The sequence below is a fragment of the Phragmites australis genome, chromosome 17 (genome assembly GCF_958298935.1).
Source record: "Phragmites australis chromosome 17, lpPhrAust1.1, whole genome shotgun sequence".
In the NCBI taxonomy this organism is placed as follows: Eukaryota; Viridiplantae; Streptophyta; class Magnoliopsida; order Poales; family Poaceae; genus Phragmites; species Phragmites australis.
Window position 1 is genome coordinate 16,136,867 of NC_084937.1, and position 70,451 is coordinate 16,207,317.

Sequence of the window (70,451 nt, forward strand, 5' to 3'; positions counted from 1 at the left end):
CTAGAGAGACTGGTCGAGGTGAAGGCCCTGTTGGAGCTACCGACTAGCATCGGTGATGCCGAGTGGTCCTATGCGGGATGCGAAGAAGATCTGGCATTTGTCGGTGGAGAAGATGACAGCGCTTGCTTCACCACCGGAGGCTCAGGGGCTCCATCGCTGAAGACCTCATTGGCGACCTGGTCGATGATCTCATCAAGATCACCACCCTCGTCATTTTCCTCCTGCGCGGCACATGTTACCGATTCCTATGCTGCTCATTCCATGGCATCCACATCAAGGAAACACCGGAGGTTGCGGGTGAAAGGTCGATGACCTCCAACGGACATTTTGTTCCCTCTCCTCCTAGGCCTTTCACTTGATTCCTCCTCGTTAGAGGAAATGATGATGACGCCGTTTGGAACCATGGCAAGAGGCCTTGGGGCGAGAGGTCCTACTCCTCTGATTTTTGGACATGGCTCGGGACACGACGGTGGAGTGGAGACCATGGTTTCAAGCTCTACAAGTTTCTACTGGGCAGTGTACAAGGAGAAAGGAAGGAAACGGGGTGAGAACAGACGATATCGGTTTTCCTTATTTATAGCTGCGAAAACGGGTCATACTGTGGAAACGGTGTCATCAAGATCCGATAACGCCGATCATGATGATGAGGTCGCCTCGGTCGCGCGGCACATCTAGTGGAAGTCGAGGCGTCGCTGAGGCGTTTTGACTTGTCTAATCTCTCCAAAGAGGGGTGCAGCGTCATTATGACGTGTCAAATCAAAGGTTGCGGTGAAAACAAGCACAAGTGTGAGTGGGTTTTTTATACTCACCTACCCGATTGATCGGATTCATTCGATGACTTTGATAAAAATGCAAACATATGCTTGGGGGCAGACGCCTTTAGGCATGTGGTTGAGAAGGAGTCGATGCTTATGCTCTACTCTCCACTCGATTCAGTCATCAAGAAGAGAGTCAGGGGCTATGTCATATATTTTTATGCTTATACTTCACTCTCTATTTAACTATCATGTTAACCAGAGAGTAGGGAGTTACATTGTTTAATGCCAGTGCTATGCTCTACTTTCTACTCGAGCTTAGCTATTGAGTGAAGAGTCAGGGGCCACGTCGGGTATCTTTTGATGCTATAGCTCTACTCTCTGTTTTGATTATCACATCAAATAAAGAGTCAGAGGCTACATCACATACTTTCGATGCTATGGCTTTACTCTCCTACTCGATTCAGTCAATGAACAGAGAGTCGAGGACTACACCATATATTTTTGATGGTACAGGTATGTTTTTTCTCACTCCCCGATCGAGCATTTTCCTCCTCGACGAGAGAGTCAGGGGCTACATAGCACTATCATATTCTGTAAATACATGTCTTTTGCAAAAGTTTATCTGGCTTTGTGTCGACTGCTTTAAATAGAGCCAACGGAGAAATGTGTTGGGTCGATAGCGAACAACTACACCTCATAAGGCATAACGGCATAAGAGATTGTCAGACATCTCACGCCTAACGGCCCACATGGTTCTGAAGTTTTAGTTGATCCTATATGTGTTTTTCTATCGAGTTCATGTTCGTATGTTGGTCAAATACACAAGTCGGTAAAGTTTGCAAAAAACATCATCATGCTATTTCTTTTTATAGTTGTGTACTAGTCTTTTCTCTATTTCTTTCAGTTGCTTCGGGTGTATACTCGAGGACCAATGCATCTAACAATTTGTCTAGTTGAGTTTTCAGGAATCAATAGATACTCTGTCAGCAAATCTCGAGGATGGTTATAGCTCGTACTCATTAGTTTTTGCATCTACTTATGCTAATTCTATGTCGTCAACAAAGGAATAGCAGTCAATAGCATAATAGAGAGGCAAAATGGCAGTACTGTTACGAACATTCCCAGACCACAAAACAAGTTCTGAATGTTTCACATCAAATAGACCAACAGCTTGAGGGACTTCCCTCACTGTCATCATTAGGCAAGCTGAGCCCTAACGGCTCAACAAAGGCAGGAACTACAGGCTTGACACTGAGAATAAATTTTTTTGCTTCCTCTATGGTACAGTCAACCCCTATGTCACTACTGATGTGTTGAGTACAAGGTTGTAGCTCTTGAGGATACCAAGTACTATTTCAGTGCTTACAGAGGCTGCTTGGTTCATGCGGACGGGGGTCTGCTCCTTCAGCATCTGAAGTGCTGAGACACTAGCATCTCATTCAGCAGCCATGGCCTTTCATTCAACTCTCACTGTCTTCACATCATTTTTGAGTTTTTCCTGATATCTAGAATTGCCGTCGATGGTTTTCATTGCATATTGATGAGGGCCTCTTTACTGTTCAAGGAGGACTCAAGAACTGGAGAAGCAAATAGAAATTGATTATCATTAGTTGCCCAATGATCGAATCATATACTTGTGATCTGGAAGTGAACTTACGTCCGATTCTTTCTTGGCTAGCATTAAGCTCTTTCTGGCAGTTGGTGTGGTCAATCTCCAAATATTGGGCCTTCGCAGCAGCCGTTTGAGCACTTGTGGTCTTGAGGAGAACCTCTATCGCCGCCCAAGGGTCATCAATTGGGATCGATATCAAGGTCTCAGCTTTCTTAGGCTGCGGGTCTACTTCAGGTGAATCTGAGGTAGGATTCTCCACTCGAGGAGCTGGAGGCAACATAAAAAGAGAAGTCAACATCAGTTGGCTGACTGACCCGCTTGAGGTTTATTCTTTTTCTTTCCCTGGAAGTGATGGCCTACAATCGATAGGATGAGGAGGAGAGAGGAAAGCTGCTAGTCAAGATGAAGATTCATGCCAAACCTCTGGTTAATCGGGAAGCATGAGATGATGTTCAATTTCTGTTTCTTAATGGTTATTTTCTTCCACTTCACACCTGCGACTGGGGCTGGCTGTGTCGGAGGGATGGCCTGGGAATCAGACAAAGTCAAGGGAGCATTCACTTGCTAGAAATCAGCCAATAGTAATTCATCATCATGGGCTTATCAAGTGAATACTGAAAAAGAATGACCAATGAAAGGGCGATAACTCGAGGTGAGTTACCTCTTTAGCCGAGTCATCAAGAGTGGAGGTCTCTCAAGGAGGTGATCGAGGGGTTGTATTTTTTGCTCCCTGAAAGAAGGCTGCCCATGCAGACCAGATGTTAATAATCATTTGCTTGATAACCAGAGAGGCAGATGAACAAGTACTCATTTAGAGATTCAATCTCAATACCTGATGGGGGCGGGTGTCCGATCTTCCGAAAGGTAATATGATAAGTCGATTTGATGGAGCTTCGACGTTGATGATCCAAAGGCTCTGACTGGAACAGATCGAGAACCCTCGCAACCATTATACCACTACTACGTGGTTATCAACCATGCCAAGACATGGTTGACCTCGCCAATAAGGCTTTTCCTGCAAGTGAATTCAGAACACAAGCAAGAATAGATAGATGCAATCTGAATATTGTTGATTACCAATGAAATACTCGAGTTAGAGTTCCACAAACTGAAGAAGTGGCGAAATTGTCTAAAACAGAATAATCTAAGCAAAACCGGAGTCTAAACTATGATGGCTACTATGTATATATAGGGGGACGTGAGGAGGTCGATCTAGGATTGTGCAGCCGTGGATTGAGGTTTACACAACTTGGACTTCGACCTTGACACGATTACAAGACCCGATACGACCCAAAACAGTGATGTAGCACCTTATTTCTTTGACTCTGACTAAGCTATATGGAATATTTGGTCGACACTAGATTCATTGGAAAGGGCTCATCATAAGCTTTCCAGTAAGTCCAAGATCAACTCAATTAGATTCCGTATGCGAGAGTTATGCCCGTTTTACTGACGTGATGTCCTGAGACTCTGAACCGAATTTGGAATCCGACTTGAGCTCGACTTGGCCTTCGAGTGAAGATGTCCTTCGAGTGATAATGTCCAGGTGAGCTTGTGATGCTTCTCCCATATTCCTAAGCATTAAAATATCACAAGAATTTAGTAGTAATCCATCCAAGAAAGCATGAACATCGAGGAATGAATTCACCTGGTGGTTTAATTATCGCGCACGTGCTCTTGTAATTGGCCCTTGTACAATTTAAAAATTATTAGCATTGTTTCTCGTATCCGAAGGAGTGATTTCCTCATCATCCTCCCTCTCTTGAATTGGAGTCGTCCTCGACTCAGGCTCATCTTCTTCTCCCAAGTATAGCTTCAAATCTAAATGTTAAATGTGGGACTAACCCCAAAATCTACAGGTAGATCTAACTTGTATGCATTGTCATTTATTTTCTCAGTTATCTTAAAAGGTTCATCATATCTAGACATCAACTTTGATTTTCTTAATTCTGGAAACCTATCCTTTCTCAAATGCAACCAAACTAAATCACCCGGTTCAAATTTTATTTCTTTCCTACCTTTACCTCTAGCAACCCTATACCTTTCGGTCATGCTCTCTATATTCTTTTTAGTTGTTTCATGCAACTTAAGAATAAATTCAGCATGTTTCTTAGCGTCTAAATTAAGTCTTTCAGAAGTAGGTAAATGTAGTGAATCAACAGGAGCATGGGAATTAAATTCATACACTACCTAAAACAAACTTACCTTGGTGGTGGAGTGTACTGACTTGTTGTAAGAAAATTCAATATGCGGTAAACACTCTTCCCACATCCTAAGATTCTTCTTTAGAACAACACGCAACATGGTCCATAATATGCGGTTGACGACCTCTGTCTGACCATCAGTTTGGGGATGACAAGTAGAAGAAAACAGCAGCATCGCCCCCAATTTGTTCCAAAGTGATCTACAAAAGTGACTCAAAAACTTTGTATCACGATCTGAGATAATTGTATTAAGCACTCCATGTAGGCGAACGATTTCCCAGAAAAATAAATCAGTGTGCCACTTTAGAAAATCGATCCACAACTACAAATATACTATCCCTCACCCTCTTTGTCCTAGGTAACCCTAAAATAAAATCCATAGAAATATCCTCCCAAGGTATACTAGGAACAGGAAGAGGCATGTAAATACCATGTGGATTTAAATGAGACTTAGCTTTATTACAAGTGGTGCAATGTGACACGTAGCGCTCGACGTCACATCTCATCTTTAACCAAAAGAAGTGGGTGGCCAGCACATCTTCAGTCTTCTTTGCTCCAAAATGTGCCATCAAACCTCCTCCATATGCCTCCTGCAACAACAAAAGACGAACGGAGCTAGCTCGAATGCATAGGTTGTTAGCACGATAGAGTAAACCATCATTCAGCACATATTTATTCCATATTTTCCCTTCTTTACAATGTTCAATCACTTCTTTAAAGTCTAAATCAGCAGCATATAGTTCTTTAATGGTCTCTAAACCAAAAATCTTATGATCAAGTTGAGATAACGTGGTATAATGCTAAAAAGTGCATTAGCAATCACATTGTCCTTACCTTTCTTATATTTTATGACATATGAAAAAGATTCAATAAATTATACCCATTTAGCATGTCGTTTATTCAGTTTAGCTTGACTCCTAATATGTTTCAATAATTTATGATCAGAATGTATAACAAATTCTTTGTGTCATAGATAATGCTACCAAATTCAAGCAAACGAACTAAAGCATACAATTCTTTATCATAGATAGAATAGTTCAGACTTGGCCCACTTAATTTCTCGCTGAAATAAGCAACATGTTTACCTTCTTGAATTAGCACACCTCCAATTCCAATCCCGCTAGCGTCACATTATAGCTCAAAAGTCTTACCGAAATTCGGAAGTTGGAGCAATGGAGCGTGGGTAAGCTTTTCTTTCAACAACTTGAATGCTTTTTCTTGTGAGGGTCCCTATTTGAAAATCACTCATTTCTTTGTCAACTCGTTCAATGGAGCAATAATGGTTCTAAAATTCCTCACAAAATACCGATAGAAACCCGCAAGACTATGAAAGCTTCTCACCTGTGTGACTGTCTCAGGGGTTGGCCAACTCTTTATAGCTTCAATTTTTACTTCATTCACCTCTATTACCTATGGAGTGACAATATAGCCACTAAAAGAGACTCAATCCATGCAAAAGGTGCACTTTTCGATGTTACTGAACAAATGTGCATCTCTCAAAGCATTAAAAACAGGACGTAGATGATCAAAATGTAGTTCATGTGACTTGCTATAAATCAAGATATCATCAAAATATACCATCACAAATCTTCCAATGAAAACACGTAAAATTTCATTCATCAATCTAATGAAAATACTCGGTGCATTAGTTAACCCAAAAGGCACTACTAACCACTTATACAAGCCAAACTTAGTTTTAAATGTTGTTTTCCATTTATCTCCAAGTTTATTCTAATCTGATGGTATCCACTTCACAAGTCAATTTTAGTGAAAATTATAGAACCACTCAACTCATCAAACATGTTATCTAGACTAGGGATAGGATGACGATATCTTATAGTAATATTATTGATGGCTCTACAATCAATACATATACGCCAACTACCATCTTTCTTAGGAACAAAAAGAATAAAAACAACACAAGAACTAAGACTTTCTCGTATGTACCCACGATCCAAAAGGTCTTAGACTTATTGCTGAATTTCCTTAGCCTCTTCCGGGTTGATCCTATATGCAGCACGGTTTGGTAAAGTTGCTCCCAGAATCAAATTAATTTGATGTTCTATTCCTCAAATAGGGGGTAATCCCAGGAGTACCTCAGCAAGAAATATATCCACAAACTCCTACAAACGGTTAGCAACAGCAAGAGGCAAAGAGCTAGCTATATCCTCGAGTGAAACTAAGGCATTTTTGCAAATCAAAGCATAACATGGCAGCTCATTTTCATAAATTTCAGCAATATCAGATTTAGTAGCAAGTATAACACACCATTTCAATTTAATTTCATCAGACTTAGAAGTTGTTGCCTGTCGCTTTTTTCTTTTTGGGTGGGAAAATATTTTTCACTACTTGCTGATTTTCAGATTCATGCTCTCACTTTTTTCTCTTATTTTCATCTATCTCCTTTTCACATTTCACAATTGCAATAGGGCTCAAAGTAGAAAATTTATTTTCTTTCCTTTTAAGCATAAGGGTGTACTTATTACTTTTACCATGATGTGTGGCATCAGTATCAAACTCTCATGATCATCCAAAAAAAGCAAACATGCTTGCATGGGTACACCATCGAAATCAGCACAATCGTGGCATGAACCAATATAAAAAAAACACCCTAGTTGTTTATATTACCTTCACCTTACCGCTATTGTTGAATCATTGAATGTGGTATGGGTGAGGATATGTTCTTGTTGGTAAGACAAGCTTCTTGATCAAATCTGAACTTACCAAATTGTTGCAGCTTCCTCCATCAATAATGACTCGAACATGGTAATCCTTGACTATGAGGAACATCTGAAATAAATTATGACGTTGTAAATGTTCCGCTTGCTTCATTTGAGTGCTTAATACTTGCTACACAATGAGGGTCCTATAATTCTCCATGGCAGCGGCACTGAACACTTCTTCGTTGTTGATATTCATCTCATATTCATCCTCATCACTTGTATGGTTAGCTGCAAGAGCATATTCATCCTCAACATCACTAGTGCTTACATATCCACCGTCTTTTGTTGCAATGCACGCTCACTGACTTGGGCAATCCTTCATGACGTGGCCTATTCCCTTGCATTGGTGGCAAACAATCCCAGTCGAACGGCCTGTAGAAGCAACCGAAGAAGAGCTCTTGGCTGGAGCCTGCACACTAGTAGATTTGCTTACCTCAGGATTGTGAGACGGTGTTGAAGGTGCTGCTGAGTGCTCCCTATTCAAGAAGGGGGCAGCAGACCATGTAGCTGAACGTGGGGCTGTTTTGACTTGTCCTGGCATTGATTTTGAAGTAGTTGAGCTTCTAAAACTGTTTCTTGACCTCTGTTGTCGTCCCTGCAACTCTCTTTTTGCCAAACATGTAAGCTGGAATAATCTAGGAACACTATCGTATTCTTTGTAATCAACTATCTCCTAAATTTCATGCCTTAACCTTCCATAAAAGAGTGCCATTGCAGCCTCTTCATCCTTAATAATATCATAATGCAACATACTAATTTATAGCTCCTGATAATATTCTTCTACGGATCTATCACCTTGGTTTAAGCACTACAATTTCTTACGCAAATCACGTTTAAAAGAGGGTGGAACAAATCTATTACGCATAGCAACTTTTAAAGTATTCCATGTAGTAGGCGCTAATCCATCGATACATACTCTATTCCACTAGGTGATTGCAAAGTCTTTAAATTCCCCAGTGGCTTGCCTAACTCTATGCACTTCGGAACCAAATGAGCATTAAACTTCTGTTTGACCATCATCTCCCAATCTAAATACTTTTCAGCATCATAAGCACCCGCAAAAGATGGTATAGTAAACTTAACCTTAGCAAATACGTTATCATTAACATGTGGATTTTGTTGCTAAAAATTATTACCTTGCATACCTTGACAGTTGAAGTTCAATCGATTCCGTTGTCGTGCATCAAAGATGTCTTGCTCTTGCCTCAAAATTTCATCATCCGCGACGGACTCCTTTTGCTCATGGGCTGCACCATGAGAATCATCATGGCCATTGTTCAATGGCTAATTAGCCAACCTATCAAAGCGTGCATTGAGCATTTCAGTACTATCATTTAGTCATTGCAATGTAGTATTTGTTTTCACAAGCTTCTATCGATGTCATCATTAATAGCATGACGGTGCTCATCTAACACAATTGTGAGTTCTTCCCTCAAAACACACTCTTGCGCATCCAATGCTTCACCTGTCATGATTAGTAGCAAACATGAGATAACAAATATATATTATCCCTATCGACTACTAGGTGGTGGAGGTGAAGGTGAAGTCACACACTCTCAAGCATCTTACCACACTCTTGCAAGTGTTCTTACCAATCACAACAGTTGAAATAACCGGTGACTGGTTCGTGATACCTTATCAGGTGCGAGCGAGGTAGTTGCAAGGGCAGAATTGTTCCGATCAAGAGAAGGTGGAGCTCAGACAAGCAATATTTTAGTAGCAAGGAATAACAATAATTGAAATTAGATTAGCAAAGCTGAATAAAAGTCCATAGTACTCGTCACAGTTGCTGGCCTAAACACGTTCCTAGAACTAGCTTAAGCAAGCCAGAAAGTAGAATAGACACAAGCACAATGAAACAAAATTCGTAATACAAACTAAATTCTCTTTCTTTCTTTTTCTTTCTGATTGTTTTTTTGGCACTCTTTGCTTCTTGCTTTCTTTTCTCCTTTTTTTTCACTCTTTACTTCTTCTTCTTCTTTTTTTTGCGAATGTAACACAAACTCAAAACTCTTATACTACCTTTTTTAGGTCCAATGAGGTGAGTGGGACACAAAAAAAATTTTGGAGAGCAGGTGTCAGAGGGTTAACTCCTGTCGCAGGGATCCCAAGAGACCCCTTTTTAGAGATTCGGCCGGGGGGATGATCCTGAATAAGTTCGTCGGATAAATAAATGGGAATGAATGCAACGGCCGATGGTGGGGGATATCGACCTAGTGCAAGAAGAAGTAAATGCACCGAAATTTAGACAGGTTCGGGCCACATGGGGGCGTAATACCCTACTCCTGTATGGATGCTATAACTGTCCTGAGGAGGTCCCTCAAGGATGTTGCTGGTTACAAGGATGTTGGCCTAACTAAGAGCTTGAGGCCCCTTGTTCTTCGGCTGGAACTATGCTCAACCTTCCTCACAGTGTCTCTCGTTCTTCTCAGTTCACGTTGTTGGTCTTCTGTGTGTCTGTTGTGCGTATGTGCGTATGTGCGTCTCGGGATTTTCTCGAATCTCTTGGGCGTGTCCTTCTTCTATGCCGCCGGCTCTTTTAAGTACTCGTCAGCCGCGACATGCCCCGAACGGAAAGGAGGGGGCTCGAGTTCCGAGACGCCATAAATGGAAAGGGCGTCATTATTTCCTCTGGGTGAAGTGACCGGGGGTGGAAAATGCGTCGCACACCCGATCGCCCATCACCATAAATGCCCTGGCAACGGGCGCCGTGGAGAGGGCCCACCGAGCAGCCGCAGAGCAACCCGGCGTGCTCGCCCTGTCTTGTTCTCCTGCCACAACAGTGCGGCAGATGGAACGCCTTGGTCCTCACAATGTTATCCCGAGACAAGCTGGATGGCACGGGACAGGACCTGTGCAATTAATGACCCCACGCCTCTCTGCCAAAATGTGGCAGGAACTGATGTTGAGCGCGGTGGGAGCAGTTGGAGATGTCAGGCCACGCACGCTCATTAAATGCGACCTCGGACCTCTGGCTGGCTAACACCTCATCGGCAGGCCCCTCGGGGGCCCTTCTGAGTCGTCGGGGTACCGAGTGCTCGGGGGTACTGTTCACATCCCCGAGCACTCTCTCCCGAGAATGCCCATCCTTGTCCTCGGGGCGCCGGGTGCTCGGGGGTACTGTTCGCCTCCCCGAGAACTCTTTCCCGAGCACTCTTGCATGGACCTTCGGGGAACCGAGTGCTCGGGGGTTGCCACGTGCAGCCCCGAGCACTCTCTCCCGAGTACTTCTTGCACGGACCTTCGGGGAACCGAGTGCTTGGGGGCCGCCGCTCGCGGCCCCGAGCACTCTCTCCCGAGTACTTCTTGCACGGACCTTCGGGGAACCGAGTGCTCGGGGGCCGCCGCTCGCGGCCCCGAGTACTCTCTCCCGAGTACCTCTTGCATGGACCTTCGGGGAACCGAGTGCTCGGGGGCCGCCGCGTGCAGCCCCGAGCACTCTCTCCCGAGACTTAGCTCTTCTGATCGTCGGGGGACTAGGGTGCTCGGGGGGACCGGGCACCTCCCCGAGCACTTTCTTCCCGGCACTTGGTCTCCGTGGATCATCGGGGAACTAGGGTACTCGGGGGCCACCGACCGTGGCCCCGAGCACCTTCTCCCGGGACTTGATCTTTCCCCATCTCATAAGAGAGACTTCGTGGGATGGTGCCATGTGGTGGATGGCCGGCCTGGCCTCGGGATTCGGGGACCCCTGGTTCCCGATACACCGACAGTAGCCCCTGGGCCCATTGGCAGGCGATGGCTCAGAGACTGCGGATGGGCCCTTCGTCGCGAACGAGGCCGAAGCCGATGCGGACACCACGTGACAAGCTTTCAGAAGGTGGCCCTTTCGATCCGGGCCTTTGGTACGGCCCAACGGGGAGACGAAAAGACACGCGTCCACACAACTCCCGAAGGGCATGACAACGGGACGGGCGGCACGCACGGTAGCCACGTAGATCGAGGAAAATACGCCTGGCAACCGCTGACACTGCACGACCTGTGGGAGATTCGCCTGGCAGTTGCGTCGATCGAGGAAACCGTCCCGCCGAGTGCACCGTGGTAGGAGATGTTTGAATTCTCTGAGGTATAAAAGGGGGAGGGGAGCGAACCGCCCCCCTCTTTACGCCATCTTGCGATCCTGCTCTTGCTTCCTTCGCGCTCTTGAGCCCTTAGAATTTCCTAGGCGATCAGAGCACATCTCTCTCTCCACCACCCAGACCACCTCCCCCTCCGATGAGATGCCGAGAGCTGGAGGAAGCCGCTGCGACGGGACTTCGGACGGTGTGCTGCCAGAGTCTCGCTTGAGGAACGAAGAGGCGGCGGAGAAGATCAGGAAGCTGCTGGTCCTCGAGGGCCAGCAGGGGGCCCTGAAGGTGACGCCGGCGAGCTTCCAGCCGGCGACGACCATCCTGGGCGCATCGTCTTGTTCACATCCTTCGTGGCGGCGGGGCTAGTGCTGCCGTTCTCCACATTTCTTCTTCAAGTTCTCGACACCTACGGCATCCAGCTGGTGCACCTGAGCCCCAATTCGGTCGTCATCCTGGCGGTCTTCGCCCATCTGTGTGAGATGTTCATGGGGGTGGCGCCGTCGGTGACGCTTCTCCGACACTTCTTCACGCTGCAGCCTGTCGGGAAGAAAAGGGGCCACTCCACTGCGGACGTCGCCGGATGGTGCAACTTCCAGCTGTGGGACGGCATGGGGGAGCGATACATCCCCCAAGTGCTATGAAGCAAATGTGAGGAATGGCAGCGCGACTGGTTCTACGTCGACGTCGACCCCCACGATCACCTTACCCTACCGGAGGCGGCAGCCAAGCCCCAGAAGGCGATCTGGGAGGCATCGCCACCACTGAACGCGAGGCTGGAGCCCATCTTCGAGCGCATCGGATTCCTCCGCGACGCCGGGCTGACCTCGGTGATGGTGGTGGCGAACTTCCTGCGCTGCCGGCTGGCGCCCCTGCGGGAGCGGGTCCGGCCCTGCTGGTACTACACCAGGCCGGAGGACGTCACCCGGACCCATATCGGCGCGAGCTGGGACCTGGGCCCGGTGGAGTTGAAGGGCATGCTCTGGGTGGTGACCGGCATGGAGGAGGTGAGCCGGGCGGAGCTCCCGTGGAGAGAAATGGCGCTCTGCAACAATCCTGAGAGTGCGGCGATCCAGGCGAAGCTGTCGGAGTTCGACGCCTCGGGGCTGGTCGACCGGCCGAGGAGCAGGAGCCCCGAGGCCCCCGAGCTCCTCGGGTTGGATGAGGTGGCCGGCGAGGGCACCGCGAGTGGTCCGGAGCGGACCGGTGACCTGGGCGCCGCGAGCGGCGAGCCGCAGGCCAGCAGTGGGGCCGCGGCGGGCAGCAGCCACCGCACCGAAGGAGGAGGCACCGCCGGCAGTGGGGCGACGGCGGCGTCGGAGGACCGAGGGAAGCGCCCCCGACTCTTCATTCCTGCGCCAGAATCCCTGCTGTCGCCATCGGCGGCGGTGGCATTCCCAATTCTGGAGCCGCGCCTTGTTCGGCTGGGGCCCGATCCGGCGCCCGGAGACCACGCGGTGGCTCCGCCGAACCCCCGGCGGAAGAGGAGGAGGGAGGACTCCGGGCCGGCGCCATCGAGCCCAGAGTTCAGGATTCTGGCAGCGAAATGGCAGTACCGAAAGTCTACGGCCGCGTAAGTCTTGTCCTTCATTCTTTCTTAGGCGTGCTTCGCCCGAACTAAGCTCTGAACTTCGGTTTTGATCTTTGTCCTTCTTCCGCAGGCCGCCTTCGGGCGCCGCTGAGGGCCAGAGGCAGCTGGAGGCGCCGAGGTCGGCGCCAGCCCCCGAGCCGAGCGCGCCGGCAGAGCCTGGGCTGGCAAGTGCGGTGGCGGGGCCGAGGCCAGCAGACACGGCGGCAGAGACGGGGCAGACGGATGCGGCGGCGGTGCCAGAACTGGCAGACGCGGCGGCAGAGCCGGAGCTGGCAGACGCGGCGGCAGAGCTGGAGCTGGCGGACGCGATGTCCTTGCTGGGACCGGCGGATGTGGCGGCCGAGAGGGTGCCGGCGGACGCGACGGCCGAGACAGAGATGCTGCCGCCACCCGAGCGCCCGGCGCCATCTAAGCCCGCCTTGGCGCACTGAGCGCGGGGTTGGCGATCACGTGGCAATTTTCGGGGATCCCGAGCCCCCCGGGTGGCTCGTAGGGGACCCAGCGCCCAGCCGCCGCCTAGCCAGCCCGCCGATCCCCTCCCGGTCGTGCTGGAGGACGTCCGGGAGGCAATGGGGCGGCTGGAGGCGGGCGTAGCGGAGGAGGTGGCGCAACTGGAGGCGGGGCGCGACGCGCTGGCCACGGAGAGAGCACAGCTTACCACTGCTTGGCGCTCTTTCGAATCCTGCCTCGTCGCAGTGCGCGCCACCAACGAGGACGAACAGTGCGCCATGGAGGAGGCCCGCGCGGAGGGTGCGCGGGAGTGGAAGTTTTTGGAAGACGCCGCTCGCCTGACTGAGGCGTCGCGGCAGCAGGTTGCCGAGGCCCTTGCCAGGGAGAGGCAGGCGCAGGAGCGGGAGGAGGCGGTCGCGAACCACGAGAAGGCAGCAGAGGCCCTCCAGGCTGACCTAGCTCGTCAAGAGGGCGAGGTCGACCGGGCCCGCGCCAATCTCCAACATTAGGTAGAGGAGCTCCAGAACACCGAGGGGGATCTCCGACGCTGGGAGGAGGACGTCGCCATTCGGGAGGTCGACACCGAGGTAACGGCGGCGGACCTGGGCACCCGAGAGGAACTGCTGACCCACCTGGAGTCGGAGGCTGCCGAGGCGGCGGCAGCCACTGCCGCTAGGGATGAGCAGATCGCCAAGTCCGAGGCGGATCTGGTCGCCTGCGAGCGGGCCCTGTCCGAGCTGGCGGGGTAGGTGAAGTTGGCCACCGGCCAGGCACCCAGCGCCGGCTCTTCTGGCGTGGTCGGGGGCCAGGGGCTCGAGGAACAGCTGCGGGCCGCGAAGGAGGAGCTTGAGGCCGCCTCACTTGCGCGGATCAGCCTGCAGCATATGTTGGAGGACACACTCCGGCGGATGCAGCGGTCCGTGGCGAGGGCAGGCCTTGGGCGACTCGTCGTGGAGACGAAGGGTGACGGTCCTGGCCGATTCGTCCTGGGACTCCAGCAGGTCTGCGAGCGCCTCGAGGCGCTGCCCTGGGCCGTCCAGGAACTTGCTACCCAGGAAGGGCGCGGCTTGGCCCAAGCGGTGGCCGAGCACGTGCTAGCCTGCTACCGGAGCAGAGACTCGAACTTCCCGCTGGAGCCAGCTCAGGAAGGAGTGGTCGAAGCCGAGGAAGAGGCCGCCCGGGAAGCAGTTCGGAGCACCGCTACCGAGGTGGCGGCCGGCTTCAAGCGGGAAGTGCCGCCGTCGCCAGCCCCTGGGAGTGGCCATGACGGTTCCGACTCCAACGTCTACTCCGACTAGGCTTTTTGTAGTTTCTTCTTCTTTCATTTTTCCTTGACTTGATGTAAATACAGGAGTGATCCCTTAGAAATGCTTGTATTCCCTTTGTAAATATAATGAAAGCTTTTCTTTGGGCTCGCAACTCCGGTATTCTCGCGAGTGCTTGATGCTTCTTCTGATGTTTTGCCTTGATGCCTCGAGGAGTACTTAGTCGGTTTGATCTGACCTTTCCTTCCCTGAGAACGAAGTCATCCCGGTTGTCCTTCTCGGTGTGTTCAACCCCCGATCCCTCGCGAGTCCGCATCGGCTAAGTCAAAAGACAAAGGCACAAACTTCCTTGCTCAGGAGATAGATCGATCCAACACAGAGCACGCCATGACCAGTGAGCACTTTTCCACCTTGCGACCACTCAGTCAGCAGACTGGAGACACGCTCGGGCGGGAATGCGACCAAGAGTCCCCATGGTTCAGTGGTGCCAGGGCTTAGGACAGACCGGACCGAGCACCGACAGCCCGCCCCTGAGGCCTAGGCTCCGGACTACTCGAGTGGCTCGAGCGATAGGATTACCCAGGGCGCCCAGGGACTTGGTAGTGCTCGGGGCCCTAAAAGCGGACCGAACACCACGACCACCATGAGAGACTTCGATCAGACATTGCCGCACGTACGGTACACCTTTCTACGGACCGTTCTGTCGTTCTATGAAAAAGTGGACACACGGTAGGGTTTTATGCGCGAGGAGACCATCTCACCGGGCAGATTAGAATACGAGGGCCCCTGAGGACGACTCGGGAATAAAATATTCTTGAATGTAAATTTGTCTGAATTTAACCACTCACCGGACAGCTGTCGGCCTTTCGGCCAACCGATCCAGGAGGGACGTGCGCTCCGAGCTCAGGGTGCCCGGGGACTTGGTTCCCACGGCCGGGGCGCCCGAGCACCAAGGGGTGCATGAGGAACCCGGGGTCAGGTGATCTCGACCACTGATGCTTGAGCGGTAGGACCACCCGAGGACCCTTGGGGCCGAGCAGCGACCTAGGCATCGAGGCCCTCGCGGTCGAGCTGCCTTTGCTTTGATTGTCGATCTATGACTTAAAAGAGAATGGAGAAATTCCTTGTTTGGTGCGCTCTGTTAGTGCGGTACTTGTTATAGACTGCTCTCGTTTTCGACCCGAGACCTCTAGAATACCCAGACCGGTGGACAAGAGCAGGCAGAGGCATAACCCAGAGGTCCTATGGTTCGGTGGCGCCCGGGTATGACAGACCAGACCGAGCACCGACAGCCCGCCCCTGGGGCCTAGGCTCCGGACTACTCAAGCAGCTCGAGCGATAGGATTACCGAGAGCTCCCAGGGACTCGGTAGTGCCCGGGAGCCTGCCACGACACTGAACACCACGGCCTACCACATCAGACGTAAGTTAGCGGCAACTGCCCGCGCGCATACCGATCGAGACTCTTTTATCAGCGGGGAAAATGAGAGAGCGAACTTTTCTCGCACAATCAAGCATCTCACCAGACAGATTAAACATATGGAATCCAGAAAAACGAAATTGCCACACGATTGCACATTAATATTCATACTGAATTGACAATTTTTTACAGGGTTGGGTGACTTACCCAGTTAGTGGTAGCCCCCGGTCAACTTGGGCGGGGGGGGGGGGGAAGCCCCCGGCCTGGTTGACCTGAGCCGCGAGCATGGCCATTTACGGGTAGAACTTGCGCAGGTGCTCGATGTTCCACGGGTGGTTGGGAAGCGGCTGCCCATCTTCTGCTGCCAACCTGGAAGAACCTTCTCGCGGGACCCCGATCACGGTGAAGGGACCTTCCCACATAGGGGACAGCTTATTCTTTCCTTCGCGCGACTGGACGCGTTGAAGAACTAGATCCCTCACCTCAAAAGATCGTGCCTGGACGTGGCGCTGGTGATAGCGCCGCAGGCTTTGCTGGTAGCAGGCTGCTCGGACGACGACGCGCCGTCAGCGCTCTTCCAGGTAGTCGACATCGTCACGCCGCTGCTGCTCCTGCTCACCCTCAGAGTATGCATGCACCCGAGGGGAGCCTAGAGTGAGCTCGGAGGGAAGGACCGCCTCGACGCCATACACGAGGAAGAAGGGGGTCTCCCCGGTGGCACGACTTGGCGTGGTCCGGTTGGCCCATAACACGGCGGGTAACTCATCCACCCATCCCTTCCCGTGCTTTGTGAGCACGTTATAGGTCCGGGTTTTGAGCCCTTTCAGTATCTCCGCATTGGCACGCTCGACCTGCCCGTTGCTCCGAGGGTGGGCGATAGAGGCGAAGCAGAGCTTAATGTCGAGGTCCTCGCAGTAGTCTCCGAACAAGGCACTTGTAAACTGGGTGCCGTTGTCGGTGATGATCCGGTTCGGGACGCCGAAACGACTGGTGATGCCACGGACGAACTGGAGCGCCGTGTTCTTGGTCACCTTGATGACTGGGACTGCCTCCGGCCACTTGGTGAATTTGTCGATGGCGACGTAGAGGTACTCATAGCCTCCGATTGCTCAGGGGAATGGACCCAAAATGTCCAGCCCCCAGACCGCGAAAGGCCATGATAGGGGGATGGTGTGAAGAACTTGAGCTGGCTGGTGAATCTACTTTGCATGGAACTGGCACGCTCTGCATCGCCGAACCAGGTCAGAAGCATCCTGGAGGGCTGTAGGCCAGTAGAAACCTTGCCGGAACGATGCATGGCCACCGCACTCGCCCTCGTGGATCTCAGCGAGAAGCTTGCCGCCTTCTACCCGGGAGAAGCATTTCAGGAGAATGCCGCCTGCGCTACGCCGGTAGAGATCCCCATCTACTATGGCATAGCGTTTGGACTGCCGAGCAACTCTTTCGGCAGACGCCTCATCCCCGGGGAGGAACTTTTCCTTCAAGTACCCTTGGATGTCGTCCATCCATGAGGCATCTTGAGAACATTCAGCAAGTGCAGCGCACTCGCCGGACGGCGGCACCCTGACGGGGCTTCCCACTGAGGGCGCCGCCGGGGTCCCCTGAATTAAGTTCGAGGTTTCCTCTTCGTCCTGTTCGGCAGGCAGGATGGAAGGCCGTGTGAGTGTTTCTTCAAAGACTCCGGCAGGGACACGTGCACGGGAGGAGGCCAGGCGGGAGAGGTCGTCGGCCAGAGCGTTGTCCCGGCGAGGGATGTACCGCAGCTCCAGGCCATCGAAACGCTTCTCCAGCTTCCTGACTGCCGCTACGTACGCCGCCATTTGAGGATCCGTGCATTGGTACTCTTTAGATACTTGGTTGATCACCAGCTAGGAATCTCCCTTGACCAGGAGGCGACGAATCCCGAGGCCCACCGTGGCTCGGAGGCCGGCGATGAGGCCCTCATATTCCGCCATGTTGTTGGACGCGCGGAACTACAGCTGCACGACGTACCGGAGTTCTTCACCCATTGGGGAGGTGAGAACCACTCCGGCCCCCGCGCCTTTCAGCGAGAGGGAACCGTCGAAATGCATGACCCAGTATCGGGCGCATGATGCCCGGGATATGCAGAAATCTCTTCTGGGACGGCCTCAAAGACGGGTGTCCATTCTGCCACGAAGTCAGAGAGTGCCTGGCTTTTGATCGCCTGGCGACTGACAAAGTGCAGGTCGAATTCCGCCAGCTCCACCGCCCACTTCATGACACGCCCGGTGCCTTCTCGGTTCCGGAGGATGGGTCCCAGTAGATACGTGGTAACCACCGAGACCTTGTGCGCTTGGAAGTAGTGGCGCAGCTTCCGGGAAGCGATGAGCACGGCGTAGAGCAGCTTCTGAGCCTGGGGGTACCTTGTTTTGGCCTCCCGGAGGACCTCACTGACGAAGTACACCGGTCATTATACCCGGCGGGCCTGGACCGCGGACTTACCCCAGGGGCTGTCGCAGCCCCCAAGCTCGGCGGCGTGGTCGGGGCTGACCGGGTGCCCGGGCTCTACTCCCTGGTCGAGAGGAACCGAGTGCTTGGGCTCGACCCCTGCTCGGGGGGAGCCAAGTGCTCGGGCTCGACCCCCTGCTCGGGGGGAGCCGCGAGGATGGGGGAGTGCCCGGGGGCGGCCGGGAGCTGGGACCCAGCACCTGGCCCTGCGCACTCGTCGTGCTCCACCACCAGCACCATGCTTACGACCTGAGGAGTGGCCGATACGTAGAGTAGTAGTGGCTCACCTTCGGATGGAGCTACCAGCACGGGTGGTGAGGTGAGGTACTTCTTCAGATCGCGGAAGGCCTGCTCGGCCTCCGGCGTCCAGTCAAAGCGACCAGTCTTCTTCAGAAGCTTGAAGAGGGGGAGCCCCCGCTCCCCAAGTTTGGAGATGAAGCGCCCAAGGGCCGCCATGCAGCCAGCGAGACGCTGAACCTCCTTGAGTCGAGCCGGGGGTTGCATCTGCTCAATGGCCCGGATCTTCTTTGGATTGGCCTCGATTCCTCGGCTGGAAACCAAGAAACCGAGGAGCTTGCCCGCGGGTACCCCGAAGGCACACTTCTCGGGGTTGAGCTTCAGGCGGGTAGTGCGGAGACTGTTGAAAGTCTCGGCAAGGTCGTCGAGCAGGGTGGCGCGGTCTCGGGACTTGACCACGAGATCGTCGATGTAGGCCTCGACGTTGCGGCCAACCTGCGAATCAAGGGTGATGCGAATAGCGCGCTGGAAAGAAGACCCAGCATTGCGCAAACCAAAAGGCATTGACATATAACAATAAGTCCCCACCGGGGTGGTAAAAGCAGTTTTTTCTTCATCCTCTATGGCCATGCGAATCTGGTGATACCCAGAGTTTGCATCTAAAAAACACAAAAGATCACATCCCACGGTTGCATCTACAATTTGATCTATGCGGGGCAAGGAAAAAGGATCTTTGGGGCAAGCCTTGTTTAGGTCGGTGTAGTCCACGCACATGCGGAGCTTGCCGTTGGCCTTCGGGACGATAACTGGATTTGCTAGCCACTCGGGGTGGAGGACTTCTCGGATAAATCTGGCATCGAGGAGCTTGCCGACTTGCTCTCGGATGAACTCCTGGCGCTCGGGCGCTTGTCGCCGGACTTTCTGATTCACCGGGCGCGCGTTCGGGCGCATAGCCAAGTGGTGCTCAATCACCTCCCTAGGGATCCCGGGCATGTCGGACGGTTGCCATGCAAACACGTCGGCGTTAGCCTGGAGGAAGGTGACGAGCGCGCTTTCCTATTTGCCGTCCAGGTCACCGCCGATTCGGATGACCTGGGAGGCGTCTTGGCCCACCACAACCTCCTTCGTAGGAACGGAGGTGTCGGCAGCGAGTCGGGGTTTGGATGAAGAGGGTCCCGGGTCCCCCTGGCGGCCCTCGACCTCAGCTTGAGCCGAGGCCAAGGCCAGGTACGACTGCTCGGCGCACCAGACGGCGCCGCCGGAGTCGGCAGTCACGGAGATGGGGCCTACCGGGCCCGGCATCTTGACCGTGAGATACGCATAGTGCGCAGCCATCATGAATTTGGCGAGCACCGAACGCCCGAGGATGGCGTTGTAGGGGAGGGGGAGCTCTGCGACGTCGAAGAGGACATTTTCCGTGTGGAAGTTGTCCCGGCTCCCGAAGGTCACGGGTAGCTCGACCTGCCCGAGGGGCAGGGAGTGCCCGGACGTCACTTCGCAGAACGGAAGCGATGACTTTAGGCGCCTGGAGGGCACCTGCAGCTTCTCGAAGGCCTCCTTGGATAGGAGGTTGAGGCCTGCACCCCCATCGATCAGCACTCTGCCGACCTTGACATTGCAGATGGTGGGGGACACCACCAAGGGTAGTCGCCCCACACCTGCAGTACTGGAGGGGTGGTCGGCTATACTGAACGTGATCGGAGTGTCCGACCACCTCAGGGGCCTGGCGGCCTCTTCGCTCGGGATTGCCAAGCAAACTTGGTGCCGCATGGTCTTGAGGCCGCGCCGCGAGGAAGGCGTGTAAGCGCCTCCGTCGATGAAGGCGATGATATGCTCGGGTTCCTGGAAGCCGAGCTCATCGTTGCCGGGGGCGGCGCCGGGATCGCCCCCCCCCCCCCCCCCGGTGGGACTCGTTGCGCTCCCTCTGGCGCTGCTCGATGAGGCCTTTGACCGTACGACACTCCGTGAGATCGAGCCATCTGGTCTGGTGGATGGGGCACCATTTGCCTGGCTCAGGCCCCGCGGGAGCGGGGGCCCTCACTAGAGCAGGAGCCCGGGCGGGTGCCGGGGCTCTTGCGGGAACTGGTGCCCTTGCAGGTGCCGGGGCCCTTGGGGGAGCTCGAGCCCAGGCCCGCGCGGGCGCAGGCCGAATGTCGGCGACCGCCCGGCGTTCTTGCCGGCGGTCGGGCTCTTGGGCCGACCGATGGGTGGGGCCCTGGGCCGGCTCGACAGGGGCAGCTTCTTCTCTTTTTCTTTTCCCGCCTGTCGGAGCGGGAAGAACTTGGTGGGTCGGCGGCGGGGCGCTCAGAGCGCGGGGCATGCCAAGCCCGCGCCTCCGCTGCCTTGGCGCACTTGTTGACCAGCGTGAAGAGTTCCGCGGTGGTCTCGATTTTGTGCGTACCGAGCTTCTCGAGCATCCGCTCGTCGCGGACGCCCTGCCGGAAGGCGACGATGACAGCGTGGGGGGCTATCCGCGGGATAGTGTTGTGGACCTGGCTGAAACGCTGAATGAAGCACCGCAGTGTCTCCCCCTCTTGCTGCTTGACGGCGTGGAGGTCGCACTCCAGGCCGGGGCGTGTGAATGTGCCCTGAAAATTAGCCACGAACTGTGGCAAAGGTTATCCCAGGAGCTAATAGATCCTGGGGGTAAGTTGATGAGCCAAGAACGGGCAGAGCCCCTCAAGGCAACATGGAAATAATTCGCCATCACCTTTTCACTGCCACCGGCCGCCAGGACGGCCGTAGTGTATATTTGGAGGAACTCAACGGGGTCAATGGACCCGTCGTACTTCTCTGGCAGCTCAGGGCGGAACTTGGAGGGCCATTTGACCCGACGGAGCTCGTTGGTGAAGGCACAGTAGCCGGTGCCGTACCCTGTGGCGCAGGTGGCGTTCCTTGGGGGCGAACGTCGGTGAGCCGGGGAGTCCTGGCGATCGTGGGCCGGCAAAGAGGAAGCCTGGTCCTCAGCCTCGGCCTCCTGCTGGATCTCCCGCTGGCGCTCGAGAGTGACACGCGCATCTTCAAGGCCCCTCCGCTTGTTGAGACATAAGCGGAGGTCCTGGGCTCCGGACGCGGCTAGGGGGGTGGCGCTCCGCCTAGAGGCCCCCCGGCCAGTGCGAATGTTGCCCGTGGATGGGCCGGTTCTGGTGGCGCCACGCTGGGTGGTGACGCGAGAACTCTCGGCCAACACCTGGCGGCGGGCTGTGCCGACCAGGGCGGCGACTTCTTGGAGCCAACGGCCTTCCGGGGTTTCTGCCGTCGCCTGGACAGGCGGATGCCTGAGGAGAGCGTGCGCCGCAAGCAGCGCGCTCCCAGGGCTGGCCTCGCCGAAGGTGAGCCTACGCCGGAGGGGCGCCTGGCGATGTCCGGATGCGGACCTGGCGGCCGGAGTTTTGGCCACTGGCTGAGGATCGGACGGTGCACCAACGGCGGCTGGGGCGGCCCTGCTGGGCCCAGCACCCTGGTCTCCTTCGGAGGGGAATGCCGCACGTGCAGACGGAGGCTGCGGCTGAGAGGCAGCAGCGGATGGGGCCTCCTGCGCGAGAGGCTGCATTTCCCCACTGGAACTGGAGCCGGAACACTGGAGGCGGTGACCACCGGCCATTTTTCTGTGGAAGAAAACAAACAAACAGATTCTGGGATGCTTCCCCCCTACCTGGCGCGCCAGCTGTCGGAGGATTAACTTATGTCGCAGGGATCCCGAGAGACCCCTTTTTAGAGATTCGGCCGGGAGGATGATCCTGAATAAGTTCGTCGGATAAATAAATGGGAATGAATGCAACGGCCGGTGGTGGGGGATATCAACCTAGTGCAAGAAGAAGTAAATGCACCGGAATTTAGACAGGTTCGGGCCGCATGGGGGCGTAATACCCTACTCCTGTATGGATGCTATAACTGTCCTGAGGAGGTCCCTCAAGGATGTTGCTGGTTACAAGGATGTTGGCCTAACTAAGAGCTTGAGGCCCCTTGTTCTTCGGCTGGAACTATGCTCAACCTTCCTCACAGTGTCTCTCGTTCTTCTCAGTTGACGTTGTTGGTCTTCTGTGTGTCCGTTGTGCGTATGTGTGTATGTGCGTCTGGGGATTTTCTCGGATCTCTTGGGCGTGTCCTTCTTTTGTGCCGCCGGCTCTTTTAAGTACTCGTCGGCCGCAACATGCCCTGAACGGAAAGGAGGGGGCTCGAGTTCCGAGACGCCATAAATGGAAAGGGCGTCATCATTTCCTCTGGGTGAAGTGACCGGGGGTGGAAAATGCGTCGCATGCCCGGTCGCCCATCACCATAAATGCCCTGGCAACAGGCGCTGTGGAGAGGGCCCACCGAGCAGCCGCAGAGCAACCCGGCGTGCTCGCCCTGTCTTGTTCTCCTGCCACAGCAGTGCGGCAGATGGAACGCCTTGGTCCTCATAATGTTATCCCGAGACAAGCTGGATGGTACGGGACGGGACCTGTGCAATTAATGACCCCACGCCTCTCTGCCAAAATGTGGCAGGAACTGATGCTGAGCGTGGTGGGAGCAGTTGGAGATGTCAGGCCACGCACGCTCATTAAATGCGACCTCGGACCTCTGGCTGGCTGACACCTCATCGGCAGGCCCCTCGGGGGCCCTTCTAAGTCATCAGGGTACCGAGTGCTTGGGGGTACTATTCATATCCCCGAGCACTCTCTCCCGAGAATGCCCATCCTTGTCCTCGGGGCGCCGGGTGCTCGGGGGTACTGTTCGCCTCCCCGAGCACTCTTTCCCGAGCACTCTTGCATGGACCTTCGAGGAACCGAGTGCTCGGGGGCTGCCACGTGCAGCCCCGAGCACTCTCTCCCGAGTACTTCTTGCACGGACCTTCGGGAAACCGAGTGCTCGGGGGCCGCCGCTCGTGGCCCCGAGCACTCTCTCCCGAGTACCTCTTGCATGGACCTTCGGGGAACCGAGTGCTCGGGGGTCGCCGCGTGCAGCCCTGAGCACTCTCTCCCGAGACTTAGCTCTTCTGATCGTGGGGATACTAGGGTGCTCGGGGGGACCGGGCACCTCCCCGAGCACTTTCTTCCCGGCACTTGGTCTCCGTGGATCATTGGGGAACTGGGGTACTCGGGGGCCACCGACCGTAGCCCCGAGCACCTTCTCCCGGGACTTGATCTTTCCCCATCTCATAAGAGAGACTTCGCGGGATGGTGCCATGTGGCGGATGGCCGGCCTGGCCTCGGGATTCGGGGACCCCTGGTTCCTGATACACCGACAGCAGGGGTATAAAGGTAATTTTTTGGTGAGTGTGACACAAACTCTCTCTCTCTCTCTCAACTTTGGCTTCCTCTGTTTTTGCTATAGAACTGCTACTCAACTTTGTCGGACAATGCTCGATATGAAAGGTGCATATGGGTGTCTGATAGCAGCCAGAAACAGAAGAACTCTGACTAGATTGTGGAGGTGAAACCGAGTGGGTGGTTGAACACGACTAGTGGTCGAACCCAAGTAGGTGGTCAAAGTGATGGGTGGTCAACCTGAGTTGGTGATCGAACCTAGAGGCGGCATAATAAGAGAAGTCAATGTCAGTTGGCTGACCGACCCACTTGAGGTTTGTTCTTTTGCTTTCTCTGGAAGTGATGGCCTGCAATCGATAGGATGAAAAAAGGGAAAGGAAAGCTGCTAGTCAAGATGAAGATTCAAGCCAAACCTCTGGGTAATCGGGAGGCATGAGATGATGTTCAATTTCTGTTTCTTAATGGTTATTTTCTTCCACTTCACACTGGCGACTAGGGCTGGCCGTGTCGGAGGGATGTCCTGGGAATCAGACGAAGTCAAGGGATCAATCACTTGCTAGAAATAAGCCAATAGTAATTCATCATCATGGGCTTATCGAGTGAATACTGAAAAAGAATGACCAATGAAAGAGCGATAACTTAAGGCGAGTTACTTCCTTGGCTGAGTCATCAAGCGTGGAGGTCTCTCGAGGAGGCGATCGAGGGGTTGTATTTTTTACTCCCTGAAAGAAGGCCACCCATGCAAACTAGGAGTTAATAATCATTTTCTTGATAACCAAGGAGGTAGATGAACAAGTACTCATTTAGAGATTCAATCTCAATACCTGATGGGAGCGGGTGTCCAATCTTCTGAAAGATAATATGATAAGTCAATTTGATAGAATTTTAATGTTGATGATCCAAAGGCTCTGACCAGAATAGATCGAGAACCCTCGCAACCACTACACCACTACTTTGTAGTTATAGTGAGGACCCGTCCAAACAGTATTCGAACTAATCATCAGGCGGATCATTAACATAATCACAACCTCGACAATTAATCAAAATACCGTTCCGGCAGTCCCGGTACGTGTTTTGTGCCCAAGGATCGGAACACATTCCTTCCAACATGTACATCACAACATAGCTTAATAAAGAGCGACTAATAAACATTTATATTACAAGTATTAAGCATGCAACTGATTTCAATAGTTTACAACAAAAGCAAGCTAGAATGAGACAAAACCCCTCAACTCATAACCAACAAAAGATCTATGCAGCGGAAGAAAATAAACTATACAACAAAAGGATATTGAGCCACATGCCCTTGGGCTCCATACCAAGAGCACCGAGTTCGGAGTAGAATGTGCTACTCCTGCCTACCACCCTGATTGGCAAGCACAAAGTAGCCAAACAGCGCCTCTTCCTCGCCAACCTGTGAACCTGCAACAACTTAAGGGCAGCACCCTTACTACGAAGGTACTCGCAAGTCTTACATAGTATGGGTATATATATTCCCGACTCCAAGGATCATGCATTAAGCTGGTAGCAAGAATTAAACATGGTTAAGTTAATTAAGCGGTAAGCATCCTAGACATAGGTGTGAGCAACTAACTTAACCAACACATATGAAACAACTCCGCACCACCAACTGAACATATATAAACGTAACCAACAAGTGTATCAAAGCATAACTGGTGCCAACTCGATCACCATGCCCAAACCACCACATTGTATCCGAACCACATCCACATACCCGAACCATAACCACACCAAACCATCTCATATCCGAGCCAACACCACTATCACTCCAACATAACTCCAACATAACTGATCCACAAACACATAGCCGAACCATCGCCCACAACCGAGACTCTACGACCGGTGCAGATAAGCGATAGACATGCTCATAACCGAGAGCGTGGCAGTTCGAACTGTTTTTACACCCTGCAGGGGGATACTCCTAGACCCACACGACACGAGGACCATTCGACTTGTGCCACCGGCCAAAGTGCACACAAGGGGGTACTCGTGACAAACTTTCCCAACCAGCCCCAATCGTGTGGGGCATGCAACACTCGGCGCCACGGTACTAGAACTACTCCCTAAGCAAACTAGTACCGCTTACAAGCCCGTCCGCTCACACCGTCGTTGTTCACGCCCACAAAGCCATAGCTGCGAAGGTATTCGGCTTGCCTACCATTATATCAGTGTGCGGTGAGTAAGGTAAGTGCTAAAGACAACTACACCGACGATCGGTGCTTAACCGGTGCAAACGGTCTACGGTGCCCCGTTTTCCTCTACCGTCCTACCCAGGGGAACTCCACATCCGGGCAGACTAAACACCCTCCTAGCACCGCTCACACCTCGCCTCATACTCACCACTCACCAACCATACCATCACCATCAACATGTAATTGTAAACAGTAGTAGGTCCTATCCTCGCGAACAATGGAGAACACCGTCGTTCGACTTCTACCGAAATACCTAAGCATTGCTAAGCATAGCAAAGACCTTTAGACATCGACATCACCTCTAGGCTTCAAGGAACATACATGAACTCGTGACCAAGGTAGAATAATGCAACGGCATAGGTTCTACCCAAAGGTACCCGACACATGCATACATACATAAGGATAGATAACACTTTAGACTTTCAAGTTAACATGGTGCAATATGATAGATGCTTGCCTTGCTGCCATGAATCAGAAAGATACGGTGCGACGGGATCACCTTCGGCCTCTGGGATCGACGTTCTCTAAAAAGGATCAACGCGTGCAATGCAATGAGTATGAATAAAGTGTAAAGATATGCCACAGTATGCATATAATAGATGAAAATATTTTTCATAGATAGAAAAAGTCATAAGGAAACTAGAAAAATCGGATTCATCAATTTTGGACCTAAGATGAATTAACGGTGAATTAATGAAGCTTTAACCTAATTAATTAATCTCAGAAATTTAATTCATTATTTTATGGCTGGGGATATTTTTAATAGGTAGAGTAGGTTATTATGAAACCAACAAAATTTGTTTCATAATTTTTGGAGCTACAGATAATTTATTATGAATCTTACAAGTTTTAGAAAGCAGTAACTGTGCTGTCTGGGTATACAGCGGTTAGACCGCGGTACACTGGCGGTCAGACCGCCAAGAGTCGTGGCCAGACCGCTGGAAACGCGGTCAGACCGCTCCCATACAGAGAGTTTTGGTCCCTGACGGTCTGACCGACCTTGGGGTGGCGGTTAGACCGCTGGGAGTCACCGGAGGCACTTTGGGAGCTCACCGGCGACGATTCCGGCGATATTTGGAGTAGTGACTTGGACCTAGAGTATCACATTGACTTCCTCTACCGTATAGGATAACATGCATACGCCAAAATCGACTAAAACTCGGCTATTGCTTTTAATTCATCAAGAACTCATGAACTTCAAACCCTTAGCTCAAAATTCGAAATCCAACCATCCAAAAGGCGAATTCTTGTCATGGGAGTTTAGGGGACTTACCCAAAGGCCTTTACTGAGGTTGTGGCCCACCGGTTGAAGGAGAAAATGGAGGGAAAAGCTCGGGAGGTGAAGAAATTCGGTGTTCTTCACATTTCCACCCTAAACACCAAATGACACCAAATTCGGCTTAAATCCTCCAGAAAAACGAAAATGAATTGGAGGGATGGATAGCTCATGAGCTTGCGATCGCGTGAGTACCACATGCATACCTTAATTCCTCTTTTTGAGCTCGGATTTGAGGGAGGAAGAGAGAGTTTGAGAGAGAGGGGGTGAGAGGGGGCTGCTTCCTTGCTTTGGCTGGTTGGGAGAGGAGAGAGGACCACGTGGGGGAGTGAAGGAGTAGGTGGGGCTGGCCGGTGGGCCCACGTATAAGAGAGAAGTCCGTTTGACTGTGAATTCAATTATTTTCTCTCCCAAATTTCTTTCTCTTATCGAATTGATTTCAAACGAAGTGCTCTAGTACGCCAAAATAATTTACCTCAAAATTAATTATGATGCTAATGATGCATGATTAAATTTAATCATACGATTATGGAATTTGGGACGTGACAGTTATCAACCGTACCGAGAAGTGGTTGAGCTTGCCAAGAAAGTTTTTTCTGCAAGCGAATCAAAAAAACGAGAAAAACATGTAGATGCACTCTGAATATTGTTGACTACTAATGAAGTACTCGAGTTAGGGTTTCACAAACCGAACAAACACCGAAACTTTTAAAAAAGAATAATCTAAGCACCTTTATAGTTTTACGTATTGTAGATGGTTTCTACGTTAAGCCGTCTTCTATAATTGTACAACCCCACATTGTTTTTCCTCTTTTCTGACTGCCCTCAGTAATTGGCAGTCATGCCCTCTTCAAGCCAGTATAAAACAGCGCTTGCGCCCACAAACACACGCCAATAAGTAACTCTTGCCGGCTTATATTGCATACGGGTTTAAAGAAAAATCATCTATAGCCATATGACTTTTTAACTTCCATACATATTATAGACGGGTTAGACGAACAGACAATTGTAAAAGAGAGAAGATAGATACATCTACAAATGAGCCATCTGCAATAGAGTGACATAAAGCAGACATCTTTTTGTACAAGCATCTGCAATACACTGCCAATGGCTCCAGAAGCCGTTTGCCTTTTCTTTTGCATTTGCATATGGCTTCCATCTGAAACCGTCTGTTATGTGTCCACAATTGCACGGTTTTCCTTTTTAGGCATTCACGTTATGTTTCTAGTCATTTATATAGTCCCATTTAATTTTTGTTAGGTTATTTTCAGACCGGTCATCTGTATAGCCATCAAAGATAAATTTATTGCAGGCGTGTTTTAGGAACCGTTTGTTATATAGCATCAGTTATGACTTTTTTTTAAGTAGTGTGCGACGATCAACTTCGCCGAGAGCAAGAGGATCGGGCGGGGCGGGTTTGGCGTGGTGTATCGGGGCATCGTGACCAACGCGAGCGGCCATCAAGGTGCTCTCTCCGGATTCCGCAGCGCAGGGCAGGAAGGAGTTCGAGGCCGAGGTGAGGATCAATGGATCATAGCCGGCTGAGGCATCGAAACCTCGTGCAGCTGCTGAACAGAAAGGTACGAACCAAACCATCATTTCCTGATGAAAACCTTGACGTTCAGTTCGTGTAAAATAAAATCTATTGACAAAAAGTTGTCCTGAAAAGGCACAAGATCGCGCTAGATTTGGGATCGGCCATACTCTACCTCCACGCGGAGTGCGAGCAGTGCATCGTGCACGGCGACATCAAACCAAGCAACGTCGGCCATGGAGCAGAACCCCAAACAACACAGATCGTCGCGGGACAGTCGAGTACATCGACCCGGAGTTCGGTAACAAGCGCAGGCCAAGCGCCGAGTGAGACGTGCACAGCTTCGGTGTCGTGCTGCTCGAGATCGCGTGCGGCAGGCGACCAACAGCGTCGCCCCGGGCGCTGCTGAGACGTGTCCGCGACAAGCACGACAGGAACACCATCCACGACGTGGCGGACCGGAGGCTCAACGGCGAGTTCGACGAGCGGCAGATGGAGAGCGTGCTCGTCACGGGTCTCTGGTGCGCGCACCGCGACCGTAGCCAGCGGCCGTCCATTGCCCTCCGGTGCGAAGGTGGAAGCCTGCCTGTGCTACTGGAGCTGCACAGCACCGGGCAAATTCGTGCCTTGGAGGAACAAGTTTACGGCGACCTGTCGGATGAAGGGTCTGGATAGACGTGCTCGTCTGCTGCGACTGCGTATGATGCCCCGGAGGATTCGAGCTATCTACATGCAGAGGAATGATACAATGTGTCTTGTGTTTACTTCGAGTTCTATGTGAACGCTTCGCTGTTCAGTGAAGTAGTTCAACCGGAAATACAGTTCTTGCAGGTTTCTATCATGCATGCTATGTACAAATTCTCATCCAGCAGGGAACGAAAATAAAAATCATGGACTCAAATTGATGTTTTTGCTGGCAAAAATTTCCATCAAGGTTGGATGAACACCAGAGATACTATACAATTGCATTCTAAACTACAACCAATCAGGGAAGAAGCACAATTAATCTCAAGAATCCAATTGCACAGATCGACTGCTTCTCCATGTCATTTCCCTACAGGGTCGCCACGATGAGCTCCCGCAGCGCGCTGCTCGAAGCCGTGACGTCGCGGCGCATGACGAACGGGTGCCCGAGCAGCTGCGCCACCGTAGCGCGCCGCCTCGGATCCTTCTGCAGGCACGCGGCCACGAACCCGCGCAGCTCCGACGACGCCTCTGCATCCTCCGGCACAGACGGTGGCTCCCCGTGGCAGATCACCTGCTTCAGCTCCTCATAGGACGGTGTCTCTACTGCGGGCAGGACGGGGCGCCGCCTCAAGAACAGCTCCAGGACGGTGACGCCGAGGCCCCAGACGTCGGCGGCCATAGCGCCGTGCGGCCCGGCGTGGGCATTGCGCGCGAACCGCTCGGGGCTGAAGTAGGCGCCAGTGCCGACCGCGATGGAGACCAGGAGACGCTCGCCGCCTGCGCCGTAGAGGATCTTGGAGGTGTTAAAGTCGCCGATCTTGACTTCACCGCGTGCGTTGGCGAGGAGGTTGTCCGGCTTCACGTCGAGGTGCGCGACGCCGCGGGAGTGGAGTTGGGCCAGACCCACGAGGCCCTGCGCGGTCACCTCAGCGAGCGCCGGCTCCTGGAGTCCCCGTTCCCCACGCCGGCGGAGGACGGCGCAGAGCGAGCCGGCGTCCATGAGCTCGAGCACGCATGCGAGCTCGCCGCCGCGCTCGCGGAGCAGGGCGTGGTAGCGCACGATGTGCGGCGATCCGGCGGTGCGGCGGAGCACCTCGGCCTCCTCATCCGCGTCGGGGTCCGGGTAGAACGCCACCTTGAGCGCGAACACCGCACCAGTGCGGCGGTGCCGCACCTTGGTTACCGTGGCGAATCCGCCCTCGCCGAGGTCGTCGATCCTCTCGAGGTCCAACAGCCGCAGCTCCTCATCTGGCGCCGGCGATGGCGCCCTCATCATCTGGTGCGGAGCGGCAGGGACCCTGCGGAACATTTCGTGAGGCGCGGCCGACAGCCGCTGCTCCTGATCTGGCGCCGGCGATGGCGTCCTCATCATCTGGTGCGGAGCGGTGGGGACCCGGCGGAACATCTCGTGAGGCGCGGCCGGGAAGACCGGGCGAGCCATCGGGCGCTAGGTTGCCGGACGGACGGGCAGACTACGGCCGCCTCTATGCGAGTGCACGAAACAGCGAAGCGAAGGCTGCAAGTGTGGCAAAGAAGGAAGCGGTGGGAGGGTGGCGATTTATAGCGCGCGAAGCCGAGACGGACGCGGATCGGCGGGGCTCAGACCAATTGACGCTCAGGTGAATTGGCGAGCACGTCTTGTCTTGGTCGACGCGGAGGCGCATGGCGGGAACGGAATCGGAGACCGAGAGAGGAAGGGGGCCACGACTCAGCCAGCGAGGCATGCTTCACTTAGACCATCTCCAACAGCTATCTCAAATTTTCATCCTCAAAGTACTATTACAGCATCCCCTATCACTAACACTGTAACAGTACTGTATCGCTGGATACAGACTCTGTTAGAGACGAATTTCGAATGCTACAGTACCCCGCAAAGTACTGTAGCACTAGAATCCTCAAATTTACAGATCCTGTTGGAGAGGGCCTTAGTGTGGAGACTACGGTCAACGAGATTGGAACGCGGTGGTCGGAATCCGACACGATAACGGAATCCGAGAAACGTCCTAGGCCTAGGAGCCAGGCCCAACACCGGCTCATGGGCTTTCAAACTCATCCGTGGCCCGATCTCACTGCCCAACCTTTCCTTTTTCTTCTCCAAGCCTCGGGAAGCCGAGGTGAAGCCTCCGTGCGGACGGCAGATCGAATGGCCGGCGACGACGAGCTTCACTGGATACAGACTCTGTTAGAGACGAATTTCTAATGCTACAGTACCCCCCGCAAAGTACTGTAGCACTAGAATCCTTAAATTTACAGATCCTGTTGGAGAGGACCTTAGTGTGGAGACTACGGTCAACGAGATTGGAACGCGGTGGTCGGAATCCGACATGATAACGGAATCCGAGAGACGTCCTAGGCCTAGGAGCCAGGCCCAACACCGGCTCATGGGCTTTCAAACTCATCCGTGGCCCGGTCTCACTGCCCAACCTTTCCTTTTTCTTCTCCAAGCCTCGGGAAGCCGAGGTGAAGCCTCCGTGCGGACGGCAGATCGAATGGCCGGCGACGACGAGCTCCTCGCCGGCGGGGGCGGGACCATCTTGCCACCGCGGCTAGAGGACGCTGGCCTCGAGGACTGCGCGCTCCCACCGGAGTCCATTGCAGAGGCCTTCTCCCTCGCCGCCATGGCCGTCTCCTCCCGCCTCGGCCGTCTCCCCCTCTCCGACTCTGACGAGGAGGAGGAGGAATGCCTCCTCGCAGTACCGCGCGGAGGCGGCTGCGTGGATGACGCGGGACGCGCCCGAGGGGCCGTCCCCGACGCCCTCATCACCGGCGGAGGCGGAGACGGGGGCGCCGACGAGGTCTTAGTCGTCGGCGGAGGGGACGGAGGAGGCAGCGACAAGGTGGTGGTCAGTGGGCGCGGGGAAGAGGAGGATAGGGTCGTGGTGGTTGGGGAAGGGCGCGGGAAGAAGAAGCTCGGTAAGGATGAGGGCTGCGTCGAGGGTGTCAGAGAAGGGGTCGGTGAACCGGCACCTGCGCGAGGCGAAGGGGACGACGAGAAGACGGCGGTGGCGGCGGAGAAGGCGATCCTGGTGCCAGATTTCGCCTGAGTTCGACTGGTACCACTTAATTTGAGCATGTCGTCGTAGCATGGGCTAAGGTGTGAGCCCTTTTTTAGCTTGTTTTTGCTGAAGGCAGCTTAGATCCTATCCTACTTGTTGTTTGTTTGAATGCAATGTAGTGCTTGGTTTTTAAGCTCAGATGATAGTTTTGCATCTGGCGTAAGCGTTAGTTTGTGCCTTCCTTCTGATTACTGGCTGCTGTTCTTCTGCTGAATCTGTGTACCAGTGCACGAGTGTACAACATAGCATTGCAGGTGCACACTGATCTTTTGTTGAGCTAGTGGTTGAAACAGAATTATGGAAGGAGCCACTGGATCTGGCGACAGATCTGATTGACAAAAGAATTTCTAGTTAAAAGAACTTCCTTTGGCACAAACAATGAATTATGCAGCCCAACTCATCCCCAACCCACCCCCAACAGGCAACTAAACCTAGCTGCAGCCCTTCTCTCTTTATCCTCCTCACCACGTCCCTTCCCCAGCCGCCGCCATCTCTCTTCCTCTTCACCCTCCCGTCCTGCCCCTCTCACTTCCTCAGCCTCCAAGCTTCTTCCCGCCGCCCGACTATACCTCGTCGTTGCCCCATCCATCTCTATCTCCCGGGCATCCACCTCCACCCCACGATTTGGACTAGGATATAGCTGTTGGAGAGGGATGGATGGCTCTGGAATCAGGACGGAAAGGGGCGGGCGACGCCAAATTGAGAGGTGTGGGTAATGGTGGAATTGAGTGGAGAAGGGTGGCTGACGACGAGCATTAGTGAAACCAAGGCATGCACATAAGGCAGACATGACAACTTGCCCTGCATCTCGCCTGGACGCTTTAAAAGGCATGGATGTGACTGATTAATGTGTCAGGCTACCTTGCCAATTGCCATGTCAAAATATGGAGCAATGCAGAAGCTTAAAGTTTCTAGTGTTCTCAGCCAAAATTAATACATACTGATGGCATCTCTTCCTTTAGTTTTACCTATGTGTTTGCAGCTCTGCTAGTAGCTTTCCTGACCAATTGTTGTTTCTACAAGATTTGACTAATGATAAGACATGCTCATTCAGCTTGATGTTCCGAACACTGTAGAGTTCGGTTCACTGCGACATGTGTGCTGCAATAGATCTGGGTAACCACACTTTCTGTCATGACTGGAAAAAGGTCATCATAATAGTGTAACTCTAACTTTTACTAGAGGAACTTGTTGGATAAGAGATTTACAAAATTGCCAGTTTCGTAGATTTGAATTGTGGAACTTATTGTCTGCTCCATTTGTTCCTATTAATGAGGTTTATCAACTCTGTATTTCTATGTAATTCTGTTATTCTAAGGTTCCGATTTCCGAATTAAAAGTTATTGGCATTATTAGTAGAAAACAAATTGTGCCTTACACAGTTGTGTTTATACTGTATTCTTTTTTGTTTACGCAAAAAAGAACTATTGGATTAGATTGAAATTGTTGCCACCTAAATCGATTGTAGTATTATAAATATGGGCAAGAAGCTTGACATGAGCAAAACGGTTATGAGGGATTTCTTTGTTCCAGAAACTGCAAATTCTCAGGATGCACTACCAGGTTTGCTGGGAGCTTGGGACATCTGTAGCCATCGATTGATCAACATAGAATTCGACCATGGGAACCGAGCCTTCTGTGTGTGCATGAATCGTGGTGTGTACAATGTTGTGCAAAGTCCAGTTCAACCATTTTCAGTTCTCAGTAATAGTCAGGCATGTTGTCCTCCTATCAGTTGATTTACGCTCAACCTTACTTAAATATTTAAAGGTTACCAATAATCAAAAGGAGCAGTAGTGGGAGTCCATAAATAATGTATTACTAGTTTGGTTGTACAGACGGTGTAAAAGCAATGAAAATGCATCCTGGTGTGATGATGCATTATTACATTTACCCTTTTAAACCCTGTTTCATGGTTGAGAAGCATGTCTCTCTTTGTGAGGATGTTCGTAAGCATTATTGTCCTTGCTTCTAGTGATCACTTGAAGTCGCTGGTACATGATAGATAGCCTCTGTATCTGTTGGACTCTTGTGTAATGCATAGAGAAATTTTATCATCATTCCACAACACTGGACTTTGTCTGCTAATATCATTTCTTTTTGGTTTGTGTTATGCATTGGAATTATTAGTGATCTATCGTGGCAGCAATTTCATCGGTCTACATTTGTTTGGATGAGATACAAGCATTGGAGGGTCAATTTTACTGTCACTTACCCTGACCTGTTTGGATAGCATCGCATTGCCAGAGCTGCTGGAGAGTGGAGACTGAATTGCAACTTGTCGCCATCCTCGAATTAGTTGCAAGTTGCAACTATCATTCTCATGAAAATCTATCTGATGTAGCGAGGGCAAATGGAATGACTATGCATGCTGAACAGGTTACGTCTGCAATCCTTGTGATAGTGATGCCAGTAATACCAGCCTGTTAGCTAACTATTTTCACTACCGTTACTCGTCTCCATCTTCTGTGTTTCCTACGGATACATGTATACCAGGTCCTGTGGATCACCGTGGTTGTAGGATAGTTTGTTAGCACTAGAAACTCTCCACGCTCATGTAATCGCATCTATTTAAGCCCTGTAAGCAATGCAATACAGCAGCGAGTTAATCTTTCTTGCATGGTATCATAGAGCACCAGGTTCTGATCCTATTTTCTCGCCCACCCTTCCCGTCTCCCTTCCTCATCGCCATGGCCGACTCCACGGCTGCCGCCGTAACCACCAGTGCCACCTCCTCCAACACCACCTTCACCTCTCCTTCTCCGGCGATCTCCAGTGTCAACATCAAAGCCTTGATCCCCTACACCCTCTCCATGGAGTCCAATAATTATCGTAAGTGGAGAAATCTCCTTCTTCTTGTCCTTGGACGTTTCAACCTTCGCGTCCACGTCGAGGATGGCGCACCCCGTCATAACGACCCCGACTGGGTCACTGAAAACCTGCAAGTCCTCATGTGGATCTATGCCACCATCGACGAGAGCCTCATCGACATGGTGATGAGCGACGACTCCACCGCCTACAGAGTTTGGGAGCGGCTGTGCTCCATCTTCTGCGCCAACAAGCCCTCCCGTGCCGTGCACCTCGAGTCTGAATTCCATGGCCTCGTTCAAGGAGATCTCTCCGTCACCGCGTACTGCCACAAACTGAAGACGCTCGCGGACGCCTTGGCTGATTGCGACCAGCCTGTTGGCGATCGCACGCTGGTCCACCAGCTCATTCGCAGCCTCAACCCGAAGTTCCATGTCCTCAAAACGATCATGCCTATTCTTCCCACCTTTCCCTCATTCATGCAGGCGCGTGATTATCTCCTCGTAGAGGAGCGCTCCAAGGCACATGAGCAACCTGCAACCACTGAGACGGCGCTTGTCACCACCGGCGCCTCCGGTGACGACGCCATTCTAACGCGCAACGACAACAGCAACCACAGTTCCTTCACCACCACTAACATCGTGGGCCGTGGTCGTGGCTATCGTGGCCGTGGCCGTGGGCGCGGTGGCCGCCACAACGGAGGGCGCGGGCGCCAGCACCAACAGCAGCAGCCTTCTCCATGGATGGCCTCCTCTCCTCAGTGTCCTGCGCCGTGGTTTGGTCCATGGCGCGCCCCCTGGACTGGTGCTTCCGGCCCCGGCGTGCTTGGCCCCCGCCCACCTGCCGGCCCGGCTCAGGCGTACCCGGCTATGCACCAGACTGCGTCTGCACCACTGCAGTCTTCCTCGTGCGACATCAACGGCCTGATTCAAGCTCTCCACGCTATGTCGCTCCAATCGCAACCCACTAATGGCGACTGGTACATGGACACTGGAGCCTCTTCTCACATGTCCAGTGACGCAGGTACACTACCCTTTTGTTGTCCTTCATCTTTACATGATTCTTCACACGTCGTTGTTGGCAATGGGTCCTCCATTCCTATTCTTGGCACGGCTTCTCTTCCTCTTTCCACACCTACACGTCAGTTTTATCTCCATGATATTCTTCATACTCCTTCTCTCGTCAAGAATTTAATTTCCGTCCGCAAATTCACTCGTGATAATGCCTGCTCCATTGAATTTGATCCCACTGGTTTCTCCGTGAAGGATCTTCGCAGCAAGAAAGAAATAATGAGGTCCAGTAGCACTGGTGACCTCTATCCCTTCAACGGCTCCAGCAAGATCACGCCGCCCATGGCTCTGCAGGCGTCCTCCTCTCTTGATGTGTGGCACAGGCGGCTTGGACACCTTGGACGCCAGTCTTTAGATCATTTACTTCGTACCTTTTCCATTCCATATAATAACACTCAACGCATGTCTTCTATATGTGATGCTTGCTAGAAGGGTCACCATGTGCGTTTACCCTTCCCTACCTCTCACTCCATTACTTATTTTCCTTTCCAAATAATTCATTGTGATCTCTGGACTTCACCCGTTGTCAGTTTTACCGGCTTCAAATATTACCTCATTATTATTGATGATTTTACCCACTATACATGGACTTTTCCTTTGCACCACAAAGATGAAGCTTATACTGTCCTTCCTGATTTCTATAACATGGTGCTCACTCAATTTCACATCTCTATACAAACAATTCAATGTGATAATGGGCGCGAATTTGACAATGCCTCCCTTCGTCGCTTTCTCTCTTCTCACGGCATTCTCTTCCGGTTATCTTGTCCCCACACATCACCTCAAAATGGCAAAGCAGAAAGAGCTATCCGGACCACGAATGACGTCCTTCGAACACTCCTCTTCCAAGCACATTTGCCTTCCTCGTTTTGGGTAGAGGCGCTTCGCACAGCCACTTACTTACTCAATCGCAGACCTAGCAAACCACTTCATCTCGTAACTCCTTACCAGTCCTTGTTCGGCCAGCCTCCAGCATATGCGCATCTACGTATCTTCGGTTGCTTGTGTTACCCCAACCTCGCCGCTACTGCCACTCATAAGCTGTCTCCGCGCTCTACTCCGTGTCTTTTCCTAGGTTACCCCCCTGAACACAAAGGTTACAGGTGTATGGACCTCGCCACGCGCAAGATCATCACATCTCGCCACGTAATTTTTGATGAAACTCAGTTTCCTTATGCCTCCCAGGAGAAATCCTCGGCATCAGCCACAAATCGGGCGGCCACAGCAGATCCGATCGCATCTTCCTGGGATCTGGTGCCCACCCATTGGCGTCGCATCGATTCCCCGGTTGCTCCGACATCAGTTTCAGGGGGGCTGTCCCCTCCGCAGCCGGCGTCTCGCACTCCCTCGTCTCCTCCTAACGCGCCTCCACAGCCAACATCCCCAGCTCCTGCTTTGCCCAACCAGCCTGACTCTTACGCATCGCCATGTTCTCTCGTCCACCTAGCGCCTGTGCATCATCACATGATCACCCGAGCCAAAGCAGGAATCATCCAACCAAAGCAACATTTCAATCTCTCTACCAGGACCACCATGATTTCTCCCATCCCTACCAACTATCGCTCTGCCCTTAAGGACCCCAATTGGTACAATGCCATGCTCGAAGAATTTAATGCATTGATGACGAACAATACTTGGTGTTTGGTGTCTAAGCCTGCAGGTGTCAATGTCGTCTCCGGAAAGTGGATTTTTCGACATAAATTCAATTCGGACGGTTCCCTTGCTAGATACAAGGCTCGGTGGGTCGTACGTGGCTTCACTCAACAAGAAGGAGTTGATTTCGGTGAAACTTTTAGTCCGGTCATCAAACCATCAACAATTCGAGTGGTGCTCAGTATTGCAACTTCCGCACATTGGCCAATTCATCAAATGGATGTCAAAAATGCATTCCTTCATGGTGATCTCTCGGAGACTGTGTACTCCCAACAACCCGCCGGTTTTGTTGATGCCACTCGGCCTGACCTTGTTTGCAAGTTGAACAAATCATTGTATGGCTTAAAGCAAGCACCTCGCACTTGGTTTCTCCGGTTCCAAGGATTCTTGCTCAGTCTTGGCTTTCACGCATCGCGCTCTGATTCTTCTTTGTTTATTCTCCACACGGGTCAGCATACTGCATATCTCCTTCTTTATGTAGACGATATCATCCTCACCGCCAACACCGCATCCTTTCTCCAAAGCATTATGACCAAACTCCAAGGTGAGTTCTCCATGACTGATCTTGGTCCACTCCAACACTTTCTTGGCATATCTGTGTCGCGCAACACCTCTGGCCTATTTCTCTCCCAATCACAGTATGCTCTTGATATTCTTGATCGATCCAACATGCTAAACTGCAATCCATGCCTTACTCCAGTGGACACCAAGTCCAAAGTTTCAGCTCATGATGGTGCCTTGCTTTCGAATCCCACCGAATATCGCAGCCTTGCCGGAGCCTTGCAATATCTTACACTCACTCGCCCTGACATCAGTTATGCTGTCCAGCAATTGTGTTTGTTTATGCATGCCCCGCGAGAGACACATCTTCAGCTACTCAAACATGTGCTTCGGTATGTCCGCGGCACTATCAACTATGGCCTACAATTACGTTGCACTTCCAACCGTGATATTGTGGCTTACAGTGATGCTGATTGGGCCGGATGCCCGGATACCAGGCGATCTACTTCTGGTTATTGTGTTTTTCTTGGAGATAACTTGGTTTCATGGTCATCCAAAAGGCAACCAACGGTGTCCAGATCCAGTGCTGAGGCCGAGTATAGGGGCATTGCACATGCCGTGGCGGATACTTGCTGGCTTCGTCAACTTCTTCAGGAATTACATCATCAACCGAGCAAAACAAGTATTGTCTATTGCGACAATGTAAGTGCCATGTACTTGTCCAACAATCCGGTGCAGCATCAAAGGACCAAACACATTGAAATTGATCTACATTTCGTTCGTGACAAAGTTTGCCTTGGCGAGGTTAAAGTACTACATGTGCCGTCGGCATTTCAGTTTGCGGATATTTTTACCAAGGGCCTGCCTAGTCCATTGTTTGCTGATTTTCGTGCCAGTCTGCACATTGTTCCGCGTCCAGACTGAGGGGGGCTGTTAGCTAACTATTTTCACTACCGTTACTCGTCTCCATCTTCTGCGTTTCCTACGGATACATGTATACCAGGTCCTGTGGATCACCGTGGTTGTAGGATAGTTTGTTAGCACTAGAAACTCTCCACGCTCATGTAATCGCGTCTATTTAAGCCCTGTAAGCAATGCAATACAGCAGCGAGTTAATCTTTCTTGCACAGCCATCCTTCACTTTTCAGGAGACTGTAGTGATGAGCATCTGTGGCTCAAATGTCTGTCATCTCAATCATCAATTTGAAAGGGGAAAAAGATGTATCGATCAATGAGCGCGTCCAGGTAACGCCCGACTTTGACCATGTTACATCTTCCATGGCGCGCGTCTGATCATGTGTATCTTGTCAATGCAACTGCCTTAATAGTTGCTGTCCTGATTATGTAACCTCAGATCAGATCCCTAATGAACATGAGTTCGCTGTTCAGTACATTGTTCCATTTTATATTATCCATGTCTCTTTTGCAGGAAAGGTAAGATGATTGAGCTTTGCCTGATCTAGAGATAAGTATGAAGGAGTGCTAGGTTAATATAAAAAACAATTATCACATTGTTGAAATTTCAAAATCCAGATGACACAACATCGTAGATTGATTGCCTGATCTGTAGGATTCGTTCACTTGTATTACAATAGATTTGTCAGTTCTCTGACTGTCAATAGCGACAGGTCCTTGGCCCGGTAGCATGAGCCTAACAAGTACAAGTTTTGGAATCAGTGGCGTGAGCCTCAATATTATAAAAGCAATGGTAAATGTCTAAACCCTAATTGACACAGTGATATAAACCTAAATTTTCCAAAAAAATAAAGGATGAGTGGTTATGCAAGTACGCACTAGCTCTCCTCTTTCTACTGCCCGAGTGCATGCAGTATTATTATCACACGAGAGCATTACATTATTGAGTGAGCATCTTAATTTTAGAATCAAGTGTAACCTAATCACATGTTTTCAGATATACGGGGCATAATAATAATAATAATAATAATAAAGCAAAGCCCAAAAGGTAGTACATTAGGCGTGAACGGCGCCCTAACCAAAAGTAGGGTACCAAAAACCATCAAATAAAATTGTGTCAATGCCATAGCAAACACGCGAGAAAGCTCAGGCCGTGCGTGCCGCCACAGCCACAGCTCCGCTTAATATAAAAGCTCAGCTGCCCCATCCTGACTGACGACACCTGAGCTGAGCCGCTACGCCTACGAGCCAAATTTGCGCGCTCTATAAATCTGCCCCCCCGACCTCGTCCCCTCCCAACGAACCATCAAGATCCGGCCGGCCAGGACCCAAAGAGTCCCAACGCACCGTGTGCTGCGCTCGGTTGCCTTCTTGGGGCCAAGAAAATGGGGAGGAGGTGGCAGTGGCACGCCGTCGCCGCGCTTGGCGTCGTCTTATGCGCCGCCGCCGCCGCCGACCAGGGCCTCTCGCCTGCCGGCGGCGCGGCGGCGCCGGAGGAGGTGGGCGCAGTGCGGCATTTGACGCATGAGAGTGACGTCAACTCGTACCACCACGTTTGGCCGGTAATGTTGCAAACAACTTCATTTGTTTCATGGGATCATTGTTCAGCTTGAGTCATGCATGAGACCTGCTATTTTTAACTGGTTAATTTGCAGCGCTTTTAGACGTGTTGTGCTAATTGGTGGATGTTGCATTGTCTACTGTAGCCAATGAGATTTGGGTGGCGAATTGTTGTGGGGTCACTGATCGGCTTCTTCGGCGCGGCGTTTGGAAGCGTTGGTGGCGTTGGCGGTGGCGGCATCTTTGTGCCGATGCTGGCATTGATCCTTGGGTTTGATCCCAAGTCATCGACTGCGATGTCGAAGTGTGAGGATCTAGCTACTTCCTGTGGATCGGATTTCTCTTCTTGATGTCAAAGTCTGAAATTAAGCATGCAGTAGTATTGTAGATCATATCTGGAAAATAAATATAGTAATATCTACGTAATAAAAACATTTTACTGTAAATCATCCATTTGTTTTGGTTCTTTTGTTGAGAATTTGAGATGCTGTGCTCTTCGATCGAGATAGGTATGATCATGGGCGCAGCCATTTCAACTGTCTACTACAATCTAAAGCTGAAGCATCCGACTTTGGACATGCCGCTGATCGACTACGACCTCGCCCTGCTCATCCAGCCTATGCTGATGCTTGGGGTCAGCATCGGCGTTATTTTCAATGTTATATTCCCGGACTGGCTGGTCACGGCCCTCCTGATCATCCTGTTCCTAGGTGCGTATTTTATGCCCGACATCACGACAGATTGCTTATCTAATTGCCCATGAATGACCTTGGTTTGCACCTCGAAATTGAGTAACAGTCACGTCAACTAAGGCCTTTCTAAAGGGCGTTGAGACATGGAAGAAAGAGACAACAAAGAAAAGGGTAATGTTTTTTTTTTTTTGGCAATTCCATTGTCATGTTTAAGAATAGTGAAGCGTTATGTTTCCTAATCTTGTTTGGTTTCACGTTATACTAATGGGAACTACTTTCATATCTTCCAGGAGGCTGCAAAAAGGCTGGAGCAAACATGTAAGAGAGCAACAAAAGAATGTTTTCATCTCTCACAAAATGCAAAGGAACTTGCTTACATTTCTCCCGTCAACATTTCAGGTCAGGAACCAGAGCATGCAACAACGATCCAAACAACACCAGGTGCTGCAGCTGAGGCAAAAACCCCATCAGCTGAGGCGGTAAACATCTAGTACTTGTATAAATAATCACCTGAATCTTTTTCAAACCATAATCGCAAGGATTTTGAGCTAACGATTTCCCCATATTTCAGACATCAGTTCTGAAGAATGTCTACTGGAAGGAGTTCGGTCTTCTCGCATTTGTGTGGGTGGCATTCCTTGTGCTTCAGATTGCAAAGGTGTGAATTTCGAAAGCAAAATTAAAATTTCAAATGATACAGAATATCAGTGTCAGCCTCATTTAATATTCAGTAGGACATTGCATAGTCTGTTTATGAATTTTTACCAATCTTTTTCTCTGCTTATTTTGCCCCCTTCAAAAGTACTAATGTCTATGATGTTTTCTTTTAATATTTGCAGAACTACACTGCTTCCTGCTCTGCGTTATACTGGGTCTTGAATTCTCTCCAGGTACTATGGCCGAGGACGGATTGCTCTAGGAACTCTTAGGATTTAGTTCAAGTGTATACTAAATTCTAATAAGCATTTGAATCGCAATCCTCATACCAAAACAGACCCTTAGAAAGCATGACATGACATCTTTCTGCTGCTTGGACGTAGATCCCAGTGGCAGTAAGTGTGAGCATGTACGAAGCGCATGGACTGATGAGTGGGAAGAGGGTGTTATCATCGAAGGGAAGCCAACAGAGTACCCTGAAACCTCGTCAGCTCTTGGTGTACTGCCTATTCGGTATCCTCGCAGGACTCGTTGGTGGTCTTTTAGGTCTTGGGGGTGGCTTCATCATGGGGCCACTGTTCTTGGAGCTCGGCATCCCTCCCCAGGTACTACAATCTACCCTCGGGCCCGTTTGGGATGTAAGAATTTTACATAAATGTCGCTGATTTTTCTCAACACTTCCCTGAATGGAACCATCACAGGTTTCAAGTGCTACAGCCACATTTGCAATGATGTTCTCGTCTTCCATGTCGGTTGTTGAATACTACCTCTTGCGCCGGTTCCCTGTGCCTTATGGTATTATCTCTTGATTTCTCATTTTATCCATTAATTCTTACTGTGATAGTCATTTATGGAGTCAATTTCTTGCCCGTTTCTTCAGCTGCTTACTTCGCCGCTGTGGCATTCATCGCCGCCATAATCGGCCAGCACGTGGTGAGGAGGCTGATCAATTGGTTGGGGCGGGCATCGCTCATCATCTTTATTTTGGCTTCCATGATCTTCATCAGCGCGCTCTCTCTCGGTACCTTCTTCTACATCTGATTGTTGTTGACAAAAATCCCATTGTTTGAAATGTTACCGAAATCATTGTATTTTCAATCTGCAGGTGGGGTAGGCATCTCAGACATAGTTCACAAGATGGAGTGGCATCAGTACATGGGGTTTGAAGACCTGTGCAAGTATGGTGCGTAGGAAACAAGCAGGCTTAGGAGTGAAAATTGAACAGCATGGTGTTCAATGCTCCTCTAGCGAAAGTCGAATCTAATTCAAGATGTAATGGCTTCGAAGATTCACTTTTAGCAGCAACCATATAGAATAGGCGCGTAACAACTCAAAAGTGAGTCTGTTGACATACATAGGTTGTGATTTGTGAGGAGATAGATCATGTAGTTAACAAACTCTATCCCTTGCAATCTTTCTGCTCCGAATTCTGTTTTCGGGTTATACTATTCCTCATCCGGCAATTGCCGAGTATAAATACATGTGCAGCCGAACTGTGCCCTGACCGACGCAACACTAAAACCTTCCAGCATACGAATTGTTAGGCTAGGCATTTACAAAATCTAGCTGCATCCTACCTCGTCGGGGCTCAGACTCCTGCCAAGTTTGTAACACATGCCAGCGTTGAAGGAAGTGCACGACGACGAGCACGGGGACGTATCGATGTCACACAAAAAGGGAGGCATGGAAGAGGGTCGGTTTTCTCAGCTTTGTCGAGATCGCACAGGGCATGTGAGGATTAGTGGGACGGCCTCAGGTGCGAGGCGATGTCGGAGAACAGGGGGTGTACGCATATTCTGTTGCAAACCCCGGCTAGCTTCTGTCGCCGACGAGCTCAAGAACACAAACACACGCGAACACTTGGAGTTTTGGTGCTGCAAACATTGGCAGCGTTTCTCTGATTGTATTGCAGAATAAATAGAGCAAATTACCAGCTAAACTTGGGCACCACTCGCCCCTACACGCGCGGCATGCTGTCCACAGCAGCTGTGCCATCCCACGTCCAACGGACACACCGCGCGCTCACCTGAAGACTCGGACACGCCTCTGCATGGACGAGCATGCGTCAGGCTCTACAAACGCGCTCAGCCGTGAAAACGTTGGCTGGCTTATTCAACACAAACTAAGGCTGAAAAATGGCGCAGGATTACAGGCAACATTCTCCTCCTAATCCTGACGCAGAAACTTGTTGCTGACGACCCCAATTCGATCACGCAGCTCCTGGAACTTCACGCGACCAAGTGACTTCGTCAGAATGTCCGCGAGCTGATCATCAGTAGAAATCTGCTCGAGGACTATCTTCCCGCCATCCACGCACTCTCTGATGTAGTGGAATTTTGTGTCTATGTGTTTGCTTCTGTCATGATGGACGGGATTTCTACTTAGATCAATGGCAGATTTGTTATCTACCTTCAGCACTGGTGCTTCAGGTTCCGAACCGACCAGGTCCTTCAGCAACCGAGCCAGCCAGACGCCTTGACACGCACCAGTTGCAGCGGCGATGTACTCTGCTTCACACGACGATAGGGCCACCACCTTCTGCTTGCTAGACTGCCAAGTAATTGGGTTGCCGCTGAGGCAGTACAGGATGCCGCTTGTGCTCCTCCGATCATCAATATCACCGGCGTGATCGCTATCGCTGTAGCCAATCAAACGACAAGGTCCCTCCTCCACTCTGCTGTAGTACACGCCATGATTAAGTGTACCTGAGATGTAGCGGATCAGACGCTTGACGGCGGCGCGATGATCCTCCCGTGGCTGCTCCAGGAACCGGCTAACGAACCCCACCGCGAACGCGATGTCAGGGCGCGTGTTTACCAGGTACCTCAGCCCGCCGACGATGCTCCGGTACTTCGTGGCGTCCACCAGACTACTGTCTCTCATCTTGCTCAACTTGAGACGCGCCTCCAGAGGGACGGTGCAGTCGTTGCAGGCAGCCATCCCACTCCGCTCGACGATCTTGGCGGCATACGTGGCCTGACTGATACTGATGCCGCTCGTCGACTGCCGCACTTCAAGCCAAGATAGTAGGAGAGCAAACCAAGATCACTCATCCTAAACATCTTCATCATCTCGGACTTGAACCTACCGATGTCCCCGCATCTGGTGATGATGAGGTCGTCGACATACACACCCACCACTAATCGTTTCTTCCCGATGCCGCGGACGTACATGCCGTGTTCTGCTTCACTCTTCTGGAAACCAAGAGACAACAAACTGCCGTCGAGCTTGGCATTCCAGGCCCTGGGTGCCTGACGAAGACCGTAGAGCGCCTTCTTGAGCCGCAGAACCCTGTGCTCGGCTCCTTTGACGATGAATCCCTCCGGCTGGGAGACGTACACCTCCTCCTGCAGATCGCCGTTCAGGAACGCGCTCTTCACGTCCATGTGGTGGACTTCCCATCCTTCATGCGTTGCGACGGCGATCAGTGTTCGCACGGACTCGATGCGAGCCACCGGTGCAAACACTTATTCGAAATCGATCCCGGGCCGCTGGATGTATCCCTTCGCCACCAGACGCGCCTTGTGCTTCACGATAGCGCCATGTTCATCCCTCTTGACCTTGAAGACCCACTTTAGGCCTATGGGCTTGTGGCCGGTGGGGAGGTCGACGAGGTCCCATGTCTTGTTCTCCTCAATGGACTTCATCTCCTCCAGCATGGCACGCCTCCAGCACTGCTCGTGCTCCGCCTCCTTGAATTACGTCGGCTCCTCCGCTGTGGTGAACATCAGCTCGCCACCGTCGAGCGTGCGCGACACGAGCCCTGGTGGTGACGCCGGCCCCAAGACGTTGTCGAGGGTGCGGAAACGAGCGGGAGCATCGTCGTCATGATCAGCATCTAGCATCTCGTGTGGGTCCGGCGGTGGCGACGCGAACTCGACGAGCTCGGGCGACGTCGGTGTCGCAACAGGAACTGGCGGGGACGACGGTGCAGGTGTCCCAAGCGTGGCCACGGGCGGAGAGTGCGTGGCCACGGGCGGAGAGTGCGCTGCCACAGGGCTTTCCCCCGGAGCCTCTCCCGCCGCATTCGTGGGCGCCGACCTGACGGTATACTCGACGGTGAACGGCTCTCATCCCCGCTGCTCGACGTTGTCCGCCTCTGCGCCCCAATTCCACTGTGCCGACTCGTCGAACACGGCGTCGCGTGTCACGTGCACGCGACCATCCACAGGATTATACATCCTGTAGGCCTTCGATCCTTGCTCATACCCGATGAAGATCATCGGCGTGCTGCGCTCCTCCAATTTCTTCAGATGCGGCCGGGTGTTCCGCACATGTGCGACACAGCTGAAGGTGCGGAAGTAACTCACTGCCGGCCGCTCACCACACCAAGCTTCAAAGGGTGTCTTGCAGTCGAGGCTGCGCGTTGGAGATCTGTTGAGGATGTAGACCGCCGTGGTGACTGCCTCGCCCCAGAACATCCCGGGAAGCCCCTTCGCTAGGAGCATGCTTCTCGCCATGCCGACGACGGTCTGGTTGCGCCGCTCCACGATGCCGTTCTGCTGCGGCGAGTAGGGGGCGGTGAGCTGCCGCTGCAACCCTTCCTCGGCGCAGTAGGTCCCAAACTCCACGGAGGTAAATTCGCCTCCACGATCAGTGCGCAGCACCTTGAGCTTGCGGCCCGACTCCACCTCTGCCGCCGCCTTGAACCGCCGGATCGCCACCGGTGCTTGATCCTTGCTTGCGAGAAGACAGAGCCACATGAAGCGGCTCATGTCATCTACCAGCAGTAGGAAGTAGCGGTTGCCGCTGGGCGTTGTAGGCGTGATCGGCCCGCAGATGTCGCCGTGCACCATGTCGAGGACGTCCGCCGCGCGTCACCGTGCATGCGCCGGGAACGGGTTGCGCCGCTGCTTGCCGGCCATGCATCAGTCACACACTTGATCCACATGATCAATATGTGGCAGTCCTCGAACCATGTTGTCGTTTGCTAGCTTCCGCAGCGCCTGGAAGTTGATGTGGCCGAAACGCTCGTGCCAGTGCCATGCCGCGTCGGAGCGCCTTACCGACAGGCACACTGGGCGCGTGATCTGGAGCCGGATGGTGTAGAGGCTGTTAGGGAGGCGCCGGATCCACGCCAGTAGACTTCGCTGCTCGTCTCGGATGTGCATCACGCCGTGGTTGATGTGGACGTCGTAGCCGTCCTCGTCCAACTGACCGATGCTGATGAGGTTGGTGTCGAGGCGCGGGATGTGGTACACTCCGGTGAGCTGCCGGTGCTCGCCGGTCTTGCAGGAGAAGAGCATTGTCCCGCGCCCTTCGATGTTGACAACTGACCCGTCGCCGAACCTCACCGTGCCGTAGACGCTGTTGTCGATCTTGGAGAAGACATCGCGTGACCCCGTCATGTGGTTGGTCGCGCCCGTGTCGAGGTACCAGAGGGCGTCGTCGGCGAACCTGTCCCCATCCAGCTGTGCGAACGCTTTGGCCTCCTCGAGGTGCACCGGCGCCTTGACCTCCACGGGATGTACCGTCGTGACTCCCGACCTCAGCAGGCCTGCTGACAAATTTGGTGGTGTCCCCACCACGGGATGCCTCGGCGCTCCCCCCGGCTCCCAACGTGTCAGCGAGGAGTGCGGCACCGGCAGGGGCGGCGGCGTGATGACCCCGTGCAGCGGCGGCAACGCGGAGTGAATCTGGACCGAGTTCACCCTGGCCATCAGCAGGGTGGGCTCGTCCTCCTGAGCCTGCAAAACATGGGCTTCACCGTTTCTGGGCTTCGAGCGGCAGTCACGGGCCCAGTGGCCCGTCCTGCCACACCGGTGACACTGGTCCTTGGTGGCCTCCCAGCCCACACCAGCGCTTGAGGCACCACTACTCGATGAACCTCGGCGCGGTTTCCTCCGGCGATTGCCGGACTTGGACCCGCCAGAGGTCCCTTCTCCCTTCTTCCGCTCCTTGTTCCGCGCCAGCCATTGTTCCTCGGTGAGGTAGAGCTTGCCGTCAGCGCGGACTGGCGGTGGCTCATCGTCTTCAGCCGCGTGTTCATCCGCGGCGCGCAGCCTTCCACCGACGTCCTCCAGGCTCAGCTTCGTGAGGTCCGTCGTGACCTCAATGGCGACTGCCACCGTGGAAAGGCGCTTGGGGACGACTCGAAGAAGCTTCTCCACAACCTTGCTCTCCTCAATGGTTTCACCGACGGTGCTCAATGCGGCGACGAGATTTGTGAGGCGGATAACAAAATCGTCGACGGACTCACCTTCCTTGAACCGAATCCCCTCAAATTCCCGTCGCAGCCGCTGCGCCTTGGACTTGAGAACTGACTCGCTGCCGACGCGCATGGATTTCACCGCTTCCCATGCCTCGGCCGCAGAGTCCTTCACGGCCAGCGACGCCACCATCTCCATGGGCACGGCGCTCGTGATGGCGTCGAGTGCCATTCAATCCTCCTGCAGGGAGACGTTGCCGGGGTCGATGGCGTCCCACAAATTCCTCGCCTACATCTTGATTTTCATCACCAACGACCACTCTGTGTAATTGGTCTTGGTGAGAAGCGGCCAATTTGCAGAGCCACCGACCTCGCGGACGACGCGCACGACCTCCTCCTTGCCACTGCCACCAGCGCCATCCACGCCCTTCCTCTGGGCGGATTTGCTGGGAGAGTCAGGAGGGGTCGTCTTGCCATCACCCGCCATGAGTGCGAAGCGGATTGCCGGGTCTCGATTCCAGCGGCGGTACTTAGCCGCGATCGAGTCCAGGCCCCTATCAACAAGGCTCTGATGCCAAATGTTGCAAACCCTGGCTAGCTTCTGTCGCCGGCGAGCTCTAGAACACAAACACACGCGAACACTTGGAGTTTTGGTGCTGCAAACATTGGCAGCGTTTCTCTGATTGTATTGCAGAATAAATAGAGCAAATTACCAGCTAAACTTGGGCACCACTCGCCCCTACACGCGCGGCATGCCGTCCACAGCAGCCGTGCCATCCCACGTCCAACGGACACACCGCGCGCTCACCTGAAGACTCGGACGCGCCTCTGCATGGACGAGCATGCGTCAGGCTCTACAAACGCGCTCAGCCGTGAAAACGTTGGCTGGCTTATTCAACACAAACTAAGGCTGAAAAATGGCGCAGGATTACAGGCAACATATTCGACGCGGGCTAACAGGGGAGCATGTTGGAGAGCTGAGAATCTGTACCTTCTTTGCCGGCACAAAAGTACAAGAGGTTGGTCATTGGCTTTTGTCATCAGAGAAGCAGCAAAGATTTCAATCAGGTGCTTATAGAAGTAGTGGTGCACCGATGCTATCAGATTGAAGACAGGCAGAGGTACCATTGAGTCAAATATAAGTTAACTGCACGCTGCACATGCCCACCTAGTTTTAGGCAGCAGGCTTGGGATGGTTGATGGAGCAGTATTGATAAGGATCACTGCCGAATGAGGCAGGAAATGAGCCCAACTCAGGTGATCTTCAGTACCAGATGCATCATTGTCCTTCTGGTTCTAGTAGCCATCGCTTAACATTTCTTGTACATGATAGATGGCCTCTTTTGGCTAGCTCTGAGTTGCCCGTGTCAGTTCAGTTGGATTCTTGTGTAATATTCAGAGCATTCTATCATCATTTTCCTAAGACAGGACTATGTCTGCCAATAGTTTTCTTTATTTATGTGCTACGTATTGGAATTATTGGAGATCTGTTGTGGCAACAAACATATAGCCTAGTTTTCTTTGGGTGGTACTGCCACTTGTCCAGGAATTACTTGCAAATTGCAACCATCATTCTCACGAAAATTTATCCGATGCGGTGAATACGAACGGAACGATAGCTCTGATAACTCTGTCAATGCGTTCCAGTTTGTTCCCCGCCACAAACATCAGTTTCCGGCCTGAGCATCATCGCGATCTCCAGTGTTCAGTACCACCCAATTCATTCATCGATCCTTGGGTCTTATTGTGCCGTGACTGAAGATGAACCATGAACAAGAAATATGTACGTTTGTGCTGCGAAACTGAGACGTATCTCTCGGAGTTTCTTGCTTTCAGGGCTGCTGTTGCTTCTGTTTCCAGTTTTGACTGTCTGCGAAGACATGAAATCACCCATCCACTTCAGTCCCGAACAGCCAAAAGCAGGAAAGTGAAGGCGGATGTAGAACCGAGAAAGGCGACCAGAGAAGATGAATAAGAGTCTCGTCAATTTCTTGGATGACCTATCCCAATAGTTTTACCCAATGCACCTTAAATCAACACGCGGAAGCAACAAAACCGAGAGAAATAAAACACAACAAAAATCTTTAAAGAAAATGTGGCTCTCATGAATGAATATGAACTTTAGGTTCTATAGAAATCAATTCCAAGAGTTATAACCACAAAAAAACTTGTAACTTGATTCACTTAGATTCAAAGAAACAGGCACTAGGTGAAGAGAGTTGATGATCTAAAGGCAATGGATGGTTTAAGACCCTACCTAACTCTTCTGCATAGGGGGAAGGCTGCTCAGGCTTTGGCATCTCTTGGTGGTCTAAGTTCATAGTGGCCAATAGTTGTCGCTGCTGGCTGGAAGTTGTCGTCGCCGGACGGCCCTGCGTGCTGTGGGAGGGTGTTGCTGGACGTTCTGGAGTAGAGATGCAGTGGCTTCATCCTTGAAGAGGGGGTGATGAAGGGCCAGAGGTTGACGATGGTGCCACCGAGGACATCATCGGAGGAAGCATCGTCGGAATGGACTCTAGGGGGGCGATCCGGGGGAAAACGATCTCCTTCACAGGTACGTATTGGCGGTTCAGATCCTCTCCATGATCACAGGCAAGGAATGTCCAAATTTTGGGCTCTCTCAAAGGAAGAAGAATCGGAAGTTGAGGACATGGTGAAGACACCAACAACAGCTGAGATCATACACTCAGCGACGCAGGTAGGTCTTACGATGAACGACGTCTGCGACACGGAAATTTATCTGGTGGAGAAAGAAAAGACAGGGTTTTGTAAATCTAGCTCAGGTGAAGGTATGGGAAGACATGATTCATTGGTCAGGAGGATCATCGGCGCGGTGACACAGCAACGACTCCATTCTAGATCCAAACCATGGCGCGGTCCACTTCTACCATTATGGATCTCGCCACCGCGCACAATCGGTGATGTGCCTGTCAAAGATTTACGCACAAAAAAGACGTCTCGCTGCTCAGCACCATCTTCATTTAAGTTGGTTAAGCCAGCTACAGAGGTGGTCCAGCAGGATACATCAGGATCGGTGCAATCTCTTGAAGGAACATCTTCCCGTCCATTGGTAGTTGTTAATTCGGTAATGGAGAAGTCGGCAGAGTTTTCGCCGGAGATAAAAGTGACGGCGATGGAATTTCAAAATTAAAAAATCATGGAACTTTCAGCTTTGAAGTCAGGTGGGCGAGATACTGGACATGAAAGGAATAAAGTCCAGATCAGGATGCAGGGTCACAATATGATATCAGAGCCCAAAGGGCACACTAGTTCAGGCTTGACTCGTTTGAACCTAGGGCTAGTCCTGATTACAAACGGGCTACGACAGGCCTGGTTCTACCCGCCTATGGGCTTACCTGCTTTTTTTCACACGAGCTGGAAAACTACCAAGCCGAATATGAAAACAATGCCATGTAAACCCTAAATCACACTCCGCCAGATTTGTCTCTTCATTTGTAAACACGTGGCTCCTCCTCCTCCGAGTGTTTCACCTTCACGACTATCATACGTTGAGGTGGAAAAACGAGCGATGGAGCGCGATGTGGATCAGAGAGGCAGCCAGTATGGCGGAAGTGGCACGGGCGCAGACCGTGCAGATCGTACTATTTTTGGTGGCAATGGTGGTTAGTTCAATAGCGGTCGTGGTGCTTGGAGAGGATATGGTGGGATCATAGGGAATTACTACAACAACTACAGTCACAATCGTGGTGGTTTCAATGGGGAAAACTTCCATCCTGGTTCTGGTTTTGATGGAGTAGAACATGGCACGGGATATGGTAGGGTCTTTGGTGGTGGCCGTGGAAGTCATGGTGCTCCACGTCCGTTTTATAGAGGGAGATATTGTGGTGGTGGCAGCGGACCTCGGGGTGGCAGACGGCATACCCAGCAAGGCTGAGGTGCTGTGGCCAATGGCCAGCCGGGAGGATTTACATCACATCCCTCGCCAACCGGTCAAACGTCATCACTGGATGGTGAAACTTTGGGTGGTAATGTGGCTGATCCATTGGTGCTTGGTGATGATCAGGGCTAGACTGCGTCATTGGGTGCTGATCAAGGACAGGGAGGAGTCAATGAGGTGTCAAATTCAATGTCAAAGGGTAGCTTGTCAGTAAACAACACCTCTGCACAGGAAAAAGTAGGTTCTTTGGTAGATGGCAAAGCAAAGGCAGATGGGAAACATGTGATTGCTGATTGTGAGGCCAATTGTGATGGACCAGAGTAGACCTAGATTCCAAAAGGCAAGGAAAAATTCTATTTTCGTTGCTTTCATAAGGGTCATGTATCACATGAATGTGTTGCTATTCCATTATGCGATATATGTGAGAGTAATGACCATGTTACACATAAGTGTCATTATCTCAAGGGCCCTAAGACTGTTGCACATGCAGCTGGTTATGTTGTTGAGGGACTCGAGTTCTATCACATACCACATGCTCCAATACAAATAACAAAGAAGGATAATACAACAGCGCTGGTTACAGTGGTTGGTGGGATGCTTTCTTTACCTCAAGTGCTCGTTGAATTGCAGAGGCTCATGCCTGGCAAATGGGATGGTGAGGCACAATCACATGGAGAGGATAGTTATCTAGTTTCGTTTCCAACAAAGAAGACCTGCAGAGAGATGTGGCCTTTGGGAGTTACGGATATAAAAGCACATGGGGTGAAATTATAGTTTGATGAGTGGGAGGAGCCAGAGGATGGAATGACTGTACCTAACATTTGGGTGAGAATGTATAATGTCCCTAAGAAACTCAGAGAAGAGATGCCTGTTCTTTGGGGCATCGGCTCGATCGGGGCTACACAATCGGTGGATATGAAAACTACTTTGAGAAATGAGTTTGGTCAGATGAATGTATGTGTTCTTGATCCTAAGAAGGTGCCCAATATGTTAAACGTGGTCATTGGAGACAGGTGGTTTTATGTGAGGGTGCTGGTAGAGCATGAAGGCCAAGGGGACATGTATGCCACACGGAGATGGACAATACTCAAGGGGTTTATAATGGGAAAGGAACTTAGGAGGATGAAGACATGCCGGATAGGGAAGCTAAAAGAACCAAAACTAAGGGGATCTGAGAGTAGATGTATCTAAGTTAGCTCTCTCTACAGAAGATGGTTTAAAAAAATTCTACTATTAGGGAGGTTGAGAATTCACCTTTGCAAGAGAAAGAGGCTTTTTACCATAACATGGTAGAACAAATCCTTGATAGGGCAGCAGAGGATCAACTCGAGGAGATTAGCCACAAGGTGATGAATGAGGGAGTGATAGAAGAGGATTTTTCTCAGCAGAGGGGGAGCAAGGAGTTGCTATTAATACAGGGCTCACTGCCACTGGGCGGCAAGTCAAATTGGGTTTAGGTGGAGGTCTGGAGCCCAGGGCGGACCACATCCAGAGCATGTCTTGCAGCAGGGACTGGACTTTTGGGCAGCATCATAGAGGAACAGAGTTACAGAGAGAGATTGCAGTACAGGGGTAGCAAATAAGCTTGGAGTTGATGGATGTACAACTGTGGCTGGTGGGAAGCAGGACCTGGAGGACCTTATGACACCAAGATTTCAAACTCCAGAGACTGGAAAATCCAGGTGCCAGAAGGCACTCGTGTCAACTTCGTGCAAAAGTAAAAGGAGGGAATCAATAGCTGATGAACACTCACTGGAGAGAGCTGCAAAGTTGAAGGCTTGGAGGTAACCTCGAATCTCCAACAGATGGTGTGAAAAGCACTTCTATTCTTTCTTTTACAAATTATCGTATCTCATCCAATATTCAAAACATAGGGATGGCTATGGGGAAGAATTATGATGAAATGAGTAGGTATTAATCAAATAAAGAAAATGGAAGTGGATTTCTTACTGTTGTTCCTAAGCGCAATGTAGATACAACTAAGCAGGATGAGGTACGAGCTTTAGATGATTCTTTTGTGAAGCCGGATTCAGATAGTGATGATGGATTCAATAACCTCTCCATTAGTCACCTATGTAGTGAAATGACATTTGAGGTTATGGATGATGATGGTACTCACCTAAGTGGAGAATTTCAAACCATTCCGAGGAAAAAGAAATCTAGTTCCCCAAAAAAAATGAAAACCACAAAAGGGGTTGTGGTTAAAAAAAATAGGAATGGTTCTAAATGAAAGGAATCTTTTGGAATAGCAGAGATCTTCGTGACTTGGCTAAATTTGGATTCCTATCTGATACTACAATTGAACAACATCTAGATTTTATTGCCATTCTTGAAACTAATAGAAAAGATTACTCAGATGTTGAACTTAACCATATTTGTGGGGGGGGGGGGGGACTTTTTATGGAATGGGACATCACCTCATGGCAGATCAGGAGGCATACTTTTAGGTGTTAATTTGAATGTTTTTCACATTGGGACCATCTCCCATGGTGACTTCTATGTGAAGTTTAAATTAAAGAATAGAGATGATGGATTCGAGTGGGTTTTGGTGGTGGTCTATGAACTTGCACAACATGAACACAAACAATGTTTCCTAACTAAATTTGTCCATACTTGTCGTTTAGAATCATAACTTTTTGGTCGGGGGGGGGGGGGATTTTAATATAATCATAAACTCGGAATAAAAGAGTAATGATATGTTTGATAACAGATGACCCTCTTTATTTAATGTTGTAATAAACATATTAGATTTAAGAGAGCTAGAGTTGTTAGGCAGAAAATACACACAGCAAGTGCGATGTCAGTTCCAACGTATTAAAATTAGATAGAATTTTGGTAGGAACAAAATGGGAATTGAAGTATCCTAATGTAATAGTGGAGCCCCTAATAAGAGACATTTCCGACCATACACCAATACTACTTGACTCATGCAAGGTATCACGTGGTAATAAACAACATATGTTCAACTTTGAGCTTGGCTGGTTAACCCAGGAAGGATTCTTTGAGTTAGTGGCTAAGGTTTGGCGAAATTAAAATAGGGGGAACACTCCTTGCAAAGATGGAAATTTAAAATACGTTGACTTTGTCATTTCTTGAGAGGACGGACGAAGAACGTTTGTGGTGCCAATAAAAAAGAAAAGCAAGAGCTCCTAGAGAGGGTAAATTATTTAGATAAAAGGTAGAAGTTTCTTTATTATAGGCTCATGAGATAGATTTGAAGTATTGCTTGAAACAAGGATTGGTCCAACTTCTGCGGGCGGAGGAAATTAAATGGTACCAAAGGGAAAAAACTAGTGATTTATTAGAGGGAGATTGCAATACAAAGTACTTTCATTTGGTAGCAAATGAGAAACATAGGAAGTGTTATATCTTTCAGTTAGAACATGAGGATGAAATAATCGGAGGAGAGGAACGATTAAAATTATATATAACCCACTATTATCAAGTTTTATTCGGACCTTCGGATAGTGCGGATTTCTCTATGATTGAAAGCCGAAGAGGTGATATCACCCATGTTTCAACTACTGATAATGAGATGTTGACGGATTTTTTTACTAAAAAAGAGGTGAAAGAGGCGATATTCTAAATGAAACATAACAAAGCACCAGGACCGGATGGATTTCCTAACGAGTTTTATCAGGTCTTTTGGGAGGTCATTAAAGAAGATTTGATGTCGCTCTTTTAAAAGTTTGATTAAGGTACTTTACCTCTGTTTAGCCTCAATTTTGGAATAATCACATTGCTACCAAAGAACAAATATGAAACACAAATTCAATAGTTTAGACCAATCTGCCTCCTTAATATGAGTTTTAAGATCTTCACAAAGGTGGGTGTAAATATATTCTTAGGAGTCGCACATAATCTGGTTAGATCATCACAAACTGATTTTATGCCAAGTAGAAATATAATGGAAGGTTTATCCATGAAACCATCCACAAAATGCAGAGGAAAAAGCTCAATGGGGTCATCCTTAAACTTGATTTTGAAAAAGGCTGATGACTAGGCCAAATGGTCCTTTTTACAACAAACTTTGAGGATGAAAGGATTTTTTGAGCAATGGTGCTTTTGGATAGAATATTTTCTTATAGAAGGTAGTGTAGGAGTTAAGATGAACGATGAAGTTAGACACTTTTTCCAAACAAAAAAAGAATTAAGATAATGAGATCCTTTATCCCCGATTTTATTCAATTTAGTAGTGGATATGTTAGCTATCTTGATAGCTAGAGCGAAGGAGGATGGACAACTTAAGGGGGTAATTCCTCATCTCATTTATAATGGTTTTTCAATTCTACAGTATACCAATAATACAATACTTTTTATGGAATATGATCTTGAATAGGCTAAAAACATGAAGCTCTTGTTATGTGCATTTGAGCAACTGTCTGGCCTAAAAATTAATTTCCATAAAAATAAATTATTCTACTATAGAGAGGCGAAAGACTATGTAGAATAATACACTCGACTTTTTGGGTGCGATACGGGGGATTATCCTTTTAGTTATTTGGGAATTCCGATGCATCATAGGAGGATTAGCAATAAAGATTAGAAGATGATAGATGATAAATTTGAAAAGAAACTAAGTAGTTGGAAGGACAAACAGATGTGATATGGGGGGAGATTAGTACTCATTAATTTAGTCCTAATTAGTATGACGATGTTTCTGTTTGCCTTCTTTGAGGTACCAAGAGGTACCCTTAAAGTTAGATTACTATCGATCTAGATTTTTTGGCAAGGGGGTGATCATAAAAAGAAATATAGATTACCTAATTAGAGCATACTATATAGACCAAAAGAACAGGGTGGTTTGGGTATACAGGACCTTGACATCCAGAATAAAAGTCTATTTGGTAAATGGCTATTCAAACTGATCAATGAAGATGGAACATGTTTTCAAATTATTAGGAAGAAATATCTGGGTAACAAAACAATATCTCAAGTGCAAAGGAGACCTACCGATTCACAGTTTTGGATAGGATTATTGAGTATCAAAGATCAGTTCCTAATTATGGAGAATTCAGATTACAGAGCCGTACTCAAATAAAATTCTAGGAAGACAAATGGTTAGGTGCGAACTCTTTAAAAGAACAATATCCGGTTATATATAACATCGCATATAGGAAGCAAGCAAATATAGTGGAAGTCCTCAGTTATGAGCCTCCCAATATTTCTTTCCGTAGAACTTTAGTAGGAAATAAGCTTGAGGCTTGGAAGGACTTAGTGGCAAAAATCAAAGATATTGAGTTAAATGATGAATCAGATGGGTCCAGGTGGTTATAACTCAAAGTGGCCAGTTTTCAGTGAATACAATGTACGAGGCAATGCTTAATGGTATATCACAGTTAATAATCGTTTTTTTTATGGAAACTAAAGCTTCCTTTAAAGATCAAGATCTTCCTATGGTTTTTAAAACAAGGTGTCATCTTAACTAAAGATAATTTAGTCAAAAGAAATTGTCAAGGGAATGAAAATTGTTGTTTTTTGTAATGAGACAATTCAAAATATATTCTTCAATTGCAATATTGCTAAGTTCATTTGGAGAATAATTCAAGTAACTTTTGACCTTCATCCCCCTAGTAGTGTATCCAATGTGTTTGGATCTTGGCGAAATGCGTTAGGGAAGGGGCTTAAGAGACAAATTTTTGTTGGTGCCGCGGCTATTTGTTGGGTGTTGTGGCTTAGCCAGAATGATGTGGTCTTTGACAATACAAATACTTCGATGCAGGTTATTTACAGGACTACATATTGGATCCGGTTTTGGTCACTTCTTTAGAAGGAGGAGAGCCGTGCAACAATGCAATCGGGATGTCATCAGTTAGAGACTACAATGATGGACATCTTTGCAAAATTTGGGTGGAGGCTTAGTAATAGATTAAGTGTTTAAAATGAATATGGACTATTTGTTTAATTTCCTACCTTTGGTTTGTTTTGGTGGCTTATGTGGTAGATGGAATCTACATCAGAGCCGTAATGCTTGTAATAAGTGGCCGAATTCACATCTTGGTGAAGAGGCTAGGATATTTTCATTTGCTTGATGAAATAAAATTCCCTTTATCTAAAACAAAAGACCAACTCATTGATGATATTTATCCCTCTAGTAACAAGAAGAATAACTCCAACGTGATGGAGAAATTTAGCTCTTCAACAAAAACAAAAATCACAACTGAAAACCGAGAGACTTGCAAACTTGCAAGGGAAGCCAATAGAGGAAAACTAGAAGGAGATGAATACAAGCACAAGAGGAAACATAAACTTTATTTATTTCAGACGAATGTCCTATTTTCGGCAGATTACAAAATATATTGTTTACAAAAAATTCTCACGTAACATAAATGCTAAGCACTCCTCTTCCTCTCCTTTAAAACCCTAGCACACAATCCCAAATGGCTAGCTCGAGAGGGCTCAATCAGCCCTCCCCTCTATTTATAGCCTAGATTCCTTAACCCCACAGTTTCCTAGATTGTTTCCAAAATGTTACTCTCTTCTAATACACTCCTACATACCATTAAAGGTATTTTCGTCCATCGAATGGCCATGACACCTTCATAACTTAGCTTCGTCTCGATGCATGCTTTATGATGATGCCACGTGCACTTCAAACTTTTCCACGTTTTTGAGGTTAAACCGAGAAATTGCCTCACACGCTTCTCAAATCGTGACTCACCGCCACTTGCTTACACCTTAAGCAAGCTACCCGATGTCAACGCGTGTACTCCGTCTTGCGATCTCTACCACTAGCAAGTCTCTCCCACTCCCGATTCCTTGGGCCACCTTGTCACTTGCATCGGTAACCCTTTCGCTTGACTTTGTCAACATACCGTATTCATCCACCGTCTCATCCCTTGCTTGCCCTCCACGTGTACAGCTAGGATCAGCCTTCACTCCACCCGACCTCCTTGATCGTTTGGTACCAAGCACCTCACTTAGCCCCGATCATCTCGCCGTCGACCGTCAAGTAACATCCATCACCTACACATGACAAGACAAAGATACACGTTTCTCGAATTCCATCTCTAATTAGTCATAATAAAAAATTCATGTAGAAATGCTCATCTAAAAAAAAATCGTGAACACTGGATGATCCGGTGTACACTCCTTCTGAGCACCGGACCGTCCAATGTTTGTAATCCCATCTTTCATTACATGAATGCAAACACTCTAGTGAGACATCCGGTGTACACACTGGACCATCCGACATACACACCAGACCATCCAACATGTACAAAAGCTCTTTCTCCACTGAACCGAGGGAAAACTTCTGGAAAATGCTCCAGTGAAGCCTCTGGTGGACACAATTGCTCATCACTGAACCATCCGACGAGTTCAAACTTATTTTTCTAAAGATTGCACTTCTCCTAGAAAATAGTCCGGTGTACACTCACTTGAACATCGGACCATCCAGTGAACATATCAATTTTTACCTCTGAATTGAAATGCTCCGGTGTGAACTCCATATAAACACTAGACCATCCAGTGAGGTCAACTTTCCTCACACTGGACCATCCGATGAGTGTATTTTTCCTGGCACATAGATAGAAAACTCTAATTCTATTTTTCTCTTAAACTTAGGTTAGTCTTAAACATAGGCAAGCACAACCAAGCTCATGCAATACCAAAAATCATCAAACCAAATCAAGAACCATGTCAATCACTCATCACATACAAACCAATGCTCATTTCAACATGGTTTCTCATTCTCCCCCTTGATGATTGGATTGACAATTCTCAAAGCACAAAAATTTTGGTTTAAAATATTGCAACAAAAGAAGCTAATCCAAGTGACCAAAAGCTAAGAAAAGAGCAAAAAGATGTCACTTGACATAAGAAAGATTGCAGAAGCCTGAAGAAAAGCAAAAACAAGCCAAGAGCCAAATACTCCCCCTTTATGAATGCACAGTTAGGTTTTCTCTCCTCTTTTCATTATGCAAGATTGTTCTATGTGCCTTAGTGCATATTTTCTCTCCCTTTGGCGATGCAAACATCAAGGACAATAACATCATGCAATGCATGAACATGCAATCCTAATGAGCTTCCACAAGTATACCATAAAGTATTTGCAACTGTTAGAAATGTCAAAGGGCTATGAAAAGTAGAAGGTGGAGCTCACAATCGCAAAAAAAAAAACTCAAAAAGAGATAGCGACACAAGGGCATGAAGCTACACAAGATAAACCTGAAGAATTGTTGGCGCATTTAAGTTCATATAACCAAATCATGGTAAAAGCGACCACCACATAAGCATCCACTCGTGCTGCGGCAATACAAGCATTAAGAACTATCAAACTTCAATCTCCAACTAGGCAAACATGCATTCATGGTAGTATGCTTCACAAGCGCTGAAATATGAAACCAAGGCTTAGTTAGGTCAAGTGATTAAAAAATTTAACATTTGGGTATAGTTCTTTATAATTCATTTTATCTTCGAGTTACCTCTTATCTAAGCAAAGTGTCGCACGACTGGGTACATCAAACACCTCGTGGCATCAAGACAACCATATTGGATCACATCTTAGCACAAGAAACTTGATTGCTCATGATTATTCAAATTTCATAAATTATAAAGTTTTCATGAGATTTGATCAAGTAGTGTCTTTGTGACACAAGGAACACAAGTTCCCTCAAAATTCTATCAGATCTAAACATTTGACAAAGGCAGAAAACATAGTGCAATATTACCCAATCCACTGTCTTGAACCAAGAAGCTCATACCAAGATATTCATCAAACTAGCCTTAACACAAGCATTGACTAAACCAAAGCAATTACGAACATGGTGATCAAGAATGCAACAATTCATAGTCTACATGATTTATAAAATTTCCAAAAGTCATATTTAGAAAAGCTAGCTTTCTTGAAATGTTTCATGTCTGTAACACCCTAAATTTTTAATTTTTGCAATAGTTTAAAATGTTGCTAAAATTAAATAGGAGTTGTAGATTTAGTTCAATTTAGAAGGAAATTAATTTCTAAATTTAATTTGCCATAGGTTATAATTATGTTTGATGCATTCATGCCACAGTAGTTGCAATAGGTTTTATGTGTGGGAAGATATTTGCAAAAATTCGCTAGAAGGTGCTCGTTTAAAATCTCTTTTGAAAATTGTTCAAAATTAAAATGAAAAAAATTCCTAATTTCCAAAGCTTTTCGGGCCTTTTTCCTCTCTCAATCTGACCCAAACATCTCTCTCCCCCTCTCCTCCTCTTTTTTGGCCTGGCCCAGATCGCCTTCCCCCTCTCTCTCCCGCTTGGGCCTCGGGCTAGCTTTTCCTCGTGCCCCCTCCCTCTCTCGCGCACTGGGCCAAGCCGCTCGGCCGAGTTGGCCTTTCCCCATGAACGAGCCCGCTGCCTCTCTTGATCATGCAGGCCAAGCTCAAGCAAAGCCAATCTGCTGGCTTCCCTTCTCCCACCTCCCACCGCTTTCCCCTTCCGCCGCTCCTCTCTACCGGTCGCCATGAACCCGAGCCCTCCCGCACCCGTAACGGCTGAATTTGGAGCCTTAACTCCCATCAATCTCCCTCACTATCCCATCTCTTCAATCCCCCTCTCTATTGCTCGATTTAACGGCCATGGTCGCCCCTTTCACCTCTGCGCCTCAACCGCTACGCTCATCCGCGCGCCTATTTAAGCCGCCCTCCACTATCGTGGCGAGGTTCCACACCCCAGCTACCATCTCACGCCTTGTTCTCTTGCCCGTAGTGCTGTCACCGCCCGTGTCTTCTCAGTCACCATTGAGGATGCGCCGCCACCGCCTTTCTTCACATTTGCGTCGTCTCCAACCAAACTAACCACCTCTTGAGCACTGCAGGTTCCTTTGGAGTCGATCCCGTAGGTCCTCATCGACGTTCGACCATCGTAACCCCTTTCCCAACACCGCACCGACTGCCACCGCCACCATCACCATTGCCTGGCTCCCTCGCCCCCGCTCTAACGCCATTTTCGCTCGGCGTGAGCTCGCTGTCACCCCCTCTCCGTGTTCCGCCGCTCATCGGAGCTCCTTGCTCGCCGGAGCACTATTTCAGCAACTCTCTAGCTACCCGCCACCGTGCCGAGCTCTGTTGGCGCTGCCGGTCCATGGTGGACCCGTGGACCGAAGCTTTTCTCTCGGTTCACAGTCCATAGGCCCGGTCCACCATCCTTTTTCTGGTTTAAAAATATTTCAAAAAATATTTATGATGTCAGCTTGTGCAGTAAACAAGATTTTCAGTATAAAAATTCATAGGTTTATTCTTTGAAATTAAGTAAAACTTATAGAAAATCCCCTAGAACTTCAAATGCTTATAACATTTTGCTCGTAGCTCCGTTTTAGGCAATTTTTGTGCTCAAATTCTCGTAGAGTCATGTAGAATCTTTTTATTGGGTTTTTACCTAGTTTTAGTACTATTTAGTGTACTGTTTTTAGTAGTTTCTCTTTGTGCTTTTCTGGTGTACCCATTAGGAGGTGAGCAGTTCCTGAACCTGCAAGACCAAGCTTTTGAAGACTTTGTGCAACCCTCCGCTGAAGGCAAGTGAAAAATGGATCTGTTGCATTCATGCTGACTCTGTAGTTGAAGTAGGACCCTTTTTCTCCCTCTCTGAATTTTTGAGTGAAAAATGTTTCAAAAACTCATTTGAATTCAATTTAGTTTGAAAATAGAAATAGAAATAAATTAAAAAGAAAAATAAAAGAAACCTCGACCCGGGCCAAAACCCATTCAAAATTCAGCCTAAAACCCCTTTTACCCTCTCCCTTTCTCTTTCTTGGGCTGTAGCCTGCTCTCCCTCCCCTTCCTCTCTCGGTTTGGGCCGAGCCCAAACCGCCTGAGCCGGCCTGCTTCTGGTTCCCCACCCACTCCCTCTCTCTGGCTAGCAGGCCCACATGGAACCGAGCCACCATGCCGAGCCGCGCCAGCTGAGCTGAGCCACCGAGCCCCGGCTCCTTTTCTTCCTCCTACCCACGCCTGAGCACCTCCGCCGCCGGCTGTTTCTCCTTAACTGTGCCCTCTCCTCTCCCAGTAACGGTCAAATTCAAAGCTTTGAGCGCCATCAAGGCACCCTCAGCCATTTCCCCCCTCTTTATTCCCTCTCCATTGCGCATTCAAGGTGGAAAACCGCTGGCCATAAAGGCCAAGGGCGATGCCCCTTCCCTTTCCGATTTTAGCTGCTCCGCTCACCCTTTCCTTTTTTTTAAGCTGTCCTCCTTCTCGGCAAAGTTATACAACATTTCCACCTTCTCATGCCTTTTTTCCCCGCTCGAATTGCCATCGCCGCCCTCCTCTTCTTCGGCTTTGGTGGGATTTGCAGCCATCATCGTTCTTCACGTGTGTGCTATCTTCGGCCAAACTAATCCTTTCCTTGGCACTGCAGGACCTTCCAGATCAAATCCATTTTGCCCTTGCCTTCTGAGCACTTCTCCACAAGAGAAAGGAGGTACTCATGCTTAGCCATGAGCTTTTGAACTTGCCCTCTAACCCAACTGAGTTTGTCCTTTAAAATGATGCGGCTGGAACAGTTTGACTGCACATCCTTAGAATACCCAGCACTATCCAATCTAGATTCTAACTCCTTAATGCACTTGTCTTTCATTTCAATATCCTTTGAGAGCAAAGGGCAATTTTTGGAAGTGCCTAAGAGAGTAGGTCTAGACTCCTTCTCAAAAAGCTTCTTCTCAATAGTCTCAAGACGATTGATGATTTAAGCATGCAAAGTCTGAAACTAGGCAAGTTAGTCATGACAACCACATAACTCTCACAATCCTCATCCTTAGCCCTAGACCTAAGCAATTCAAGCTCAGACAATGAACATTCTAGCATAGACTTGAGTTCCTTAACCTCTCGAACCGCTTTCCTAAGTAATCTATCCTGGCTAACAAGAGCATTATTTAAGGTATCAACCTGAACAAAAAGTTGGTCGTAGAAAGGTGATACCTCAGAAGGATCAAGCTCAAGGTTTCTGTTGTTGTCGTCCGCCATGAAGTAAAGGCTGGTGAAGTCCTTATTCTTCTTATTGTTCTTCATGGGCGGCTCCTCCTCTTATGAGCTCTCATCCTCGCTTGCAAACATGTCAATGTCGCTGAGCGCCACAACAAAATCTCGTGATGCCTCCTTGGTCGCCTTCTTAGCCATCTTATCACGGTTCTTGAAGAATGGCTTCTTGTTCTTCTTGTGCTTGTCATATTCATGATTGCGGTCTTCCTTTTTCTTGAGCTTGGGGCAGTCTACCTTGAAATGAGTGGTGTATCCATGTACTCTGGTCTCGTTGGTTGTTGTAGAAGTGGGTGAACTTCTTTATGATCAATGCCAAATCTTCATCATCAAGTGCATCCATCTGCTCTTCTGTGATAGAGACCAAGGAAGATAAAGCAAATCCACCAGGTGAAGGGTTAGTACAAGAAGAACCAACTCCTACCTGATTGTCACTACTAGGTCCTAAAACCAACATCATGTTCTAAGATAGGGGGTTTCCGAGACCTATCCTAGCCTCCTTGACTTTTTCTATGGATTTTAACTTTCTGAAGAGTTCATCACAGGTTAATGTATCATAATTAGATAACTCCTTAACGCTAGAGATCTTTACTTTCCAAATGCTACGATCAAGGGCATTGAAAATATTGATCGCTCTCTCGTGATCAGAATAAGGCAAAACCCCAGTGAATCTAAAATTGCTAACAATCCCATAGAATCTTGCAAACATAACATCCAAAGACTATCCAGGTCCTTGTAGAAACATCTGATATTCCTAATTGTATGTGCTCCAACACCTAGCCTTAATTTGGTTAGTGCCCTCATGAAAGACACAAAGAATGGACTAAATCTCTCTAGCAGTACGGAGGTGCTGAACTCTATCAAACTCATTATGACTCATACTAGAGAACAATATATTCTAGCCTTATTGTTCACTTCATATTGTTCAATCTATGCTTGAGAAGTGTGAGCGATAGGAATTTCATAGTTAGAGTCTACAACCTCCCATATAGTACTTCCTTGGATTAAGAGATAAGCCTACATGTGCACCTTCTAGTACGAAAAGTCATGACCTTCAAAGAATGGGATCTTCCCATGTTTCTTCATTATCGTCTACGGATCACAAAGCGGGTTAAGATCAAAAAGTGATCAAACTAGGCTCTAATACTAATTGTAGGATCGAAAAAGATGGCTAGATGGGGGTGAATAGGAGTCTCACTAATTTCTTGGATGGCATATCCCAATCTTTTCACCCAATGCACCTTAAATCAACATACGAAAGCAACAAAATCAAGTGAAATAAAACACACAAAAAATCTCTAAAGAAAGCATGGCTCTCACGGATGAATATGAACTCTAGGTTCCATAGAAATCAATTCCAAGAGTGTCGGTGACATGGGAACTAGGGGTCCCCGAGTCCTGAGGCTAGGACAGTAGAATGCCACGTGGCGCCTTCCCTCGGGGACTATCTCTCTAAGGCCCGAGAAGACCCAGTTCCGGGAGGGGTGCTCAGGGCCATGAACAGTGGTCCCCGAGTACCCATAGTTCCCCGAGGATCCGAGAAGACACAGTTCCGGGAGAGGGTGCTCGGGACTATGAACAGTGGTCCCCGAGTACCCATAGTTCCCCGAGGACCCCAGAAGACACGGTTCTGGGAGAGGGCGCTCGGGGCCATGAACAGTGTCCCCGAGTACCCGTAGTTCCCCGAGGACCCGAGAAGACACAGTTCTGGGAGAGGGCACTCGAGGCCATGAACAGTGGTCCCCGAGTACCCGTAGTTCCCCGAGGACCCGAGAAGTCATTGTCCCGGGAGAGGGCGCTCGGTGCCATGAACAGTGGCCCCCGAGCACCCGGAGTTTCCCGAGGACCGAGAAGAGACATATCCGGGAGAGGGTGCTAGGGGCTATGAATAGTAGTCCCTGAGCACCCAGAGTTCCCCGAGGACCTGAGAAGCCCCTTGCCAGTGGACCCCACAAGGGCTCAGCGGTGAGGTGTCAATTGGTGAGAGGCCCGATACTGCATTTAAGAGGGAGCGTGGCCTGTCACTTCCAACCACTCCCCCCACGCCTGTCGTACTGAGTACGTGAGTCCCTACCACTGCCTGGCAGGAAGGCGTAGGGACATTTAATATGACGGGTCCCATCGCACGTCACCCCACGCAGCTTGGAGATATCATCGCTGGGCTCGAGGCATATCGCCTGCCGCCCTGCTGTGTCAGACCAGCTCTGACTGGGCAGGCACGCGGGGTTGCTAGTGGCTGCCTGGTGGGCCCCCCTGCTGCACTCGCTAAAAGGTGGCGTAATGGGCAACAGGACCGGCCAAGGGCGCATTTTCAACCTCCCGTAACATCAAATTGCGGCCCCATGATGGTTTCTTTCCATTTATGGCTCATGGGGACCCATGCCCTCCTTTCTGGGCACGCCAAGACTCCCTCGACGGGATAAAAGGGGGGGGGGTGCACTCCAGAGAAGGAGAGGTCGAACAAGTTCTGAACAAGCCGAAGCACACAAGTCTGAGAAGCGGAGCAGAGGTTCACCAAGCTCGAAGCAAGACCAAAGCTCTAGACTTAGACAAAAAAACCTTGTAACACAAGAGATCTAGAGAAAGGCATTCCCAGAGCATTAATAGCATACACACAGGAGTAAAGTATTACGCTCCGTGTGGCCTGAACCTGTGTAAAATCCCTCGAGCATTTACTCCCACTAGCAAACGATCATCCGTCCCACCTACATCTCTCATATTCGCATTAAATCCACGTACGAGGTAGATTTAGAATCATCCCTCCGGCCGAATCTCAAAGGGGGTCCCTCAGGATCCCCGCTTGAGGAGTTCATCTTCCGACAAAGAGTCATAGCCACAAAAAGCTTGCAACTTGGTTCACTTAGATTCGAAGAAATAGGCATCGGGTGAAGAGAGCCTCCAATTGATGATCTAAAGGTAAGGGATGGTTTAAGAACAACTCATAGATGATTCATATCTCTCTAGCAACAAGAAGAACAACTCCAATGCGATGGAAAAATTCAGCTCTTCAATAGAAACAAAAATCACAACCGAAAATTGAAAGACTTGCAAACTTGCAAAGGAAGCCAATAGAAGGAAACTAGATGGAGATGAACATAAGAATAAGAGGAAACATAAACTTCATTTCTTGTAGAGGAACGCCCTATTTTTGGTAGATTACAAAGTACTTTTGCTTAAAAAAAGCTCTCACCTAACACAAAGGCTAAGCTCTCATTTTCCTCTTCCCCAAAACCCTAGCACACAATCTCAAATGGTTGGCTTGAGAGGCTCAACCAGCCCTTGCCTTCTATTTATAGCCTAGGTTCCTTGACCGCTAAATTTCCTAGATTATTCCCAAAATGCTCCTCTCTTTCAATACACTCCTACATACCATCGAGGGTATTTTCATCCATCATTTTCCTCATCCATCAAACGACCGTGTGTAGCATATAGGCCCCTAGGTAAGTGGTAAGTGTTTCGATGATTAATGACAACCATATCATTATGACTAAAAAGTGTGTTTTGAAGGGCATCTAAAATTTAGTTCACAATGATGATTGAGTATTCTTGGTCCCAAAGACGATTCTATGGACGATCAAAGGATATGAGCATCAAGATTAAGGATCTTCTAGTTCTAAGTGTCTCAAAGAGATAAAGGACACTTAGAGTAGTATAAGTTCTCTTACTTAGTCTTTTGACCATACTATAAAGAGGGGCTAAGAGTAGTAGATTGATCTAGGTTAGTCTTGACTTGGTTAGATGCACAGCTATGAAATTCTAGCACTAGGTAGCTCAGAGAAGCCCTTGGATGAGTTGTTAAGAAGTTAGAACTCAAGAATGATTGATTTGGACGAGTTTAGAAAAAATTGCATACGCTGGATGGTCCAGCACCAAGTAGTTTGAACTCACTGAAATGTTTTGACTCAGAAGGAAAATTTAAAGTCAACATGTTGGATGGTCCGGTGTTAAGGATAAATACGCCAGAGTATTTTTCAGTTAATGTGAAATTTCTAAAGAAGATAAAGTACAATGCGCTAGGTGGTCCGGTGTACTTTTAAAGGCCTCGCCGTAACATTCTTGTAGACAAGATTTTTGGATGGTTTTTTGTGGTTATACCCACCGGATGGTCCAGCGTGTGAACAGGAGGCTTCGCCAGAGCATTTCAGAGTAGTAACATCTATTAACAACTGGCTTTCGTGGTGTTTGAAAAAGGTACACGTTGGATGGTCTAGCATGTGTGAGCCGGTGCATGCCGAAACTTTCAGCATTCACAGAAAGTGTATATGGTTGGGCACCGGCTAGATTTGGACCTCTATCCTATAAATACCTCTCACTCTGTCTCACTTCAATCTCTTGCAACTCAGAGGAGCTCATACACTGTGTATATCATCAAGAAGCAAGAGAGAGCACTAGAGTGATTTGCAAAGTCCCTAATTGAAGATTAAGGACATCATTAATGTTTAGAGAGTAGCAAGCGTGCATCTAGCTGAAGTTTAGGCTTGATCTTGTTCAAGTGAAGCTATTGGCTTGTTACTCTTGGTGGTTGGCAACACCTAGTCGATCTTTGGTGATTGGTGGTGTCTCGATGAGCTCTTGGAGTTCTTGTGGGAGCCCCGAGAAGAGCAATGTACTTGGTTTGATTTTCCTCAATCCAGAGATGGAGATGTGAAAATCATGATAGGGCACTTGAGTCTTGATGACTCAAGGGGGAGTGATATCCTTGGTGGATGCTTCAACGAGGACTAGGGGAGTGCCAACTCCTCAATACCTGGGAAAAAAATCGACGTCCTCTTGTCCATCTTTTTACTTTTTTGCATTTATTTTGAGCATTTGCATTCTTGCAAACTTTTAATTCCATAATTTGCTTAGTGTCTTTGCTTGCTTGTTTTGTTGCCTTGCTCTAGCTTGTTCGTGTAGTTGCATTATATTTCATCTAGGATAAGGTTGCTACTTGTTCTAGTACTTGGTAGAATATTTTTAATTAGATCCCAATTCACCCTTTCCCCTCTTGGGTTATTTGATCCTTTCAATTGGTATTAGAGCCTCATGCTTTTGATAGGCTTAACATCCTAGAGAAATGGTCCCCTGGAATGGAAGTAGTGTGCCAAGGTTTGAGAGAAAGAACTTCGCCTATTCGAAAGTTCACATGACGAGCTATCTCGATGCTACTTCCCCTGAAGTTTGACTAGCCATTTTCATTGGGTTTGATCAACATTTTACCGATCAACAAATTAGATGGAATGATAAGGCTAAAATGCTATATTTGAGGGAATTAGTGAAGACATTTTCTCTAGAGTAAGAAGCAAGGAATTCGCCCATGATATTAGACCCCTCTTTGTGAAATTCATGAGGGTTCAAAAAAATCCGGGAGGAAAGATATCATATGCTTATGAATGCTCTTAATCAATTTAAGATGTTTCCCAATGAGTTATGCAATGATATGTATTCTCGCATGAACATGCTTGTTAAGGAAATTAATTCACTTGAGCTTACTCAATTGTCTCAAGGAGACATCATTCGTAGGATCTTGATGGTGCTTCCTAAACCGCAATATAATATTGTCATCTCTCTTCTTCATGGAAGGCATATCAATGACATGACCATCACCGATACCGGTGGGAAGATTTGTGTTCATGAGCTGTTCTTGTTTGAAGATCAAGGTGATCAATCTTCACCCAAGAAGAATCTTGCCCTCAAGGTCAAGATGGTTGACAAGAAGAAGATGATGATGAAGCTTCCATCATCGAGTGAGAGTGATGATGATAATGATGATGATAACTCCGACACCAAGCTTTCCCTCCTTATG

The 70,451-nt window shown here is 49.5% G+C and overlaps 6 protein-coding genes across 8 annotated transcripts; 3 read left to right on the forward strand and 3 right to left on the reverse strand.

Annotated features, from left to right (window-relative positions):
• Positions 1-13,524: 13,524 nt before the first annotated feature.
• Positions 13,525-29,742, forward strand: LOC133896914 (uncharacterized). Its single transcript, XM_062337547.1, has 4 exons — positions 13,525-13,767; positions 13,915-14,150; positions 29,203-29,343; positions 29,445-29,742. The coding sequence occupies exons 1-4, from the start codon at positions 13,525-13,527 to the stop codon at positions 29,740-29,742; spliced, it is 918 nt and encodes a 305-aa protein (XP_062193531.1).
• A 265-nt stretch (positions 29,743-30,007) lies between these two features.
• On the reverse strand, positions 30,008-31,271 carry LOC133897632 (mitogen-activated protein kinase kinase 9-like). The gene has a single exon (XM_062338427.1). It carries the CDS (start codon positions 31,193-31,195, stop codon positions 30,122-30,124), a length of 1,074 nt encoding a protein of 357 aa, XP_062194411.1. The 5' UTR covers positions 31,196-31,271; the 3' UTR covers positions 30,008-30,121.
• Positions 31,272-32,165: 894 nt separating this feature from the next.
• On the forward strand, positions 32,166-35,213 carry LOC133897931 (uncharacterized). 3 transcript variants are annotated; one of them, XM_062338762.1, is made up of 2 exons: positions 32,166-32,807; positions 34,344-34,699. In XM_062338762.1, exon 1 carries the CDS (start codon positions 32,244-32,246, stop codon positions 32,796-32,798), a length of 555 nt encoding a protein of 184 aa, XP_062194746.1. In that variant the 5' UTR covers positions 32,166-32,243; the 3' UTR covers positions 32,799-32,807; positions 34,344-34,699. The 3 variants fall into 3 exon arrangements, 1 of the variants encoding a protein (XP_062194746.1); XR_009905997.1 differs by lacking the exon at positions 34,344-34,699 and adding an exon at positions 34,941-35,213 and having other exon boundaries at positions 32,167-32,848; XR_009905996.1 differs by having other exon boundaries at positions 32,168-32,848.
• A 5,929-nt stretch (positions 35,214-41,142) lies between these two features.
• Positions 41,143-44,457, forward strand: LOC133897594 (sulfite exporter TauE/SafE family protein 3-like). The gene is made up of 12 exons (XM_062338382.1): positions 41,143-41,319; positions 41,464-41,623; positions 41,827-42,027; positions 42,116-42,180; positions 42,300-42,327; positions 42,409-42,488; positions 42,581-42,667; positions 42,849-42,899; positions 43,050-43,271; positions 43,368-43,461; positions 43,547-43,687; positions 43,772-44,457. The coding sequence occupies exons 1-12, from the start codon at positions 41,143-41,145 to the stop codon at positions 43,855-43,857; spliced, it is 1,392 nt and encodes a 463-aa protein (XP_062194366.1). The 3' UTR covers positions 43,858-44,457.
• Positions 44,458-44,832: 375 nt separating this feature from the next.
• LOC133896915 (secreted RxLR effector protein 161-like) lies at positions 44,833-45,549 on the reverse strand. The gene has a single exon (XM_062337549.1). The coding sequence runs from the start codon at positions 45,547-45,549 to the stop codon at positions 44,833-44,835; it is 717 nt and encodes a 238-aa protein (XP_062193533.1).
• Positions 45,550-47,534: 1,985 nt separating this feature from the next.
• On the reverse strand, positions 47,535-49,046 carry LOC133896916 (uncharacterized). The gene has a single exon (XM_062337550.1). The coding sequence runs from the start codon at positions 49,044-49,046 to the stop codon at positions 47,535-47,537; it is 1,512 nt and encodes a 503-aa protein (XP_062193534.1).
• Between the last annotated feature and the right edge of the window lie 21,405 nt (positions 49,047-70,451).

Bases quoted from the DNA above. Each gene is read 5' to 3' on its own strand.
- LOC133896914 (XM_062337547.1), top strand. From the start codon at position 13,525: ATGGGGCGGCTGGAGGCGGGCGTAGCGGAGGAGGTGGCGCAACTGGAG. The intron at 13,768-13,914 runs GTTGCCGAGGCC...CTCCAACATTAG, and splicing joins CTGAGGCGTCGCGGCAGCAG to GTAGAGGAGCTCCAGAACAC. The intron at 29,344-29,444 runs GTCGAGTACATC...CGCGTGCGGCAG, and splicing joins ACACAGATCGTCGCGGGACA to GCGACCAACAGCGTCGCCCC.
- LOC133897632 (XM_062338427.1), bottom strand. From the start codon at position 31,195: ATGGCTCGCCCGGTCTTCCCGGCCGCGCCTCACGAGATGTTCCGCCGG.
- LOC133897931 (XM_062338762.1), top strand. From the start codon at position 32,244: ATGGCCGGCGACGACGAGCTCCTCGCCGGCGGGGGCGGGACCATCTTG.
- LOC133897594 (XM_062338382.1), top strand. From the start codon at position 41,143: ATGGGGAGGAGGTGGCAGTGGCACGCCGTCGCCGCGCTTGGCGTCGTC. The intron at 43,462-43,546 runs GTATTATCTCTT...CCGTTTCTTCAG, and splicing joins CCGGTTCCCTGTGCCTTATG to CTGCTTACTTCGCCGCTGTG. The intron at 43,688-43,771 runs GTACCTTCTTCT...TTCAATCTGCAG, and splicing joins CATCAGCGCGCTCTCTCTCG to GTGGGGTAGGCATCTCAGAC.
- LOC133896915 (XM_062337549.1), bottom strand. From the start codon at position 45,549: ATGAGAGACAGTAGTCTGGTGGACGCCACGAAGTACCGGAGCATCGTC.
- LOC133896916 (XM_062337550.1), bottom strand. From the start codon at position 49,046: ATGGCACTCGACGCCATCACGAGCGCCGTGCCCATGGAGATGGTGGCG.